The sequence below is a fragment of the Otolemur garnettii genome, unplaced genomic scaffold, assembly GCF_000181295.1.
Source record: "Otolemur garnettii isolate 467f Iridium unplaced genomic scaffold, OtoGar3 scaffold00184, whole genome shotgun sequence".
Taxonomy (NCBI): Eukaryota; Metazoa; Chordata; class Mammalia; order Primates; family Galagidae; genus Otolemur; species Otolemur garnettii.
Genome location: NW_003852579.1, coordinates 290,853 through 361,218, shown reverse-complemented (window position 1 = coordinate 361,218; position 70,366 = coordinate 290,853). Strand labels below are relative to the sequence as shown.

The 70,366-nt window shown below is 54.3% G+C and overlaps 1 protein-coding gene across 1 annotated transcript; it reads right to left on the bottom strand.

Moving 5' to 3' along the window:
• Nucleotides 1-13,223: 13,223 nt before the first annotated feature.
• ADGRB2 (adhesion G protein-coupled receptor B2) lies at nt 13,224-42,907 on the bottom strand. Its single transcript, XM_012812000.2, has 30 exons — nt 42,094-42,907; nt 30,710-30,793; nt 30,265-30,429; nt 28,866-29,030; nt 28,095-28,259; nt 27,844-28,011; nt 27,664-27,765; nt 27,402-27,508; nt 26,372-26,566; nt 26,158-26,226; nt 25,978-26,086; nt 25,272-25,611; nt 24,833-24,938; nt 24,588-24,631; nt 24,202-24,328; nt 23,707-23,810; nt 23,508-23,610; nt 22,635-22,785; nt 22,383-22,452; nt 21,913-21,979; nt 21,659-21,744; nt 21,261-21,359; nt 19,005-19,176; nt 18,556-18,651; nt 18,178-18,217; nt 16,973-17,592; nt 14,680-14,715; nt 14,282-14,377; nt 14,123-14,179; nt 13,224-13,724 (listed from the first exon to the last, which is right to left on the bottom strand). The coding sequence occupies exons 1-30, from the start codon at nt 42,896-42,898 to the stop codon at nt 13,539-13,541; spliced, it is 4,734 nt and encodes a 1,577-aa protein (XP_012667454.1). The 5' UTR covers nt 42,899-42,907; the 3' UTR covers nt 13,224-13,538.
• Between the last annotated feature and the right edge of the window lie 27,459 nt (nt 42,908-70,366).

Here is a 70,366-nt window from a genome sequence, read left to right as displayed (position 1 = left end):
GGAATGGTGAGCCAAATCTAGGTGAGGCCCAGGACACCACCCCTCCTCCCCCGCTCAGGCCCAGTATATGCCTCAGTTTACCAGGTAGTCCACATTCATCCAGATGCCCCTGTGACCATCCCCCACACCAGGCTAGCTAAGCCCTTCCAGGGAGAGGAACTCTCCAACCCTCACCATTGATCTTCCTTTGTACATCTGGAAGGGGAGGAGGAGTAGATGCCAGAGATGGTAACTTGCTGAACTGGAATTGAAGCCAGGTGTGTGTAAACTCCCAATATGCCACCCCTGTTTTTTTAGAAAATTGTTTAAATCATCAGGACAATCCTTTGTATATATCATTATTCCCATTGGACAGGTGAATGAGCTATAAACCTGGGCATTATCCTTTTTAACTGGGGAGTGTTACAGTAGGAAATAGGCCCTAAGAAGCCACACAAGTGGCCTTGCCAAGAGGCAGAGCTGGGATTTGAATCCAGGGCTACTACAGTACATTCTGCTGCGTGGAGGGCCCCTTCCTCACTTTGGAACTCAGTTTTCTCATCTGTAGAATGGGAACGTTTGCTCCAGAACCTCTAAGATCCAAGTAAGGGCTTTGCGCTGTGGCTCAGAGGCCGAATCCCCACTCTGACGTCTAGTACAGCCAACCCCCTAAGCCTGGCAGGAGGGCAGGGCAGGTGCCGACGTGACTGTCCCGCCAGGCAGGGGCGCCGCCCCCAGACACACAAAAACAACCAAATAAATCAGACCCAGAAACTCCTAATCCTTCCCGGCTGTAGCTGCTACCGCCAGCCCCGCCTGGGAGAGGGGCACCGCACCGCCAAGAACGCATAGTTGGGCCAGAAGAGTCGGAGTAATGCCTGGCGATCAGGGCGTCCTCAGCTTCTGAAGGGGACAGGAGGAAGGGGGAGCCCATAGCCCTCCTGACAGAATGACTCAGGCCTCCCTGACCTCCTCCTGGGTGGGCACGTTCCGCGCCTCGGCCTATTTTTAGAGCCGGCTCCAGGCTTGAGCACAGAAGGCCAGGGAAGCGGGGCCTCGTGGGGAAGCAAACGCCTGACCAGCTCCTCTCTCTCCGGGCTGAAGCCCCAGGCCCTCCAGCTGTCTACCTAGAAAAGGAATGGAAGCACGTAGAGGGTGGGTGTCATCATCTGCCCAGGGGTGCGGCGCAAGTCCAGAGAATGAGTCCTCCTTGCTCCCTCCCCGCAAGTCCTGGCAGTTCTAGAGAACTGGGCGTGGTATCCCAAGAAAAGTTCTCTGTTAAGTGGGACCAGGAGCCTCCCGAAAGCCGCTGTCTGCCCATTGGACTGGCGGCCAGAGTGGGCGGGGCTCCAGGCGGCAGAGCGGGCTGGCATGGGAGAGGGGAGGAGTCTGCCAGGTTGAGGGGATCCCTACCCACTCCTCAGCACACTCTGACCACGCCCCCATTTGGCCACGCCCCTCTCCGCCTGGGGCTCGACCCTAGGTCCGGCCTGCCATCTGGCCCCACGCAGTCCTAGACAACCCTAGATCCTGTAGGTCCGCAGAGGTCTAGTTACGGGGCAGCCTGCCTGTGGGGGATGGCGCAGTTGTGAGGGGAATGGGACAGCCCCCCGCCCGCCGTGTGGGTTGCAGGAGGAGAGTGTAGAAGGACAACGGTGGTGTCGTGGGCAGGAAGCCTCTGCAGGACGTATCTGGGGGAGCCCGTCAGTCTTGGAGGCTGGACTGGCCAAGGCTGCCCCGAGCACGAAACAACCCTGTATGCGTGGGCACGGAGAGGCCTTCAGAGGCACCTGGACAGAGTTCTCTAGGACGGCACGCCTTCCGCTGAGCCCTAGAGGCTGAGGCCACAATCTGGGAGAGTGAGGGTAGCTGATGGCCCAAATCACATAAGCTCTTATGGCGAGTTCTCAGGGGTTTTCGGAGGCCCAAATGGAGACCCATCCTCTTGGGGGTGAGAGGTGGAGAGTGGGAGGCAAGCCTGGTCTATCGACACCAGCCCTCCACCTAGTGGGAGGCTTCGGAATCGCGGGGTGCGGGGCCGTGGAGTCGATATTCCTCTCCCTGGACGTCCTGGGGCGCCCACCGGCCACCATCCTGCCCAGTTGGCTCCATCTCCAGGATTGGCCCGGATAGAAAAGGGAGTCATTCTAACGTCTACCCTCCCCTCTTTCCGGCATCTCAAGCCTCATCTCTTCCCTTCTTCCTGCTGATTTCCTCTGGGACCTATCTTTGTTCATCCCAGCTACTGGTCCCTGCAGCACCTGGCACCTGCCTCAAATTTTACCCTCTCTCCCATCCATTCTTAATATCCAAGTGGTGTCACTTCTTGATTAGAATCTTTCAGTGGCTTCCCCTGATCCATATAAACTCTAACCCTTGACTTAGGATTCGGGCTCTTCACCACCTGGCCCCACCTCCCTCAGCCCTAGACTCTCTCACAGGCTCTTTCTACATTCCATCCGTACAAGGCTCACTCATCCCTTTTCCGGGACCTCTCTCCCTGGTCTAATTCTTGCTGTCTTCAGGGGTTGTTCTGGTCAAACTCCCCTCCTTGGGGTCCTCTTTTTTTTTTTTTTTTTTTAGACAGAGTCTCATTATGTCACCCTCAGTAGAGTGCCGTGGTGTCAGCTCACAGCAACCTCAAACTCTTGGGCTTAAGTGATTCTCTTGCCTCAGGCTCCCAAATAGCTGAGACTACAGGGGCCAGCCACAATGCCCGGCTATTTTTTTGTTATACTTGTCATTGTTGTTTGGCAGGCCCTGGGCCAGGTTTGAACCTGTCAGCTCCAGTGTATGTGGTCGGCACCCTAGCCGCTGAGCTACAGGCACCAAGCCATGGGGGATCTCTCTTGACCCCCAAGTGTGAGTCACGTGCCCCTCATCTGAGCTCCTACAGCCCGCTGTACTGAACTGCCCTCCTCAGAGCAGTCCCTGCTTGGGTCTCTAATGGCCTGTTCACTCTAGTGGCAGGATAATTGATTGAGATATTAATTGCTGTGCTCCCCTGTCGTTTCCCCTCCCACTTCCAAGCTGGTCGCCAAGCCCTTTGATTTCCCTAGCCTCGGGGACTGTGCAGGGCTGAACACAAAAGCTGCTTGAAGTCTGATGGCTCAGCCTGATTTTTGAAAAAATTAACCTTCTGAAAGTAGCTGTGCTAGGTGTTCCCAAGGGATGGGGAGAAGAGGGCAGAGAAAGGAGAGATGGAAATTAGCTGCAGAGGTGCAGAAGCAGGGGTCCTGTGTCCAACATCCCCCTGACAGGTGATGGGAGCTGCAGGGATGGGCAGTGCCCTAGCACTGGGGTGCTAGCCTCAGTGCCCCAGGGGAACAGCTAGTCACTAACATGGACTACTAGGACAATGGGCATTTCTGTGTGACCAATGTAGACCAAAGACAGGGAGGTATCTCCTCCATGTCTAGGTACAGGTGGGACCAGCAGGGCCTTGCACGAGCCTATGGAGGAGGTGGCAGGGGGCCCCAGTAATGGTTGAGATTAAATTTTCTGCCAACTTGTAGGAAAGGGTATAGAGTAAGTCAGATTGGAGTTGGTTTAAAGAGAATACAAAAACAGGATATTTCTTGTTTATGTGCCAAGATTCCTACCTGCTACACCTGTCTCTGTATATCCCTGATATAGTATGGAGCTGGCACTGTGTGTGCCTCATTCAGAATTGTATCCTCAGGACCCAGCATGGTGCCTGGCACATAGTAAGTGCTCAAAATGTATTTGTGGAATTCACTTTTCCTCTATAGCTACAGAAATCCTTCTAAAACCATGTCTGCTTCAGTGGTTCCCCCACGCCCTCAGATTAAGTAAAATCCACACCCCTACCATAGTCCACATGGCCAACAAGGCCCACTGTGATCAGAATCCTGCCTCCCTCCTCATCTCTGCAGCCTGTACTCCTGCTGTCTCCTCTCCAGCTGAACCACACTATGTGCAGTGCCCCACACTTGCCAGGTTGTTTCATGCCTCATGGATTTGCTTACGTGGCACCCTCCGCCTGGAGTGCCCTTTCCCCTTTCTCTGATTACTGAGCTTTCAATTAGTCTTCAGAGCTTAGTGCAAGTGTATCCTGTAGTCTTCCCTGATGCCTTCCACTCTGGACCTTCCACTCGTGCCCACGCTGGTCTCTCTCTTCCCCAAGCCTGGTTTCCTAGACTGGGCTTCTCTAGTACAGTGAGTTCCCAGTGCTGGATATACCATAGGTTCTCGGTAAATTGTCACTGTTCACTTCACTATAGTCCTGATCCTCTCAAGCAACCTCTCTCTTCTGGGTCTCAGTTGTCCTCTTGGCACAACATGGGAGGAATAGAACTCAATGGTCTCTAAGGATCCCTCCTTCTCTCAATTGAACTTGGAAGTCATGGCATATAAAACATAATTTACCTGTGTGCACTATAGGCCAGCTAAGGGCAGGACATGCCCGGACAGGCAGCTGCAGCTGCACACATAGCACCCACGCATGGCCACCAGGGAGCAAGCCCCCGCCTAAACAGCTCTCACACAAAAGTATATGTAGCCTTCTGGACATGGATCCTCTGTCCTTCCAGCCTCCATTTGAAATCAACCATCAACCCTGACAGCAAAAAATTCAGCAGCAGTCAGAGATGCCAGTCCAGGAGCAAGTTAGTATTCAAGGAATGAGCTTTCTGCAATATGCATGCCCTGAGGCTGGTGCCCTGTGGGGCTCTACCCTTCCCAGGCCTGCACAGGCAAGGCCCTCCCCACCCCTCCTCTCCCCACCAGAGGCACAGACCCAGACAGAGTCTGTCTGCGGCAGGGCACTGAAGACCAGACCTTCAGCTCTAATTGCTTCCCAGACACCCCCCTCCAATGTCTCCTCATTCATTCAGCAATATCTAGTAAGTTCCTATCATGTGCCAGTATGATATGTGCATGTAAACTATATATATGTGAATGTGACCTTGTTCTGCCCTCAGGGGCTCACAGTGTCAGTTGGGGATATAGACGATACACAGGAAATAAGTGGTATAGTTTCAGATCAGGAGAAATAGTACTATGGAAGGATTTAGGTGATGTGATTTAAAAAAAAAAAAAAACAATGACTCAGAAGGGGTAGTCAAGGAAGGCCTTTCTGAGGAGGTGACATTGGGGCAGTAATCAAAGGATGAGGACCCAGCAAAGCAGAGAGCCAGGGAAGAGTCTCTCAAGCGGAGGGTATACAAGCGGAGGGTAGAGCAAAAGCCTCCATACAGCAAATGCAAAGACCCTGGGTGGGAGAAGCCATGAAAGTGGGCTGGAGCAGCAGACAGGAGGCCATTTGGCCATGCTCAGTCCTGGAGGAAGAGAGTGGTGGAGATCTGGAGCAGTGAGCCGGGACCAGAGCCTGCCAGGCGACAGTGAGGAGCCTTCACTTTGGTCAATGAGCAATGGGAGGCCGCTGGAAACAATCTGTACCGTCCTCCTGCTTAGGGACTGTCTTCTTCTTCTTTTTTTTTTTAGAGATGGAGTCTCACTTTGTCTCCCTGCCCTCAGTAGACAAAGCTCTTGGGCTTAGGCGATTCTCTTGACTCAGCCTCCTGAGTAGCTGGGACTACAGGGGCCCACCACAACGCCTGGCTATTTTTTTGTTTCATTTTGGCCAGGGCTGGGTTTGAACCTGCCATCCTCAGTATATGGGGCCGGCGCCCTACTCACTGAGCCACAGGCACCACCAGGGACTGTCTTCTTTATCTTTATGTTGGCAGTGCCCAGCACAGGATTGGCATCAGACAATGTTCACTGAATAAATATATGACCAAGTTAAGTTCTCCTGGCTCAAGGCTTGACTCAGTGGCTCAGTGTGAGTCAGCTGAGCCGCTGGAGTCACTGGGCAGCTTGGGACAATAGTCATCAGGCCAGATTAAGATGTTTACATGCCCCACCCACTGAAAAGAGTCTGACATCCCCATGCATAATTCATAACAGAAATAATACTAATCCATGAAGCATAGTACTTGCTCAGATGAAAACAACTTCCTTTTGGATTTTCAATTGCAAAATTCAGGGTAAGCCCTTTGAAGCAGAATTTCTTTCTGCTTATGTGTGTACATGTGTTGTTACTGCCTTGCTGGTGTGCCAAGCTGGGCTCAGTTTGCTCATTGGGTCACTCAGTGCTAGGTGGCAGGGCTTGCCTGAGGTCCCCTCAATGATATGGTCACGGCTTGTGGGCTCAGCATAATGAGACCTTTGTGGCCTAGGCAAGCAGTCCCACAGGCAGGAAAAAGCAGCATTTTGGCAGCTCCTCAAAACCTCATCAGGTTTGGCAGCTGCTCAGTGTGAGAATGCTAGGAGCACCCCTTTGGACTGTCAAAGCTTGCCCCTGCCCAACCCCAACATGACCAAGGCTTAAGAGACCTCTTGGAGGCAGCATCTAAGTCTGGAAGAGGTTACTTAATTTGCCCAAGGTCATTCAACGAGGTGGGGATGGAGTTGCAATTGGAGCCCAAGCCTGGCCCCCAAACCAGACTCCAGTCCCTCCCTGGGGGTGGTGGGCCTAGCTGGGGAATAATGCTGAGGGGCTCAGCCCACCTGCCCCATCTGGATCCACAGAGCTGATGAGAGTAAACAATGGAAGCAGGACCCAACTCAGCCTAGAAGTGGGCCCTGCCTTTCCCCCCGCCCTCTTTTCTTTCACTGACCAGCTGGGATCTAAGCCTCCATGCTCCCCCACAGTCCCCTCTCTGAGGCCTAGAGATGGACCCTCAGCTCTCAGTTCTCACATAGGTTCCACAGTATCACACAGACACTCAGTACTGGGCAGAAGCTGGGTGCGGGGGTCTCAGGGTTTGTTCTCACTTCTCTCTCACAGAGGCACATTCCACCAGACCCAGCTTTCCCTCACCCGTTCCACTCCAAGTGGAACTAGACTTAGTCCCTGCCTGGGAGAAAAGTTGACTCCTCTCCTCGTCTCACCACCCTACCCATGAATGGGGCTCAGGAAACTCAAGACAAAGCAAATCAGAGATTCTCAGAGGGAAGGGGAAGTTGGTGGCTCAGGGTAGCACCCCTACAGGCAGGCCAGCTTTTCCAAGCTATATCAGGCTGAGCTCTGCCTCCACGGAGTTCCAGCACCCCACCTCACCCCTCCCCCAGCAAGTGGGAAGTGACAAATGAGCCTGAGGAAGGTGGGGGGAGCTGGCGATCGATGGCATTAACATGGTGCCCAAATTAAATATTGACTTTCTTGGTTGACTCTAGGGACACTTGGATTGATGGCTGGGGCAGTGCTGGGCCACCACAGGAGATGGGGACATACCAGCCTGAAGCAGGCCCAGTGGGAAGCTGAGGCCAGAGGGGAAGGACTCACTCTGCTTCTGCCTCCTCTGGAGGAGCAGGGGCCAGGACTGTGGGGCCTTGGGGTACTGTGCCTGCATTTCCACCTTCCCTGTGGAGTTGAATTCTCTCTTCCCAGAAGGTCTTAGAGCCAGGTGTTGAGGGTCCCACCACCCCAAACACCTTCCTATCACACCTCTAGCAACTGTAGCTGGCCTGCAGCCCAATAGATGAGAAAATCAATTTCTGTGATAATACCCATTACTGGGTCTCAAGACCCTGCCTCCCAGAGTGGCAGGGCTAGTTATTTTTGATCTGGTATTATGTAGGGTCTTGGGGAGGGGATAAGGACAACCTCTCCATTCCTGGAGACCTTCCATTGTCCTCTCCAGCTAACTCACCTTCAGAGACTACAGTAGGCCCTGCACATTCCCTCCCCCTTTCCAAAGCTCCACTTCAAGAATTGTCTACACTGCCTTCATTTATTCACTTCTTTTTTTTTTTTTTTTTTGAGATAGAGCCTCAAGCTGTCCCCCTGGGTAGAGTGCCATGGCATTACAGCTCACAGCAACCTCCAACTCCTGGGCTCAAGCGAGTGTCCTGCCTCTGCCTCCCAAGTACCTGGGACCACAGGTGCCCGCCACAACACCCGGCTATTTTTTGGTTGCAGCCATCATTGTTGTTTGGCGGGTCCGGGCTGGATTCGAACCCGCCACCTTAGGTGTATGTGGCTGGCACCTTAGCCAGTTGAGCTACAGGCGCCGAGCCCATTTATTCACTTCTTACCTACTCTACAACCAGCTTCAATCTGGGTTCCTACCATGTCAGTGACCCTAGCCCAGGCCATTTCCTGAGTTCCATGTGTCCAACTGCCAACCTTCTCCTGTAAGTCTCTCTAGACCATCTCAAGGTTAAGATGCATGCTATGGTTTGAATGTATCCCCCAAGAAGCATACATTAGAAATTTAATCCCTGGGTGGTGCCTGTGGCTCAGTGAGTAAGGTGTCAGCCCCATATACTGAGGGTGGTGAGTTCAAATCCAACCCTGGCAAAACTGCAACAACAAAAAAAATAATAAAAAAATAAAGTTTAAAAAAAAAAAAAAGGAAATTTAATCCCTGATGTAACGGTGTTGGGAAGAGGGGCCTAATGGGAAATGTTTAGATCTTGAGGGCATCACCCTCATGAATGGATTAATGGTGATTATTAAAGGGCTTGAGGCTGTGGTTCAAGCTCTTGCTCTCTCTTGTGTTCTTGCCCTTTCACCTTCTGCCATAAGATGACATAGTAAAGAGGGGCCTGCCTCTGGCAAGGCCTTGGACTTCTTAACCTTGGACTTCTCAGTGTCTAGAACTATAAGAAATAAATCTGTTCTTTATAAAGTACATAGCCTCAGGTATTCTGTTATAGCAGCACAGAACAGACTAAGACATGCCCAAAGCCAAATTCATGATGGCCTCTCCCAAAGTTGGTCCTTTTCTTTCTGTGCCCCTAAGCCAATGGCATGGTCATTCATGCAGGCATGTGAGACAGAAGCCCAATTGGCATCCTTGGCTCCTCTGCTGTACCCAACCTATAGCAGGGGCAGACAATCCTACCCATTGCCTATACATGGACTCCAACCCTCTGTACCCTCTCCTAAAAGTCTCCTTCCTATGGACAATCTCCTCACTGGCCTATGCATCCACCCTCGCTCTTCAATGTCCCCCCACCAATCCATCTCATTCACCCAGAGGAGTCCAGGCAATATATAAATGTAATCATGCTGATCCCCTGATCAACATCCTTCCTTGGCTTCTCTTTAGTCTTGAAACCCTCAATGGAGTCTCCTCTGCCCTGAACACTTAGTATATGCTTTCAGGGATTGAGAGGGTGGGAGTCTTCCTGAAATAGATGGCCTTGGGGGAGTACAGAGAGAAATACAGGGGCTACTGGGGACTGAACCTGGCAAAGCCCCGACGCCATGACTGCCGGGGTGGGCATGAGGAAACCTGGAGGGAAATCAGTCCCGAGAAGCAGAAGTCAGCAGCATCTCGCACCCAGGTCTTCCCTCAGGCCACCTAATTGCCTTTTAATTGGTGCCTAATGGAAGTGAATTAAACCCAATTGAGTTTTAATATGTCTGTTCCAGCGCCAGCCTCAATGTGCTTCCCTTCCCCCTGGGGTGGGACCGCAGGTTGGAGGGAAGAAGACAGGCTGTGGGGGAAAGGAGCACACTTACCCCCAGAACTGCTGAGGTGGGCCTGATCTCAGTCCACAGGTCTCTGCAGGACATTCTCTGACTGCCCCAACACCTGCTCCTGCCCACCTGTATCCTCAGAATATCTAGATTCCAGGAACACTGACATAGAACCTTCTTCATGTTGGCACTGTGTCAGGAACTTACATCACCTCCTTGATCCCCCTCCATGACCCAGTGAGGCAGGCCATGGTGATGTACCCCCTTTCCACAGAGGTCACTTAGTGGGCTGGTCCTAGCTCACTGCTGTTGTACTGCCTAGAACTGTGCTGTCCAGCAAGGTGGGTATTGAGCACTTGGGATACGGTGAGACTGAACCGAGACGTGCTGCACGTGTAAAACACACATTAGATTTCAAACACATAGCATGAGAAAGGAATGTAAAACATCTTGGTTATCTTTTTATATTGATTATACGTTGAAATGGTCATTTTTTAGTATATTGGACTAAATGTATTATTAAAATTAATTTCGCCTTTTTAAGCTTGTAAAAAATGGCTACATATTTACTACATATGTAAATTACATATGTAGTTTAAATTGTATTTTTGTTGTACACACCCCAGAGTCTTCCTCCAGGGTCTGGTCCCATGAAGGTGGGCATGGTCTGCTCACCCATGACCCCACCACAGTCTGGAGGATAAGGAAAGACCACAGCTGAGCTTTAGTGGGTCTGGGTCTTGTCTTTTCATCTTTGGGGAGAGGACAAGTCCCTTTCAGCACCCTGGACAGCAGCCCGGCTGGCTTCCCATTTGGGGTCCTAGGACAGCTTGAGGCCCAGGAAGGAGCACCCTTGGGAGGAGATGACACTTACAAACTACCCCCCCATGAATCATCTCAAGTCATGCTCCAGATGCCCACAGAGGAAGATCAGGTAGGGGTTGTCATTAATCCATTTTGCAGAGGAGGAAACCAGGGCTCAGAGAGATTGGTGCCTTCCACCCTTGACTCAGGAAAGACTTGTTGATACCTGCTTCATGTGGGTCTCAGCTGAATGCACACACGTGGATGAGGTTGGGACAGACGACAAAGTCTTTGTCTGTGCAGTCATGACAGTGTGTTTGGGCCTAATTAGTGCTGACTGCAGGACAAGGGACTTCAGGGACAGCATTGCAGAGAGGGCTACTTGGGCTGGCTCTGGAAGGGGGAAGGACAGTTTGTGTAAGCAGGAGGGAGTTCTAGGCAGAAGGAATGGTATGTACACAGGCATGAAGGTGAGAGACATGAGCCAAGAGAGGAAGACAAGGGTCCCATCACCAAGGGCCTTGCATTCTGTGCTAATTCTATGATCTATGGAAGGTGAGGAGGGCAGTGGCCTGGAGGAGAGAAAGTAAGGAAACATAAGTCCAGGAAAGAAATGACAGGTTCTTAGATATTAGACCAAATGGAAGGGCTGTCAGGCCAACTCATTATACAGATTAAGGAAACCCAAGTCAGGCTAGGTCTTGTGACCTGTCCAAGGTCACATGGCAAGTCACTACCTGAAGGAGCAGGGACTGAAAAGTGGCAAGCCCCCATCCCAGGAAAGGCCAAGTAGTGGGTCTCAAACCCATCAGGAGCTTCTGTTGGCAGCTGTGATTGCTGTTTGACCAGAATCAACAAGGTGAATACTAAATTTCCTCCTCAAACCAAATGCAAAGCAAGAGACTATAAGAGGGGAGGGACATGAACATTCCACCTCAGGTCAGAGAACCATCAGAGATGGAGACCAGCAGAACCCAGGGCTGGGAAGCAGAGAGGCAGGAGCACAGGAAAGGTACTAAGGCCTTGGCCTAGGATGCTGGCAGAGGTCTGCTAGGGTAAGGTGAGGGACAGGGGCTTTGTGTGAACTCCCTTCTAGGAATAGGCCTCCCTTTTTTAGAGACCTGCTCCTCTCCCTTTTCCCTGTGGGTGCTGCAGAGATTGCCACTCACAGTGCCCAACCCCCCTGCCTGGAGCCAATCAGAGCCCTTCCTTCCTTGGGGGTTTTCTAATTAGAATTCAGGAGAGATCACTGCTTCCCCTCTGGGGGCAAAGTTGAGTGATGGGAGCTGCTAAGAGGAAGGCCAGTGGGCCCAGGGGGATGGGGAAGCCTGGCTTAAAGAATGAAGCCGATACACACTCCAGAGCCAGCTGGAACATCTGGTGGCATTCTGACCTTGGGTCCCATCACCCAAGGCCAGCCACATACACCCACCACTGTCCTTGCCACAGAATGCACTCCTGGGTGAACAAAGCTCCCTTGTGCCCAAGCTGGCTGGCATTGGATTCTGCCACTCCCTGTCACAAGCCCCACTATAGTCAGTTACAAGCTGTGGGAGTTTGGGAAAGTCATGTCCCTTTTCTGAGCCTTGATTTCCTCACCTGTAAAATGGGGGAGTCTCAATACATACTTTGAAGAATCAATTGAGGTGGTGCCTGAGTGAGCACTTTGTACATTCAAGTGCTGAAGCTGTAGAGAGAGGGAGGCAGAAGAGTCAGAGTCCCCAGACCTCTGAGGGCCTAGGAGCACGGTCCTGGGTGGATTTTGCCCACATACATCCTCTGACCAGGATTCACAGCAGGCAGGATTCAAATGAGATAGAGAGGAACCCTGTGCCATCAAGGCCTGCACAACTCTGAAAGGGCCTCCATCCCTCCACCACCCATCTTAGTGAGGCTGTTAGCTTTAACAGGCCCCCCCCCCGCCCTAGCCATCAGTCTCTTTTCCTGCAAACCCTACCCAGGCTGCTACAGCACCTAACTAACCCCTCCCTTAGCTCTCCAAAGGCCTGGGTTTGTGTCTCAAGAGTCCCTGAGAAGGAGCCCATGTTGCTAAATGACCAGGGACCTGAGACCCCATTAACTGTGGCCCCTCTGCAGTTGCTGCCTGACCACAGAAGAGCCATGTACACATAGCAGGACATTTCCACAATGCTGACACTGTGCCCCTCTTCCTGTGTGCCTGGGAAATGAGCAAGTATCCGCCCACTTGGGTGTATCAAGAGTGCACGCCAGCACGAGTCTCTAACCCCTATCGTCTGGCAGCCACCAGCCTGGCTCCTCCACCCCACATGCACCCTGAGCACTGGCCTGGCCTGACACCTGTGTCTGTACCACAACCTAGCTCCCTGCAGCCCCAAGAAGGTTAAACCCCAAGAAGCTGAGCTCAAGCTCCACCTTCACCAAGCCTGCCTGTCCCAGCTCTGCCTCTGACTATGGCCTTCAAAGGCATTTTCCATCTCCAGGTTCATTTTCCTATCCACAAGGTGGGCAACCTAACACCTTCCAACAAGGTGGTTGTGAGGGGCCAGGGGACGTGTTTGAAGCACCCGCATAGAGCATGGCCTGAGACCAGGTGCCAAATGGTAATAGCTAACCTTTAAAAAGCTTATCCTGTGTCAAGTACCTGCTCAGTGTTGCACATGTATGAAACTGTTTCATCCTCACGACAACCCCACAACATAGGCACTGTTACCATTCTTATTTCACACAGGGGAAGAAGCCCCTATGCTCCACTGAATGGCAGTGGCACCAATCACAGCCACAGGACAAGGCCAGTCACAGGGGGTTGGTCCTGTCCTACACTCCCAAGGTCACCCAGGGAGTCAGGGACAAAGATAGAGTCAAAATACGGGCAGCCCCTCCCAGGCAGGGCTATCCTGACCCCATCACACAATCCAATGAGACCAAGCGAGGGGAACCAAGGAGACGGAGGAACAAAGTTAGAGTCTCAGGGCTGGGCCTTCACCTGGGGGAAGCAAACAGCTCAGCAGCAAAATCCACAGAGTGAAGTTTATTCCCAACAAAGTCCCCCTCCCCCCTCCCCAGCCCAGGACAGGGACAGACAGGCTGGGGTGAAGATGGGGCTCCAGTGGCTGAGGGGCCTCTGAGAAACAAGGAAGGGCCCTGGGTCTCCAGGCCGTGCCGTGTCTGGCTCCCCCAGCCTGGCTGAGTCCACTGCGCCTCCCTGCCCAGCCCTCGGGAGAGGGGAGGGGGCGCTGGCTCCTGGGTGGTTCCAAAGTGGAGTGTGAAAATAGAGAGATATATATATTTATATGCGGTGGGCAGTCCAGCGTGGCACTCACACCTCGGTCTGGAAGTCGCCATCTGGCGGTTCTGTGGGCTCCCAGGCTGCTGCCCGGTGCAGAGCCAGCCGCTCTCGGGGCTTAGGGGGCAGTGAGCCCAGTGTCATAGATTTGAAAGTGCTCCAGCTCTGATGTCGCCGATGTTGGGTCAGGCCGGGACGCTCCCCAGGGCTGGGCTTCTCCTGTGGAGGGAACACAAAGGGCCCATGGAGATGGGCCAATACCTTCTTACCCATTGCACAGAACAAACTGAGGCCCACAGTGGGCCAGTAATGCCCAAAGCTAGAGAGCAATCAGGTGTCAAAGTAGAGTTCAGATACAAATCTACCAGGCTCTGGAGCTGGACCCCATGCTGAGAGGCCCCTGGGGCATGTCTCCTGTCTGCCGACCCTCCCTCCACACCCTGGTGGACACAGAAAGGCTCCCTCTCGACCCTCCTGAGCAGACCCAGAACTGCTGCCTATGCTGTGGGGTAGGCCCTTGGTGAGACAGGCTGCGGTTGCCCAGGCAGGGGAGGAGGGCAGGGAGGGAGTGAGTCCCTCTGAGCCCACCTCACCCCACCTGGCCGAGGGAGACTTACGCTGTTCATGCTCCGTTCGGCTGCCCCACCCGAGGACACACTCCACCGCTTCTCCCTCTGCAATGGGGGCCATGGGTCAGGGTCCAACCCCAGGGGCCACTGCACCAGGTCAGGCCCTGAGCTTCACAGGGCAGGGGCTGCCATGGAAGGAGCCCTCACCTTGGCCGTGGACTGGCTGCGGTAGCGGTCAAAAGTGTGGAACTTCTGGTTGAGCTCGTGGTAGAGTTCTGAGTGCCGTTTCCGGGTGTGCATCACCTTCTAGGAGCCACAGGGTGTCAGAGAAGTGCTCTCCGGGGGCAGTATCATGAACCCCCCCACCCCAGCCTCCCACATCCCTTCCTGCTGCCAGCCCTTCTGGGACAAGACTGGGCTCTCTCTCCACCTCAGAGCTAAGAGCACAGGCAGGGAGGGAGCAGTAGAAAGATCCCACCAGCCCACAGGCTTGGGGTCCTGGAGCCAGTCTCTGTGACAAGACTCATACTAACTTACGAGGAACCTCTCCAGGGACAGACACCACAGGCAGAGGACCCACTCCCCAGCACACACACAGCACTTACCTCAAAGTCCAGGTCTGAGTAACGTAACTTCTTTCGCTGGACGGAGCAGAAAGGGGGCAGTGAAGGAGAAGAAAGCTTTTTACAACATGCGGGAGTATTGGAGATAGCAAGCCTGGCACCTGACCCCGGCCCAGGAGCTGGGAATCCTCTTGGGGCAGCTTTGCAGGCCTCACTGCATGCACACTGATCCATGGGCATGGGTCAAATGTTGCCATACAGACCTGCCACTGTGGCAAGTCATGGGATCCCACATGGAACCACAGAGCTAACACATATTCTCTGAGTCCTGGATTCCACCCCTCTGTCCTGCCAGCCCCGTTCTCTGTCAAGCATGGCCTCCCCCTCCCTGGGTCCTCTGCTTGGCCTGCAAACACAGGGATCAAGGCTTTCAGAAACCTTTCTACAACCCTGCCTTGCCCCCTTTCCTGCCAAAGCAGCCCCTGCCTCCCAGAGCTCTGTACCCTTCATGCCTTTCCTGGCCCTCCCATGCCCAAGACCACCTTCAAGGCCTCAATAAGCCAGGTACCACCTGGTGGCACTCAGAGAGGAAACCTCAGAGTCTGAGGATGGTGGCACTGGGAATATTATGAGACCAAGGCCAACCGTCCCAGGTTACAGATGGAGAAACTGAGGCCCAGAGAGAGGAAGGGACCTGCCCTATGGCCCTCACAGGAGATACTAAGCCCACAAACTCCCAAGTCCCAGGCCTGGTGGGCACGCTCACTACCACTGGCCCATGACACCCTGATTTCCTCTTGCTCTATTCATTATCTCCCTACTGCCCTCCTGGCTTCTCAAACACTAGGCCCTCGTGCTCTGCCCTGGCACCTTTTCCTGACCATTACTATGTACACATGTGTCCTCCCTTTCCCCACCTATGCTTTCTTCCTGGAGGCAGCAGAATCCCACTCCCTGCCTGACACCCCACAGGCACTGCACACATAGTTAGAGCCCAACCAATCCACTCGTGATTCCCCACCCAAATCCATTTCTCCATCTAAACCCACTTCTCCACCCTATCACCAGTTGCCCAGACCAGAATTCTCAATGTCACTCCTGACCCCTCAAAATGCTTACTGCAACATTCCCCCATGAGGAGCCCAATGCCAGGCTCTCCTCATTGGCCTGAGAGCCAGGTGTCCACAGAACAAAACCTGGCAGGACGCTGAACACACCCTTCTCCAATGCTGGAGTTTTCTGTCTTTGTTATGCCTTCCTGTTTCTGCCATCTGCAGCAGGAGCAGGCACCAAATGTTCACAAAACATTTTGGGAGAAAAACTAAACTTACAAGCCCTCTAGCTGCTAACTTAATTTTCTTTGTGTAGAGGATATGGAGCAGGTTTCTGAGGCCAAACATGAGCAGCCAATTGTGTCCTGAGTTGAGATGCCTGCCCTTTCCTCATCCACATACCCTTCATCTCACCAACTAGAGTTCTAGAATGTTCGATGGTAGGCTACAACCACTTGCTTATTCCCAGAGATCCTTTGCAGGGAGAAGGCTTGAGGAGGCCAGAGGGAAGGGGAAGTACCCACTGAGGACCACAGGCAGGGTCACAGAGGGGCTGTGACCACTTGAGCTCAGGAGTTCAAGACCAGCCTGAGCAAGAGCTAGACCCCATCTCTAATAAAAACAGAAAAATGAGCCAGGTATCCTGGTGGGCACCTGTAGTCCCAGCTACTCAGGAGGCTGAGGCAGGAGGATTGCTTGAGCCCAGGAGTTTGAAGTTGCTGTGAGCTAGGCTGATGTCACTGCCTCTAGCTGGGGTGACAGAGTAAGACCCACCTCCCATCCAAAAAAAAAAAAAAATCTACAAAGAGACAACTACATTATCCACACTTTACCCTGAGGAAATCGAGGCTCAGGGAGATAAGTGAGATGCTCAAGATCTCACTGTCAAGCAATAGTGTACAGACTGGAACCCAGATCTGTGGGAGTCACAGGCCCAGGCTCAGCCTTTCTTATGTGGCTTCTCTAACAACGCGGTGCCTTGCCTAAGCCACACTCCTGAAAGCAGGACTCATCCTAATGAGCCACCTCAAGGCAGGCACTAGATGGAGTATGAGCGATGGAGAGCTACACCCTCAACACATGAAGCCCAAGCTCACTTTGGAGGGATTCAGAGACACCAGGATTCCTTGGAGCTGCGTGTGCACAAATAGAGAGAAAGGCGCAGCGTGCTCTGTCTGGGGAGGTCGACATTGTCCCCACCCAGCTGCAGCTTGTGATGCAGACACAGTGTCGGGCACAGGGCCGGCAGCCTTCCCCCTTGCCCACATGCTACAGCGTCTCACCTCCAAGGAGCCCAGCTTCATGGTAGAGCCAGGCACCGTGCGGGGCATGGTCCGGCTGCGCTCCCCCGGCTCAGGCACTTGGCGTGCACTGGGTGTCGGCGGTGGCGGTTGGAACGTCATCCCATAGGGGTTCTGTAGAGATCCATAGGCAGGGCCCAGCCCTAGGCCCGAGTGGTCCACGGATAGGAAGCTGGGGTAGCCTTCAGGGTGAGCCAGTGTCTTGGCAGCCCGCCGGGGGGTCCCCTCAGGCCGGGCCCTTGGGGCATCCTCACCCCCTCCGCCCCCACTGCCAGGCTGCAGGCTCAAAGTCCGCCGGGGCAGCACCATGTAGTCCCCTTCAGAGCCTGGCTCGGTGGGCCGCAGCCATGTGAGGTCCAGTTGCCGCAGGCCACCCTCCCCACACATGTACACAGGATTGGCCTCCTGAGGGGGCGGTGGCTCCCCCAGCCCTGGCGAGGCTGCCATGGGCACCAGAATATTCCCAGGCAGTGGTGAGAAGCTGAGGCCGCCCTCAGGACCCACGAGGCAGGACTTGGGCTCCTCGTCCTCATCCAGCGACAGGCGGGACAGTGTGCCCGTGATGGTGGATGGGTTGCAAGTGTTGACTTCCTTGAACAGAACTGGGGGCAGGGGGTGGTAGGGAAGGGGTGAGTCCTGAGGAGGAGGAGCCTTTCCAGGCCCTCGCCCAGGTAAACTGATGAAAATGCGTCCTGGAAAGATGGCTGGTAATTGGTACTTTCTCATACACAAGAGGGGTTAAAAAGACCACAGTGAGGCAGGGCAAGAAACAGAGGCAAGGCTCAGCTCCCAGTATCCTGATGCAGGTCCTGACCTCTGACCCCACAGCCCCAAGGCTGTCAATAGGCCCTGCTCCTTCCCCTCCCTGGGCAACAACACCCCAGGAGACAGAACTACAAAGAGATTCTAGTAAGAATCATGGGAACACCCTAACAACATAAAAGCCACTATGTGCTAAGGGTCCTGCTAAGTACTAGATTTCCACTAATTCATGTGAGCACCTAAGCTTCCCACTGGCCCAGGGAGGTCAGTGTTTTTTCCTTTCACAGTCTTGAATCCCACTTGGGGCTGTGCTACTCCAGAGCTGGATTCTGGTAACCAGACCCCCGTAGGGCCTCCCATGGTGTGGCCTGGGGCTTCCCCTCTTGCCCAACTAAGGCGATGCTCAACTCTGCCCGGTAGCTCACCTGTTTGACAAGCCAGATCCACGTCCTTTTCAAAGTCTGACTATAGGCAGAGAGGGAGAGAACAGGTGGGCAGAGGGGGGGATGGATGTATCAGGGAAGGGGGTGCTCAAGCCCCTCCTGACCCAGCTCTGCTCATTCTGTCTGCCCACGGCACACTGCCTAGCAGAGTCTGAACACGATCTGCTCCAGCACAACTGCCGGGGGGAAACTGGAAGAGGGAAGGGTGTGCCCAATGCCACCCAAGTGTTAGTGGCTGAGCCTGAATCAAAGCTGGTCTCTGGTCCCTCCCTGTCATGGATGAGGAAGGGGAATGGCCTCCTACGGTGGGAGGATTGGGGATACCCAGAATCGCCCCATGCCCTGCCCAGGCCTCCTCACCAGGATCTGCAGCTGTCCATTCTTGCATGAGTCAGGCGAGTCTTCACTCTCATCAGCTCGACATACGCCCATCTGGCACTTTACCACATCCTGAACCTGGAGACAGAGGGTACGTGCTGGGCCCAAGGCCACCACAGGGGCCTGACCACAGCTGGTTGTGGCTCCCACCCTGGACACCTCCACAGGTGTGGAAGGGAAGAAGCATATCCAGCCTAGCCAATGGTGATGATGCCCAGGCTGGATCAGAGGGGAAGGAAGGAGCCCAGGAGGCCGAGGATAAGGCTGGGGTGCAGTTGGGGACGCCCCAGGCCATCAGCTTCCCCACCAAAGGCTGCCTAGCTGGGATGTGAAGCATCTGGTTGGGGTCTCAATTCTCCCTACAGTAGAGAGAGGTCAGAGGCCTGGCAGGGTGTGGTGGGCAGGCAGAGATGGGAGAGCCCCCAGCCTACCTCTCGGCGCAGGAAGCAGTGCACAGCAGTGATGACAAAGCCCTGCGCAGAGTTGAAGACTGCAAAGAGGGCCTGGAAGAGGACGGAGCGGCGGTCTGTCATGGCCAGAACGGCAGACATCCAGGTGAGCGCCAGCAGGGGCAGCACCACGCAGGAGCTCCAGAGTGAGGCCCTGAGGAGGACAGCAACAGAGGGTCCCTCAGGGTGACACTCCAGGACAGGGTGGCCTGAGCCTGGGCCTCTACTCAGCTTGGGGGCCTTAAGCTGCCCAAGACTGGGAGGGTCCCAAATCCCAGGACCTCAGCAATGTTCCCAGGCAGAGAGGGGCTGAGGAGCCAGAGCCAGAGAGCCAGAGAACAGGGACAGAGAGCAGAGAACCGCAGAGCCAGAGCAGGGACCAGGAACAGGGGCAGGGTGGACATGGACACAGTGAGACTGAGCCAGAGACAAAGGCAGTATCAACGGAGAAGGAGGAGAGGGACAGTGGGAGCAGAGAGGAGTAGACAGATGCAGATGTGAGTTTCAGCCCCAATTTGCACTGAATCACCTGGGGGGATTTTAAGAAATGCACAGGCCTAGGCTGCATCCCCAACTGGACAGACTGGGGAGGGGAGAAAGAAGGACAGACAGAGACAATAGCCACACTGACAGCATGAGACAGAGACACCCAGACAGAAAGATTAAACAGGCAGAGCACGCGGTATATGTCATAGAGCACAAATCCTTGGGGAGAAGACAGGGCGCCAGGACCAGTGAAGCAGAGGCTCTTTCCCCCAGTTCCCCATGGAAGAGGTGCCAGGCTCCTAGTGGCTGCTCAGAGTCCTGGGCAGAAGGATCAAAGCTGGGGCCAAAAGCTGGGGTCATAGCCAAACCTACACATCCCTAGCCTCCTTGCCAGGGGAGGACAGAGTAAAAAGGCAGATGGACCCCAGCATCCTGGCTGGTCCCATCCCTCTCCCACCTGCTATCTTGCAGCAGGGACAGCAGGGCAGCCCTGCCCTTCTGGACCAGGTGCCACACCCAGCCCATTCTGCCTCACCAGCTGCCCTGCCCCTGTGGGAGAATCAGGCACATCCCTGGACAAGGCAGCATTCTGCAGAGACAGCCAGGGAGGCCAAGGCACAGATGGGCAGGAGGCCAAGATCTGTCCTAGGAAGAGTGCTTTAGGACTATTCAGTCTGGCAGAGAGGTGGGCACAACAGCCTCTGAAGCCCCCAGAGGGAGAGCCAAGACCAAGAGAGGGTCTAATCACAGTATAATCACAGTAATAAGAGCTACCATTGATTACTCCCCAATTCTCTACCAGGCCCTACACTTGACACTTTACATACATTATTTCAAATTGTGACCAAAACAACTCTAATAAACAGGCATGGGATTATTATCCCAATTTACAGATGAGGAAACTGGAATTAGCCCAGCTGGGCAGGGACAGGTGGAGTTGGGACATAAACCCAGTGTGGTGCTCCAAAGCCCAAGCTTTCAACGTTAGGTCAGACAGCTTGGGTCACAAAGGTAGATGGCAGCCCAAGCAAGAGGGGCTTTGCAGTGGCAGTGCCAGCCACCTCCAGAGGTGGTGAGCTCCCTGACCTTGGAGGTGTGCAAGATAAATCCGGACCTTGCTGGTCAGGGAAGCTCAGATGGATTTCTGGCCCTGGGTGAAAGGTTGGGCCTAAGGCCCTTATGATTTGTTCTACTCTTGCATAGCTAGGATTTTAAGATTTTCAACTGCAGAGAATGGGTTTCTGTGAAATAATTCTCTACCTCCACGATTCTCTGTCTCCAATTGATTGTGAGATTCAATGCTTCTGAAATTCTAAGTCTCAGATTCTATGACAGATGATAAGACTCTGATTCACTCATTTTAACACTTAGCTTCTGATTGTCTTATTCTAAGATCTTATCATTCTAATTCTAAGGTTCTATAGCTCAAAAACTCTAAAGGCCTAAGACTTTATGAGCCTCAGTAAACTGGGGGTGTAGGGCTGTGCCAGGATAGAACATTAGCCGGGAATGGGGGCAGGGCAGGAGCAAAGGGTGGGCGCAGGAACCCAGCACCTCTGCAAGCAAGGACATTCACTCCCTGTTGCCCTCTGCCACCTCATCACACAGCCCTTGAGAGTGTGTGGCAGTTGGGGGGCAGGGCAAGCTTTCCAGGGCACTGGGTTGACATCCCTCCTCCCCCCACCATGGGCATTGCCCCCCCAATTCTTTTGCCCCACCCAGCCCCACCGCCCCCCAGGGGGCACGACTAACATGGCGTTCCTGGCCGAGGCTGAGCTGAGCAGGGGGCTGGGGACCGCTCCACACGCTGAGCAGGGGAGGAGCAGGCTGGCCCAGGGGCACCGCTCCGACCTCGGGGGGACGGCACAGACATGGGAGAAGGGGGAAACACATGGGAAACCGGGAGATGGGGCAGAGTGAGCCCCAAGTGGGGTGGGAGGGGGAGGGCAGACGAGAGAGAAAGAGCTGGGTTAGGGTGGGTGAGGGGCTGCAGCTGGGCACTCCGGGTGCCCACTGTGCCTGCAACCTTGAAGCACCAAGGTTGGGGAGCCCCGGTTGCATTGTCGAGCCTTGCGTCTCCAAGAGCACCCATGGCCCGCCCTCCCTGCACCATTTCCAGAAAGGCTGAGTTGCAGAGACCCTTCCCTTACCCGGCCCTCTGCTTCTTGGATTTGTCAGAGATGCCATCACGTGCCATGAGCTTGTTGAAGACAATGATTCCGATGAGCATGTTCACCTGAGGGCCCAGGGGCAGAGACATGGAGGGGGGAAAGACAGGGTCACCAGGTGCCCTCCTGGTGGGGAAACCCCAGGTGGAAGCTAGAGTGCAGGGAGGAGGTAGAGAGATGGACAGGATGACTCTCTGGGGCCACTCTCCTCCCAGGATGCTGCAAGGGGCACATACCAGTACTATGACAGCAGCAGGGCCCACAAAGGCGTAGAGAAGGCCGCCCTCCAGAGAGAGCCAGCAGCTGGGGTAGGGGAGGAGAGGGGTGTCAGACACCCAGCAGGCTCCCTCTCCATCCCCCAACCCTACCCCTTAGTCCTCCTCCCCACCCCTGCTGCCATACCCACATCATCCAAAGTGAGAGAGAGCCCCTGGCTCTTGCTGGGTCTCAGTTTCCCCTCTAACATTAGGCCCAGACGCTAGGGCTACCATGGGGATGAAACAAGGCTGAGCTAGCTCCAGGATAAAAGGATATTCCAGTATATCCTTTTGCAGTCAGGGAAACTGAGGCTCAGAGCTGGGGAAAAATTTGCTTAAGAACCCCCCACAGACATGGGCCAGGGTTTCATCCCAAGAAGGCCCAATGCCTAGTCCATTTTCCCCACAGATTCACTGACCCCACCACCCATCATGGGAGGCCCACGTACTAGCTGGATGTACCGTATCCTTTGGTTCGGGTAAAGCCAACAGACACGGCCACCACCAGGGCAGGCAGACCTAGGGGAGCAGGGGTGCCAGAGTGAGATGGCTGCTGGTCTTCAGGGCCCCCTCAAGCTCCCAGACTCCCAGCCCAGCTGACCCTTGTGCCCAGAGAGCTGGGCCAGGGCCAAAGCTGAATCGCTCTCATTGCCCCTGCCCACCAAGGCCCAGCAGCAGAGTCCAGCACTGGCCCTGCTCACCCCAGCCCAGGCAGAGGAAGCGCTTGCGAACGAGGCGGGTGCGCATCCGCCCAATGACAGCCAGGTAGGACTGCCAGGCCTCGGTAAGCACCCAGCAAAAGGAGGAGAGAAAGAAGAAGTGCAGGAAGGCAGCCGTCATGGTGCATACGCCCTGCGGGGAGAGGGAATGGGAGGGAGGGGCCCTGAGCAGCCGCCAGGGCGGGAGGCGCCAGGCTTCCCACGCCCCGCTGCTGGGTGCTGCCACGCTACCCACCTGAGCTCCGCCCCCCCACTGAGCCCTGCCAGGCACCCCCGCCTTCCTGCACCCACACACAGCACGACACGGTCCTGGTGACACACACACAGCACTCGGCATCCAGGGAGGCGGGTGGGCAGGCTGCCCACGCACAGAAGGCTAGCAGGGAGGGGGACCAATAGGAGCACCTGCCACGTCACAGCCAGACAGGCCCCGTGCCTGCCACGCTTGGTGCTGGCACTGGGCAGAGAAGGCTGAGGGGGTATAGGGGACAGTCAGCACAGGTCATCCACAGGCAGGTGGCAAAGGTGGCCTTGCTCAGGCTCCCACATGCCTGCAGACGTGAGCAGGCCCAAGGCCACCTGCCTAACGCACACACACCCAGGTGCTCAGCTCACACACATTGGCTGACATAAACAGATGTTCCTCACTCAAGTATACACCCCTCCCCCCAAACACCCTCATGGATGCTCATACACACTATTTTACACACACTCTCATCTTCACGTTTGGCTTGGGTATACACACAGCCAGCACTGAAGGACATACACACGCACACATGTACTACCAGCAGATACTCCTGCCCTCTCCCCTTCAGCCCACTCTCACCCCTGGAACCCCTGGAAGCCTGCACCTGCCTTGCTTAGCACCCGGGACTGGCCCACGAGGATCAGGATGTTGGATGCCAGGATGGACAGGCAGAAGTTCAGCAAGATGATGGAACGTTCAGACTTTATGAACCTGACAGGGCACAGCAGGCAGAGATGGGGTTGGCTGCCCTCCCTGGCCTGGTGTGGTGGCCATTTCCTGCACCACCCCACCCAGTGTCAGACCTACCTCCAGAAGGCAGCATAGATGGCAAGCAGGGTGAGCAGTGCCATGCAGGACACCGCACAGCCGATCACCAGGGGGACCGAAGGGGAGCCTGCCAGCTCCAGAGTCTGGTGGAAACAGGTGGATATTCAATGGGTTACCAGGAAAGGGCAGCTTCGGGGTGCCCTATAGGGTGACACCTTCTTGCTGTTGTATTCACACACACACACAGAGCAGACCCAGTTATCCACGTGGACACATAACTTACCCTCAGTCACTCATGCTCTTCCATACACAACCAGACATGCACTTGAGTCCATATGCACACAATCAGCCTTTGGCACACACCCCAGGCACATGTCATCACTGTGAGCACCATCCAGGGGCACAGACGCCTCTGTGCAATCCCACAAGTGCACCTGCAGATGCACCTTTGGGATCATCCAGGTGCCTGCCAACACCATCACCAATGGTCAATGGCATACCCTTGCCCAACCCAGACACCTCCCTTCCACTTACCAGGTCCTTGGGTGGCTGGGCCAACACAGCGAAGGTGGACAGGCGCTGGCACTGGCAGCGGGTATGAGCTGCCTGGGTCTCCAATGTCTGGCAGCTCTCAGTGTCCCAGTCCCCTGAGCTGGCATCTCTTGGGTGGGGAGAGGTAGAGTAAGCTCCAGCTCAGTTCTGTGGCCCTACCCACAGTGCTGGCCATTGCCTCAGAACAGGTGGGATCCAGGACAAGGCTACATCCATGAGGTGACAGCAGAGAGCCCCAGGATGTGCTCTCAACCCCATAGCCCAAGGATAGCATAAAGAACTCTGTTGGCTCCCAAACAGGAGACTCCTTTCTGATGAGGGGTCATAGGACTATATCCTTCCTCACCCAGAGCAGCCACCCAACTTACGCTCTAGAGTAGTCCCAGCTGGCGCAGTGGGGATCTGTGGTGCCCTGGGGGAGCAGAAGACACAAGTGCAGTCTAGGGTGGGAAGCTCACCACCCCTGACCTCTATCTACACCATGGGGACCATGGCAGTTCCCACAGGTTAGAGGTTCAGCTCCCCCATCAAGGACTGAGTACTTCCCATCTGTCAGGCCTTTGGCCACCCATAGTGGGCTACACCTGGGGTCCCTGCCTGGGCCTCCACTCACGTTGATGATATAGGAGAGCTCCACTGTGATCAGAGGCTCAGCTGGAGGCTGGGTGGGAGGGCGCACAGTCACTGTCATCACTCTGGACGTGACGGCTAGCGGGGGCCTGCAGGACAGGTGCTGAGGTCAGCTCCTCCCAGCATGTGCCCAGACCCAGTCAAAAACCATGAAGTTGCTTTGGATGGGGGGCAGAGGCTAACAGGGGACAAAGGCCCAGAGGAAGGCCCAGCTCAGTGGGGCTCAGGACTACAGGTAGGGTTTCTAGCTTAGTCCACCACCCTAGATGCCAGCACAGCCTCTGCAATGGCACAGATGTCTTTTAAGCTCCTATGTCCAGAGCCAGGCAAGGGGACTCAAGGGATACAGGAGGCTGCAGGGAATCCCTCCACACCCAGCACAAGGACCCTAGAGGCCCTACGGACCCATCCTTGGGACTCACCGAGGGGGTGGCAGGATGAGGCCAAGGGTGCGGTAGAGCACAGCACCAATCACAAAGTAGGAGGAATCATCTGGGTCTGCTGGGAGGAGGCGCTGGTGGGAGTGGCCTGGACCAGGGGCCACTGTTCCTGGGCCTCTCCCCCTGCTGGGGCTGCCTGCAGCAGCAGCAGCAGCCACAGATGCGGCTGGCTTCCCTGGAGAGGAGAGGCTGAGCACCTCCTTGGGCAGGAAGAGGCGGTCCTCCGAGTGCCGCACCCAGTCCTTCATGCCCCTCCGGCCTCGCATGGGGAATGTGATGTCGCTGGACACTGCTGAGATAGGCTCCCGCTGAATGCTGATCACTGCAGTAGGAGGAGGGTGAGCAGACAGCACAAGAGACACACAGAGAGATGGAGACAGAGGGGGACAGACCCAGGGGAAGAGAGAGACATGGGGGAGACACACACCAGGGAAGGTAGACATAGACACCAAAGTTGGTACCAACCAGGGGGAGAGGGACATGTACACACAGAAACAGAAAACACAGAGATGAAGGAGAGGAAAAATGTGGAGAGAAAGATACAAAACTGGGGTTAAATGGGGGAAGACAGAGCCCCAAAAAGAGTGAGAGAGAAAGAGTAAGAGCTCTTCAGAAACTGTCCCTCCCCCATGATGGTCTGGGTTCCGCCATATCCACCAACCCCCCTCCCCTGCCTGCCTCCTTGTACCCAAATTGTCTGTGACAATCAGAGAGCTCTGGAAGGCCTTGAGAGCATCGCCCACCAGGTGAATGAAGTCCTCCACGACACGGAGCAGGTGCACAGAGCCAGGGGATACCTGGGGACAGAGTGTGTAAGGGCCCAAGGCAGGGCGGGGCAGGGCAAGAAGCCAGAAGCTGTGCCCCACACCTGCTGAGCATCGTCCCACTTCTCCTTGTTCTCTGCGTCCACCATGAAGCTCACCACCTGGAAGAAGCGCTGGGGAGAGAGCAACAAGTGTTAGGGGTTCTAAGCCCCAGGAACAAGCCACACTTGCCATCCCCAGCAGACTCTGCCCAGCCTCTCCCTGCAGTTTGGGGCTCCACCTTCAGCCCTCCTTCCTCCTGGCAGCACAGGGCAGTACCTGCACATCATCAGCTGAGGGCACATAGGTGGCCCTCTTAAAGGTGTCAGTGACATTCCTTAGAATGTCCACGGAGAAGAGCAGGTCTCCACTATAGTAGGTGCGCCGGGCCAGCAGCTCCTGCAGACTGCGCACAACCTGTGACATGCCCTCACCAGCCAGCATGCGCTGCCCCTTGGCCAGGTGCTCCCGGAGCTGCAGGTGACATGGGGGCTGCTGTTACTGAAGTGTCAGGAGCTGGGATCAGACCCTGGCCCGTTCCACACCAGTCCACCCACTGTCTGAATCCATGGGGAGACAGAGGGAGAAAGGGTCAGAGATGTTCAAAGGGGCTCATGGGGGAGACAGAGTCCAAGAAAGAGACCCATAAAGAAAGAGAGAGAATCCCAAAAGATACTTTAAAAGGGACTGAAATAGAAATATCTAGAGAGAAAAGGTGCTCAGATGTACACATAAAAGATGATAAGCACAGTATGGGAACAGGGTACCTCCCCATCCCAAAGGGGTCATGCACATTCTGGAGTGTAATGAGCATGTAAAATGTGGGTGCATGCGCACACACACACATTCACTCACTCTCTCAAATGCAAGCTCTATATACAAAGGCACAACATACACCCAATTACAGTCAGACAAACACGGATACACATTTGCTGACACCACCTTTACCCCTTAAAGGCCCCAGGCTGAGCATTAGGGATACGAAAATAAATTCAACTTTGTCCCTGCCTGCATGAAGGCACCAGCCTAGCAGAGCACACACTTAGATGAGCACCTCATAACTGAGAAACTCGGGGTAGGGGAGGCTGCAGGAACAGAGAGGTAGGTTCCAAGGATAAAAGAAGATGCTTGAGAGGCAGGTTTTGAAGTATGAGTAGGAGTTTGCCAGACAAGGAGAGCCACAGCCAGGGAGAAGTGGGCACAGTATATGCCAAGGCATGTGGAAATGAGCAAGAATCAAGCTCCCTCCACCCCCTACCAGAGTCTGGGACAGATCCTCTGGTACCCCAGCCCAGCAGGGCACACTCACTGACAGATAAAGGTAGCGGTACTCGTGGGAGATGCAGCGGGCAAAGCTGGGCAGTCCCCAGTATGCGACGCCCTGGGCACTGAGGAGACAGCGGCGACTGGCAGACCCTGCAGGGCAACAAGACAGAGAATGGGGAATGGACCAAGCTTGCAGCCAAGTTCCTCTGTACCTTGGAATGGAAGCTCAAAAAAGGCTGGGGGCTCAGAGGGGGGCAGCAAGAACAGCAGCAGTGGGTCTGCAGGGAGAGCCACCTGCCCCTTACCTGAGGCATTCGGGGGGCACTTGTTGTAGATGATCTCACCAGCAGCCGCCTTCTTCCATGTCATTAGCATCACATACTCGTCCCTACACATCTCATGGAAGGCTGTGGGTGCAGGGGAAGGGCTCAGCCAGGCTCACAGACCTGTCCCCCCACCCCTCAGGGTCACATGAGAAGTAGTACCTGGACATCTCTTCTCACTGCAGGGCTTCACCTCCTCTCCAGTGCCCTCACAGGGATAGCCCTGTGTACCTGTAGCCTGGCACATGCGGAAGCGGCGCTGCCAGCCTGTGTCACACGTCTTGGAGCACAGGCTCCATGCATTCCAAGGCCCCCACTTGCCATCAGCAGCTGTGGGAGGGGAGAAGCGTGAGTGGCCCCAGCTACCCCAGGACCAGAGCTACCACCTGACACCCTCTATGCCAAGCACTCACCTGGGCACTCAAGGTTGCTGCATTCTCGGGTGTCAGTGAGGGCACCCATGCACGTGGCCCAGGCTGGTCCCGCTATGCTGCACTTCCGGCTGCGCTGCTGCGTCCCATTAGCACAGGACGTGGAGCATGGGCCCCAGGGACCCCATTCTAGCCATTGGCCTTCCACTGCATGGGGAGACACAATTTGGGGTGGCTGTTGAGCACAATGTGTGAGGGTGTGGGGGCTGGAGGGGCAAGGGTCAAGCACCATAGGGAGGCTGCAGAGCCTGCTAGAGCCAGGCCAGACTCGCTGGAGTAGGGGGGTAGGGGGCTATGAGGGAGGCTGGACTGAGCAGGTGGTACCTCACCCTACCTGCCTGCCACCAGCTATGAACACAGGACTTCTCTCCACTCAGCAGCAAGGCACCAGCTCTCTCTGGCTAAGGAAAGGGCTTCAGGGGTGCCCCCTGATCTTTACTGGCGCTTCAACCCAGCTGTGCTCCTGTCACAGTCCAACCCACCATGGGCACCAAGGTTATTAACAGCAAGGGCAGCCCAGGGCTTAGAGGAAGAGTGGCTGGCCTCCTTTTGATGAGGTCACAGTGTGCCAATCCAAGTCCGGGCTGGGGGGTACCTCCCAAACTGGCAGGTATACTTCTCCTGTCTCCCCATGCTTGGTCAAAGTTGACAGGGTCCCTAGGACTGGGCACTAGATCTGACTGCTTCCCCTCAGTCTCCCAACCTCCACCCAGCTGGACAGCGCCCGCCTGGAAGCCCATGGGCTCTACTGACCCGGGCAGGCGGCCATACTGCAGAGCTTAGTCTGCAGCTCGGGACCCTCGCAGGCCTTGCCGCCGTGCTGGGGGGGCACGCAGGTCCGCATCCGGCTCCGAGACCCCCGCCCGCAGCTGCGGGAGCACAGGCTCCAGGACCCCCACTCCTCCCACACGCCGTGCACTGTAAGGAAGCACGTGGCCGGTGGCTGGGCGGCACCTTGGCCCCACCCACTGCCAGCACCTGGCCATCCACCCGCCAATCAGGAGCTCTGCAGCTCTGCAGCAGCTCCTTATTGGCTCTGCCCTGGGTTCTGTTGCCAGGGTGATATCCCAGGGCCGCAGGACGCAGCCCTTTGAAGGAATGTGGAAGACCCAGGCTTCCGGTCCCAACTCATACGGGACAGTCCCTGTGGATACCCAAACAAGGACCAATCCAGGAGGTGAACCAGGGGTCCTCCTCTCCTGGAGGCACAGAAAAACCCAGGAAAGGACCCAAGATCCACCCCACTCCACTCCTCCCCATCCCAATCCCAGACCCAGAGCCTGAATGCAACATGGCAGGTCTGGGGCAAGAGACGTGCCCCTCAGCCCCAAACGCATAGACACACAAATAAACATGAACCTCTACATGGACACTGACACATAGAGCTCACACGCTGGAACACAGCTTTGCCCCAGCCCTCTGCAAGCTCCTATCACACACCCAGGTGCCAAGAGATCTCCCCAAGCAGGCCCTATGCTAAATCTACGGCAAGAGCTGGTGTGGCCTAAGCACGACTTCACTTCCTGGGGAGCAAGGCGCAGTCCTGGCTGAAGCTGCCCTGCCCCGAACGTCACCACCTGTCCCAGGCAGGCACATGCATTTCCTCAACAACTACATGCTTAACTGAGGAAGGCTTGGGGGTCTAAAAAGACTCCCTGGGGAGGGGGTGCCCAGAGAAAGAAGGGGATCATCAAGGAAGACTTCATTTAAAAAAACAAAAAGGTGGCACTTGTCTTAGATTTTAAAGTACAGGCTGCATCTGAATTAGCCAAGGTGGAGGGCAGGGGAGGGAAAGAATAAGCAAATGCAGGGAGGTGGGAAAGTGCAAGGGCTGGTGTGGCCATAGCACAGGGAACATGGAGGACGAGGAGGGTAAGAAGACGAGCCTTGATTACCAGGACGCAGGCATCAGGGGAAGGACGTGCCCAGAACTGAGCCCAGTGGTATGGGCCCTGGTCTGATTCATCTGTGTCCCCAGTGCCTTGTACCGAGCTGGCATGGTGTGCAGAGCTGGGCATGGTGTTGGGGACAGTCAGGTTTGTTGAATGAAAGGAGGAGGCAACCCATCATTCTGGAAGATTAATCTGCCCAAGTCCCAGGCAGGATCTAACCCTGCAGGCAGACAGGGCAAGGAGGAGGAGGACGGGCATACCTGGGCAAGTGGCTGAATTGTTGCAGGGCCGGGTCTCCCGCAGGGGCCCGCTGCACAGGGTCCCATAGGGGGAGGACACGCAGGAGCGGGTCCGCACCTGCAGACCCTGCCCACACGTCAGGGAACACACGCTCCACGGGGACCACTCCTCAGCTGCCGGGTCGCCTACGAGAAAGGGACAGCGTCGGCGGCAGGGGGCACCTCCCAAGCACTCAGTTTCATAGGGGCACCAGCACGGTGGGTGTGGGAATCAGAGGGACCCTCCTACCCTGACCACAGTGACATGCTCTTCAGGAGGCAACCCAGCCCTGCCCACAGGCCTCAAGTGGCAGAGAGACATAACTGAGCTCCAGGACAGACAGACGGGCACACGCCAAGCACACATGTCACCAGACACCACACAGTCGGGCCCTGCCACAGAGGAAGAGAGGCGGGCCCGAGTTACCTGTCTGCGCCATGTATAGCCCAGGCTCATCTGCAGACCTCGGCCACTGGGTTTTCACCTTCGGTTCCTCTTCCGGCTCCTCACCTGGAACACGGAGGTGGTGGCAGGGGCTCAGCAAAGGCCAGCTTGGTCCCACCACAGTGGCACAGAGGAGGGCAGCCTTGCTTGCCCTCAACCTGAGGGACTAGAATCAGCTGTAGGTGATGCTGAGATGGCATCATGTCCTGCCCCCTGCCCACCACCACCATTTTACAGATAAGGAAACTGAGGCTCAGAAGGCTACACAGGACTCGCCGTGGCCTCATGCCCATCTTTGCCACCTCTTGCCTCAGCCAGACAGGGGCAGACGGAGGGGAATGGCCGCTCACGTTAACATACCCTGGGGAGACTTCTGCGCCGAGCACTACCCACATCCATTTCTTTTAATCCTCTCACTGGGAAGCAAGGACCATCATCTCTGTCTAGAGATGAGGAAACTGAGGGCCAGACAGGGGAAGTGTCATGTCCATGAGCAGACAGCTCAGTGAGCCTGAAGCACAGGCTCCTCTGCACATAGGACAGACTCCAAGGGGCTGACAAAACTGCCAAGCCAGGCAATCCCAGTCCCCACAAGCCTATGTCTGGGACACAATTCATGCTGGGTCCAGATTCTGTTCCCCAAGCAGCACTGGCCTAGGACCTGGAGGCATGGGTCAGAATGCTGCTCCTCTGAGAGCCAAGGGCCCTGAGGCAGGTACCTATCTTTAGCAGATCCTCTGCCCCTGCCCCTGCCACCAGGAGAGCAGCAGGTGCTCCAGAGGGCCTGGTTGCCTTGGCCCTGGCCTCCCCAGGCTCTCAGCTGCCCTGATTTATGTGTCTTGTCTGGGCCTTGGAAGGTTTCCATTCTTCAAAGTGTGCACATCCCCACCCTGCACAGACATGAACTCACCAGGGTCCCCTCCCACAATGGGGGAGTGGAAGAGGGGCTGATCTGAGTGCAGAGGGAAAGGCCCAGCCCACGCAGAGGCTGCTGGGCAGGTGGGCTTGAGCAGCATTTGGGGACAGGGCTTAAGCCCATGTTGTCCCCTAGAAAGTACTCCTCTCCCCACCCCCAGGCCATTTCCTGTTTCTGAGAGCCAGGCCAGCACTGGGTAGGCAGGCTAAATCTGAAGGGACCTGCTGCCCAGTCTCGGCTCTGCATCTGAGAGGAAGCTCTTCCTAACTAGGCGTGAAGAGTAGCCACCAGCCCAGCTTCGGGTCTCATCAACTTGGAGGCCTTTCCCTCCACTTTAGCCCCCAGCTCCAGGGCCTGATCCACACTGTCCCTGAAATTTCTCCATTTCTGAAACCTGGACCCATACGACAGCCACGGAGTCAGGTAACCCTGAATCCCAACTGGACCATAGACACTGACCCGCTGTGCAGCCTTGGGCAAGTCTCTTTGCGTCTCTGACCTCGCTTTCTGAGAATAATATTCATATACTTCATATACACCTGCCTCAAGGGCCAATGTGAGGCCCCTTTGCAGGAGGCCATGAAGTTCTCAGTACTGTGCATGGCATATGGCAAATGCCTAGAGGTTAGTAACTATCTGGATTATTTTTATCATCACCCCTCTGCTCACAACCTCACCCCCCCCCCACCCACTCACATGCCACCCTTCAGCCCCCGAGCCTCCTCCCTTTGAACAGCATCTGCCATCCTGCTGGCTTCTCTTTGGACCCTGCTTTTATCAGGACCACAGAGGAGGTGTCAATGTCACGTCTGCCAGCTCCTCAAGCCCCTCACCCAGCCTTTCTGCCACGCCCGCTCAGCCCTGGAGCCTTGTGACAAGCTGCTTCTCCACGCCCACCCCCAGGCTGCTAGAGAAATCTATGGCTGTGCCAATTGGCAGCATGACAGACTCAGGGGCGTCACATCCGCTGGGCACCAGGGCTTCTCAGCAGCCCTTCTTGGCTCTTTTCCTTCCTCATTCCCCACTGTGACCATACTGGACTTTGTCTTCTTGCCTCAAGCCCATCTCTGCCCACTCTCTCAGCAATGACCTCCTTCACAGAGAAAGTGAGAGCTATGACATGGGCCCCAACTTCCTGCCCCATCACTCCAGCTCCCAACTCCCTGCAGCCCTCCTCACAGAGCCCTCTCCCGCAGCCACACCAGGTCCTGCATTCCTACTCCCTATCCCATTCTCAGGAGAACACCTCCTATCATTCCCTCTCTCACCAGCATCTCAGAAGTCCAGGCCTCCTCCATCCTCATGGAGACCTTCCTCTAACCCTCCTCGCTCTGCACCAGTGAGTGTCCTCAGCTGGCACTCTGGTTCTCACCTGCCACTCACTTCCTGGCTCAAATGCCACCTCCCCTGTGAATCTGCTACACTCTGGCTTCTGCCCACATCTTTCCGCTGAGTCTGTTCTTGACAAAGTCGTCAACGCCCTCCTTGTTGCTGAATCTTACGGACACTCTGCAGGCCTTTGCAGGCCTCGTCTCACTTGGCCCCTCAGCGGCATTTGGTCTTGTTGGCTCTTCCAGCCTTGAAACATTCTCCTCCCTGACTCTCTTGGTTTCCTCCTACCTGTCCTTCTGTCCTTGACTGGTCTATTTTCCTGCTGCTTCCTATATCAGGTATCCACACTCTGACCTATTTCATTGCATGGCACTCCTAAGACTTAATCAGCGCCCTCGGACCAATGTTCCCAAGACATGATGCCAGCCCCTGCCTCTCCTGGGCTCTATTCTTATACATCCTTCTCCCTCCTGGACAGCTTTCCTGGCCATCAAACTCAACAAGTCCAAACAGGATCATCATCTCCTCTCAAACCTCTACTTATTTGTTCCCCACCCTCTTTGCCTAGAAAACTCCTGTTCAACCTTCAAAACCCACCTCAAATGACCCATCTTCTATGAAGACATCTCCATTGTCTACTCCCCAGGCAAAGCTGGCTGCCCCCTCTTCTATGTACCATTTCATCCCAGACAGTTCCATCTTCTGTCTGAAATACTTCCAACATCCCACCCTGAGCCCTTTGAGGGAAGGCTACATGTGAGTCATCACACTATTCCTAGTAAAAGCCAGCACAGAACCCATCCCAGAGAAAAATTAATAAAATAAATACTAACAAACACATTCCCAGCTTCCCTTTCAACAGAGTCCTGGAAACAGTCACTGTAATTTAGAGACCCCCCCACAGACAAGATATCAGCTCTGTCAGCAGCACCAGCATCAGAAATCTAATATGCCAGCCAGTGCTGAAGGCACTGCTGAGGTGGGCCCAAAGACAGGGCTCCTGGGCCTTCTATCTAGACCACCCTCAAGCATGACATCTAAGCATTCTACACTGTGGAAACACAAATCCGGCTGAGGTCCTCTCATCCACTTCCTGTGTCAGTGTCTGGCCCATCAGCGTGACTGGGGCATCCCCATCCACCAACCTGGCATCCAGTAAGCACATCAAATAAGGACATGTGCGAGACCAGCCCAACCTGCTGGTCCTGACCTCACACTGCTTCCTATGGTCTCCATGTCCTCTATTAACAACCCACTGGCCAAATGCTGACCAGCCGCATGATGTAACTAGGCCTGGGGGATCCGTCAGTGGTTTCTAGAACCCAGTCCATTTGAAAATCAGAACATAGACTGGGCACAGTGGCTACACGCCAGTAACCCTAGCACTCTGGGAGGCCAAGACGGGTGAATTGCCTGAGCTCACGATTTTGAGACCAGCCTGGGCAAAAAGTGAGACCCCATCTCTACTAAAAATGGAAAAACTAAGGCAAGAGGATTGCTTGAGCCCAAGAGTTGTAGGTTGCTGTGAGCTATGATGCCACAGCACTCAACCCAGGGCAACAACTTGAGACTCAAAAAACAAAACGAAACAAAATTTAAAAATCAGAACATGTCCCAGGTCCAGTGTTTGGGCCTCTCTCCCTGCCTCCTGATCTGGCCCAGAGAGGGAAAGGAACAAGCCCAAGGCCACACAGGTGAGCCCTACACAGACTGGCCTCCCTTTCACACCTGTCCCTCAGAGCAGAGGCCAGCAGTTTACTTCCCACATTTGGGAAAGCCAGTTCTTCCTGCAAAGGGAGGAAGACAGATAAGACCACAGGTGTCATTTACTCAAACATTTATTCAGCCCATACCACCTGCAGCCCCCAGCCAGCTCTGGGCCCAAAACATGGCAAGCCTGAGAGCAAGCTGAGCCAGGCGGAGTCCAAGAGGACAATAAGGGGGCTACTACCAAAAGAAGGGGTGACAGTGCCTCAAGAAGTCCTGAGTGTATGAGCTCAGTGAATTTGTTGGACCAGGGGCTCAGAGGCTGGCAGTCCTGCAATCTATCAGCTTTCCTATGGGACTGCTAGCCGTGGGTACACACAGATCTGCTGCCTGGGACATACTTTCCCACCCAGTCACCTGTGACCTCATAAATGTTTTGAAGAAGGTAGCATTTATTAAACCACTCCCACGTGCCAGTCACTGCACACTCTCCATCACTTCATTTAATCCTCACCAGGATCAGTTCCCCCCATTCTACTATTAAGAAATGAGGTGCCAAGGTCTCATTTCTGGAGAGAGGCTGAGGTGGGATACAAACTCAGGCCTACCTGACTCCAGAGGCCATGCTCTTTCCATGAAACTGCGCTGGCTGCAACAAAACCCAACTCCACTTGGACCTCCCTAGAGACACCTTCCCTAATTCCCAGGGAGTCTCTCACCCACCCCCCAAAGCCCCTTGTCCTTGCCTCTGTTATTCCATTTTCACACCACTGTCTAATTATTCTTTTGCACATTTGCTCCTCTGTAGTCTCCTGATTCTCCTCCATAGCCTCCAAAGTGATCCCCTGGGATCTCAGCTCCAGCCACACTCCCCTACGGAGGAAACATCACAGCTCCCCCTCTGCTATAGCCACAGTGTAAATGAGCCTGGCATGCCCTGGGCCCTGCTGACCTGCCCACTCCGGTTTTCCTCATCCCACTGGGCAGCCAAGCACACTGCAAGGCCACGTGGACTGGAGGGAAGGGTGTAGAGTCTGGGGCAAGATGGATATGAGTTGAATTCCCAGCTCTGCCACCATTTTGCTGTGTGTGCCCTTGGGCAGGTCACCTCACCTCTCTGAGTTTTATATTTTTCAGCTGAAAGTAAGACCAACTTTTTCTACCACAGAGCTTCATTGAAAGAATTAAATGAAACCAGAGATGCAGACTGCTCAGAGTTCAAAAAGCTCTCAATGAAAAGGAGATGTCACCCCTTTTCATTAACCCTTGGAAGTGAAAATGTTTTACTCCCTCCACGCATCTGCTAATGCTGTTCCCAGCCTTTAAAATTCTTCCCCTCCATCTCAGCCTTCCAAAATTTTCTATATGTCAGATGCCACCTCCTCCAGGAAGCCTTCTTGGTTTGACCACACAGGGGTTTGGGAATGCTAACCCTCTTTTCTGTGGCCTAGTCCCTAGGCCACCTCTTGCTACAGCTGTTAAGTATCTGGGCTCATCCCTCCCATGACCCCTGAGGGAGGGTCTCAGTCTCTCCACACCCCTCTTGCACAGAGGGTCTAGATTCTGGGAAGACAGGCATTTAGCAAACCTGGGCCAGATGTTACTGAGGTTTCTCCCACCCCAGCCACACAGGGGTCCCCTTGTCTCCCCCCAGGTACTTGTAGGTGGGATGAGCACAGGCTCTTTGCCACTTGCACAGGACTACAGACACCTGCTATATTGTACTGCACAGACCCTGTCCCCCACCAAATCCACACAGGCTGGCCCCCTCAGCCTATTATGTCAGGAATGTGTTAAAAATAACCACAATAATCATCACTTCCACAGGGAGAGAGCGTTGCGATTAACAAAGCAGTCCTCCTTTCCCAGGGCTCTGCCTCCTCCCTAAGGCTGGTCCCAGAGCCTTGAGCAGGCACCAACTCATCCCCCTGACACATGGCTCTGTCATGCCCCTCCATGGCTCTCCACTCACAACAGTATTTCTTGTACCCTACAATTTACCAGAACCCCAGAGGTGCAGGGAGAAAGGAAGGTGGCTTTTGAAAAGTCCAGGCTCTGGATACCCATGCTGGGTATCCCCATGTCACTAGGTACCTAGCAGCCACAATGCCAATCCCCAGTGATTCTGCCTGCCCAAGCTGCCAACCTATCCACCCGGCCTCCCACCAGAGGGAGCTGGGTGCCTGCCACCTCCTTGCAGTAGCCAGAAGCTCCTCGAGAGCAGGGACCAGCTCTGACTCAGCCTGCCTCCCACGTGACTCCCAGTGACTTGCTGCTATAAAGCCCTTGGCCAACAGGACAAGGTCCTGGTGTCTTGGGATGGCAGGCAAAGCCCTGACCCCATCTCCCTCCACTAAGGCTACCATCCAGCAGCCCCAGTCTCCTTATAGCTCCTACACTCAGCATACTTCACACCTCCACGCCCTTGCACAGGCTGTTTCCTCTACCTCGAAAGCCCTTCCTCATGCGGGCTTTCCCAAGGCATGGGGTGGGAGATGACTGGAGGCAGCTCACGAGTGAGGCGCTAAATAACACTGGATCCCAGACTGATGAAGTCAGGCTCTTTCCAGGTCTCTTAATCAGGGTGTCCATTTGCTGATTTGTCTGGGATAGTCCAGTTTATGGCTATTGTCCTAAAGTGATTAATGGCACCTACTTTCTCCCCTTTATAACTTCAAAACTGTCCCAGTTTAGATGACAAGTTATATGGTCACTTTAATCCTTCCAAATGCAGGAAAGATAAAGATTCTGTGCGGTCCTAGACCCGAACACATCCCCAACACATGCCGATTTCTCTTTCTAACAAATGGAGAGGCAGGAAAACCATCTAGCTAGAATGTAATAATGTCTTTTTGTTTTCACTGTGGTTGTGTCTTTGGTTATCTTCTATTTCAGATAAGTGACACTCTATTTACAATATGAAACCTCTTTTTAATATATTAAACTTAAAAAGAGACTCAATTTAAAGGGAAATTTCACAGGCTAGTGAATTCCTCTTCATTCCACAAAACCTAACTCAGAATCACCTTTCGACTGCTTTCCTCCCCTTTGTGGCTTACTCGTCCCTTACTCTTCTTCATCCCTTGACAGCTGGCACATGCACAATTGTACCCCTTAACTAAATTGTGATATCCCCCCAATTATTTAGTAGGGATCTACCAGGTGCCAGGCACTGAGCTCAGCACTTACCCATATTCTCCTGCTTAACGCTCCTTCTTACTCTGTGGAGTGGCTCCCACTACCCTGTTTTACAGTTGACGACGTGGGGATGAAATAACTTGTCTATAGTTGCACACCTAATCAATAGTGGGGTCAGGAATAAAACCCAGCAACTTCAGCCTGTGGCCTTGACCACTATTGTACCCTAGTGGTCACTCTTCTCCACTGGAGGGCAGAAAGCATGTCTCGTTTGCCTCTGAGCTCATCCACTCAGAGTCAGCCCAAGGCGCAGCGCTAACTCCACTCTGATAAAGATATGAAGACGTGTGAGGGATCGGCTGGGACTCTCCCTGCTGAGATGTCTGGGGAAGCCTGTGCCTTGCGCTCCATCTTGTGAGAGAGCACACGGAGCTCCAACAGCACAGACCTGGGTGGGAAGGACCTTCCAGGAAATGCCACTGAGTGCGCTGATCTCTCGTCCCACTTCCTCACTATCTGAGCCCCCAAAAGGCAGGGTGGGCCCCACTTCCTGCCACCAGAGCAGGCTGGCCAGAGAGAACAGCAGGCCCTGAGTACTGAGAGGAGAAAGGCCAATCTTAGGACTGGGCTGGGCAGGTCAGAGGCAGCTTCATAGAGGGGACAGGGCTTGAGCTGTGCTCAGAAGAATGAGTTCTAGACAACAAAGGACCAAAGGACAAAGGGCATTCCAGGCCATAATTGAAAGGGTAGGAGAGAATTCCAGGGAAGGCTAAAAGCAGGTGGTAGCTAGACCCAGGGTGGGGCTTGGAAGCCATGCTGGGAACTTGGGCACCACCAGGGAGTCGCTGAGGGCTGGATCAGGAAGTGACACATAGAGAACTGGGGTTCTACGGCCCCAAAGGGGGCAGTACCTTGTCCAAATCACACACCAGCAGTGGCAGAGTGGGAACTGGAACCTACGCATGCCTCCTAGGAGACCCCAGCCTCACCTGATGGCCACACCTCAAAAATGGAGCCAGGAGGCTGAGCCAGCAGCAAGTGACCGAGGGTGGGTGGTGTCCTTGTGGGAAGGCACGAGCTGCAGCAGTGCCTCCTCAGGACAAGAGGGTCAGAGGGCAGGACTGTAGGCTGGTGGCAGGTTCTCAGGAGCCAGGCTCTGCAGCTGGCACTACCTCTGCGACACGCCTTTCAGGCCCAGCCTCAGCCAGCCTCCATGCCAGTCCTCCACCAAGCTCCTTCCTGCCTTCCTGTTCTTCCTTTCCCCCCACTTAACAGATTGCGGCAGCAAGATGGCACAAATTTATGGCTCAACTCACCAAAAATAACAAGAGATCTATCAAAGGCAGTTTGCGTGAAATTAGCAGGCGCCTGTACCCTCTTGTCAAATGTGTTTGGCTCTGAGGCAACCCAGGCACTCCACCTGGTCTCTGCCCACCAGCGCCCAGGCCCATTGCTCTTCCAGCACCAACCCAAACTCATCCTGCTTGGCCTTTAGACACCTACTCAGTGGTGTCCTAGAGATGATGAACATAGCTCCCCTGCCCTAGACCCAGCAGATGGGTTGGCACGAGGATATCAGTCTTCCTGTTCACCACCATCCCACAAATCTCAATCTTAATCTGGAAGCTCTAGGTACCAGCCCATTCTTCTGCAGCCCACTGGGGAGGAGACAAGGGGCTAAGTGCTTGGCAAAGGTGCTGCTGCCACCAGGCACAGACAGTGCCACAGACCCTCAGACATACCCTGACACATGGAACAAACTGAGTCTCTCACGCCATCTCTCACAGAAAGGCTGGAAGGGAGAGAGAAGGTGGCAGAGCGGAAGAACCTCCTGCCTGCCAGGGGAGGGGAAGGGGCTGTGCCAATCTAGCTCTGGGCACCAGCATGCCATGTGAGCCCACTTATGACAGCTGATGCCACATCACCTCATGCCAGCTCCTTACAGGGGCCTTCCCTGCAGAGCAATCCCAGGAGACATGCCAAGTAGGACGAGGGACAAGAGCAGAGGTTAGGCTTGGGAAACAGCTGGGAGGCCCAGATCAGGGCTCCCTGCTCAGAGATGACACCTGGCCTTCTGCCCAGGAAAAATTTGGCATGCAATCTCCACCCATCTTCAGTCCCAGAGGCCCCTGTAGAGGCTCTGATGATGGTGCCTTTCCCCTCACCAGCCCGCTCCGACCCCCAAAGATACCCCAGCTACCAACCAACTCCTGCTTCCGGCTTCCACCAAGCCCAGCTGGCTGCTCCTGGCTCTGTGCTCCACATGGCAGCCTGCCCAGATGGTGCCCGCCCATGAGGGCAGAGCCTTGCTCCATCCACTGCAGACCACTGGGCCGATGGACCGCAGGGAAGGCCAGACAAAAAAAACATGCCCTTAGCACCATGGGGAAGACCCCCACAGAGTGACAGGCAGTGGCGGCCAGGCAGGAAGAGCCATAAACCTCCTGATATATGCCTGGCGTTCTCCGCTGATGTTCGACAAAGAAGCGAAATTCAATTTCTTCCTGCAGGCACTAAATCCCAGGCCAGCCTCCAGGGCCCATAACCTGCCCACAGCCTGGCTGTCACTCGAACGACTTCATTGACTGCTGTTAGAGGCCAAGCTAGCCTGGGAGAGAGGCCACCGCAAGGCCTCCAGGCACCTGCTATGAATGGGCATGATGGCGCCTGATATCTCACAGGGGAGGCCAAGAAGCCCCCCCACCCCAAGCAAGCACTGGGAGAGGCTACTATCATGATAACTACTCCCTCTAATCAATTCAGGGACATCTCCCCATTTTATGGACAAAGAAATTAATGCCTCCCCCTCTGCAAAAAAAAAAAAAAAAAAAAGGGATCCACTCACTATAACAGTCATAGGCAATGCCCAATTTCAAGGCTCTCACCTCCAAAGCAAGGATGGGCACAAAGCATGTACTCCTAGCAGCCCTCACAAAAGCCCCCTGCCTCCTAGGAAATATTCTCTCAGTGAAGTCCAGATGTCCCTTCCAACTTTCATCCCTGTGCTCCTCATAAGGGTAGGCTAACGCCTGTTATCCCAAAAGAGGACACTCCAGGCAAACTGTGACAAAAAAATAGCCGGGCGTTGTGACAGGCATCTATAGTCCCAGCTAACTCGGGAGGCTGAGGCAAGAGAATCAACTAAGCCCGAGAGCTGGAGGTTGCTATGAGCTGTGATGCCACAGCACCCTACCGAGGGTGACAAAGTGAGACTCTATATTTAAAGAAAAAAAAGGGCGGCACCTGTGGCTCAGTGAGTAGGGTACCAGCCCCATGTACTGAGTGTGGGGTCCAAAAGAGGAAACTGAGGCCCAGAGAGGGGAGAGGTCCCTGGTCCCTGTTAGGACCAGAGCAGGAGCAGGAGACTAGATTCCAGCCCTGTCTCCCTCTGACCTCCTCAGGTCTCCTGGCCAAACTCTGGCCTGGCACTGGTTAGCACGCACACAGGATCCACTGAGGCATTCAGGCCTTGAAGCTGCAGGAAGCAGGATTGGTGGAAGCTGGCCATGGTCAAGGGAGCTGGAGTGGGAGTGGGAGTGGGAGCAGGACACGAGAGCTCGCAGAGATTTTGCCCAGTCAGCAGGAAGATCCTAGCAGCTGGCAGCCTCCATCCCAGAAGACATGGGCCCAGAGTGGGGAGAAAGGGACACTAGAAGCTGAGCCAGCTGAACCCTGTGTGGCAGCCTGGAAGCTCAGGCCTCTTCACCCAGGCACACTATTCCTCACCTCCCTCTGCCCTGACCCTGGGGCCGCTGCCAAAAAGCACTGACCTATGAGGACACGAATGTATCCCTGCTACCGGCCTACTCCAGCTTCCAGGCAAACTTGTCAACTTGCACTGCCAGGGCCTGCCAGGATCACTCCCAGCTCTGGGCCTCGGCGTACACTACTCCCTTGGGCCGGAAGGCCCTCACCACTCCTTTGGCTCATCTCACTTCCACTTGTCCTTCAGGTCTCTGTTCCTGTATCACTTCCTTCAGGAGTCACTTCCTTCCTTCAGGGTCCTCCACTGACTGCCCAGTTAGGAGGTGCCTCCTAGGCTTATATATCATTCTGCCTTATCTGATCTGTGCCCCTCATTCATCCATCCAGACTCCTCAAGAGTGAGGTCTGACTTCAATCCATTTTGGTGACCTCAACATCTGGGCAAGGCTAAACAAAGGTGACATTAGTGAACAACTACATGAACCACCCAGAATCTTCCAGGATAGACACCAGTGGACACCATCAACCCCTAGGGACCCCACCCGACCCAGTCTCTGCTCAGACTCACCATATCTCATCTCGGTAGTGAATAGATCATTGCTGCTCCCCGAGTGCAAATCAGCCTCGGCAGGTGGGGCAGGGCCCCCAGGCACCAGCGCATTGGACAGGGTATGGGCAGCAGGAGGGCCTGGAGGCGTGGTGGTGGTGGCAGAGCCGGCCCCTGACTCACCGGGGCAGCTGCAGCCCGGCTGGGCAAAGCCACAGGCCCTGCCGGCAGTTCGGCCACACTCCTCGCTCCAGCGGCAAAGCACACCACAGGTGAACTGGCTGGAGTTGTTGTTGTTGATGAGCAAGACCTCAACAAAGCGGAAGGCCAGGGCAGCAGGTGCCAGCAGGCGTGGGGCCTCCGAGGGCTCAGCCGACAGGCACAGCTGCACGAAGTTCTTGTCGAAGTGCAGGAAGGTGAAGGGGCCTGAGCCTCCACACAGCTCCAATCCCGCTGCCGCCTCTGCCTCCTCCTCCTCCGGCCGCCCCACCTCTGATTCTGCCTGGGCCACCGCCTCCTCAGGGCTAGGCCGCAGGCAGGTAAAGTTGACCAGGTAGTGGTCCAGGGGCAGCAGGCGGGGGGCAAAGTGTGCGCACACCTGCTCCTGGCGATTGAAGCGCAGGTAGAGGGAGTACTTGGTGGGGTCAGGGTTCTCCAGGGTCCAGGAGCAGCCCGAGGCGATGGTAGGAAAGAGGTCCTGCAGTGAGAAGGCCCCGTAGAGAACTCCCGAGGCCAGGGCAGAGCAGGCACTGGGGGCAGGGTCAAAGGCGGCGGCCAGGCGCAGGGACAGAATCACAGACAGTAAGAGGGGACAGGCTGGGGTCATCCTATGTCCCTTGCCCTGTGGAGAGAGACAGTAGTCAGTGGGCTCCTGGTACAGGCAGCATGGGCTCTGAACCTCTTATGGCTAACTGTTGGTAGTGGGCCTCATGGTTAAGACCTCTTCTTTTTAAGTATCCAATGTACTCAGTACTAATATGAAGCCAGTAAGGGAACTAATACACACCCACACAAGAGAAAAATTCAATTCAATTAAAGTTGGGGAGAAGGGAGGTGGGAGGGGGAGGGAAAGGAGAAAGGAGAGAGGAGGGGCAAGAGGGTAGGAGAGAGAGGGACTGGTGTGCTTTCACCTAATGGGCACAATGTAAGGATATATGGCACACCTCCTGGGTGCTGGACACAACTACAACAGGGACTTTACCTAACAAATGCAAACACCGTCACCTAATTGTTTAGGTGACATATTAATCTGAAATTTAACAAAAAAAGACCTTGTTCTTATAAGTTACTCAGGTCCACATGTGTGATCTTGGACAAGGGACTTGACCTCTGAGCCTCAGTTTCCTTATCTGCAAAATGGAGCAATGATAGTACCTACCTTATAGGTTTCCTACAAGGGTGAAATGAGATGAGTGAGGGAAAGAGCTCAGGAGTGCCTGGAGCTTGTAAGCCCTTAAGAAACACTAGCTGTTAATGTTACTGTTACTCTACAGTTCCTTAGTCAGCCATCAACTGTAAGTGTCTTGGCCTAACTTTCAGACCCAGCCCCATCCCCACCACTCAACCTTCATTCTCCAGAACTGTTGTTCTCAGTCCCAGTGTGAGACATGTCACACATAAGCCAGTGGTAATTGTCAAAGTGGTGGGTGATGTTTGACTATGATTTGCTTTTTTATAAATCAGAGCAATTCAAGGTTATTCCTGGAACAATGTCATTCTCACTCACTTGCTTTATTGAGTGGGAGAGAAAGGGGTAGAGTTATAGCTGTGTGCCAGGGACTGCAAACAACCTAAGCCATACGCACCGGAGGACACTGCCACTGTGGATGTCATGTGTATCACTGCTTCAGATGTCCTGGCTGGAATAAGCAGGGAGGCACAGGCAAGGGGACACTAGGCTTGAGCTCTAGTCCATCCAGCTACCTGTGGGCTAGGTGACCCTGATAAGCCTCAGTTTCCTCATCTGCATAATGGGTGCAGTTATTCCCTTCTTACCTCCCTTTTCCCCTCCAACTCCATGGGGTTATCCTCCAAGGCCTGGCTCAGGGCCGGCTCCCCCCAGTAATGCCACTGGCCAATCCGGACCTCTACCCTGTGCTATTTCCCCAGGGCTTGCTCACTCATCTCATGATTTTTCAGGCTTCTATGAGTGGGGACCAAAGTTTGTTGATTTCTATCTCCCCTCAAAGTGCTGCACAACGTTGAGCTTCCTGTAGATGTGAATGTACCCCAGTTGTAGGAGGGCAACCATGACCCAAGCCCTAACCTGACAGCCATATAGAGTAGTCAGGTTAGAAAGGATAAAGGAGTGGGGGCTGTAAGTTCTCTCCTACCCAGCAGGCCAGGGCTCAGCCCCTGCACAGTCTCCACCCACCTGCCCAGAAAACAAAGCCTGGGTGTAGTCTGCCCAGTGCCTCCTGCCTCCATGTCACAGATGGCTCACAGCACTGTATGGGCCCCTAGATCCTAGCTGGTCCACATTAGAGGAGAGAAGATGTGGGCTCAGAGCAGGGAGGCAACCTACTTGAGATTACACAAAAGTGGCCAAACTGAGACCAGGAGCCAGGCCTGTGCCTCTGCTCCTTCCCTTTGCTTACTGCTTAGGCTTATTCACAGGTGTGGCTAGATTGTCCCACAATACAGCTGGGAGACAGATTTCCTCTCAGCTATTTAGGAGTCTCAACAACAGGAGGAGAGGGGATAAGATTTAGAATCCCAGGCTCGGCGCCTGTGGCTCAAATGGCAAAGGCGCCAGCCACATACACCTAAGGTGGCGGGTTTGAATCCAGCTCGGGCCCACCAAACAACAATGATGGCTGCAACCAAAAAATGGCCAAGCGTTGTGGCGGTCGCCTGTGGTCCCAGCTACTTGGGAGGCAGAGGCAGGAGACTCGCTTGAGCCCAGGAGTTGGAGGTTGCTGTGAGCTGTGATGCCTCAGCATTCTACCCAGGGGGACAGCTTGAGTCTCTGTCTCAAAAAAAAAAAAAAAAAAAAGATTTAGAATCCTAGCATCCCCATCCCTGTGCAGCTTCCATGGAGCACCTCATTGCCCCAGATCCCACATTCCACAGGCTGTACCTCGGAGCCAGGCCTAAGCCTAGTCACCATTAACTCTGAGCACTGCCCCTCCCCAACCACATAAAAGGTAGGAGATGGCAAGCTTGAGGCAGGCCCATTCACTGGGGAGGAACTGCCCCACCTCCTCCAAAGACCCTGGAGTTATTCAGCAGAAGCCCGAACAGACTGTGTTTCCCCCCCCCACCCACTCGCCCCCTCCTCAGAGTAGCAAAAGGAACCAGACCTCTGGCCTTCCCTGCCCTACATCATGTCTGTCCCAAACTGTTCAGCCTGCTGCAGCACTAGCAAAGCCAGCAGCTGATGATGAGTGACATCCAATCCCCTATCTGCCCCCAATTATTTTTAAGCAGGCAGCAAAATTCAGGCCATGACCACAGCTCCACAGAGGAGAGGTGGGGGCTCATAATAACTGCTTCCCCTCCCCCACTACAAGCAGGGCAGGGAACCTCCCCTCACTCATACACCTACACACGTGGACTTGAACATCCTTGTGCCCAGGACACACACACACAAAAGCATGCAAGTACAGACGTTCACAGGTGCTCTGCATGTGAACAGATAACATATGCACACAGACATGTGCACAGATAGGTGAAAACCACAGACACATGACCTCAAGTGCACTCAGGGGTGCACACACACATATATGGGTGTACAGTCAGACACTTGTACACATGTGTAAAGATGCACATGCACTCAAATGTTAGCACACACAGGTATTTCTGTCTCTAAGGCTCAGCACATAACAGCTAGAATTAGGCAGGGTCTGCCCAGCTGCCCCTTCCTTTGTATTTCTGAAGCTGGGGACTCAGACCCCCCCCACCCGCCCTGCCTCCTGGGCCTCTACTGCTCCCTACTGCACAGCCCCAGCCCATTATGAAGCTCCAGGACAACACCATTCAGAGCTACAGCCTGGCTGGTCCCAAATGGAGCCTTTTTAAACCTGACCCAAGCCCCCTCCTCCCCTCAACCACCATCAGACCTCTACACCAACGGAGCCTTTTTAAACCTGACCCAAGCCCCCTCCTCCCCTCAATCACCATCAGACCTCTACACCAACTGTGGGACTTCACCTGGATGTGTATGGCCCTCATTGTTCCTGCTTCAACATAAGACCTCTTAGGGGGCCCTTTTTATATCACTACCTCCTCCCCATCAAAATAAGGCAAATACCCAGTCCTAAGCCAGGTCAGAGTGAGCCATGGATCGATTTAAGACCCTCCTACATGTGTGTGGCCAGGGCCTGTCCTCCTGAGGTAACTGATCCACAGTCCTTTCCCTGAGCCACCCCACTGGAAGGAGACCTAGAAGGATCTTTGCCTTGGAAGCCGCCCGAGTGTTTACTAGCCATGATTATCCTCCCTGAGCCTCAGTTTCCCTGTCTGTGGAATGGCGATCATGATCCCTGCCCTTAGGACTGCATACCACCTTCTCATTCGGCCTCCTCACTACAAGTTCCTGGTGCAGAGGCTGTCCCACAGCCCCATCTCCCCTCCTTCTAGAACCCCACAAATGCCCCCCTTTTGCCTACTGAGGTCAATACCTCTGGGAAAGCTCTTTGAGCTGAACCATAAAAGTGGCTTTGCCACCTCCAAGCCCAGTAAGACCATGAGCCCCTCCAAGAACAAGAGCTAGAGAAGAGAGGTAAAGACTCAGTTCTGAGGAAGAACTTCCTGGGTCAGAGGAGGCTGAGGAGAGGATCAAAAGGCCTCTTCAGCAGCTCTCTGGGCTGAGAGGGTGAGGAGCTGGCTAGAGTAATCTGTCTCATCTACTCTCTTCTCTAGCTGAGAACCCCTTCATCACATACCCCGACCCCCAAGAAACCTGAGAATCCCAGTATCTGCCCAAGCACACTTGAGTCGCCTTCTTCTATGACCCATCAGTCTCCCCAGTTTCCCTTGTGCACCAGTAAAGGAATCTGAGCTTTCACAGCTGCTGGAAGGGCCAAGACACTACTGGGGAGATGCGGGGACTGTAGAGCGGCGGGGGAGGGGGTGCTTCAGGGCTAGGGCCGGGTCTCCAGGATCCCCGCGACTCTCAACCGCAGGGCCAGGAGTAAACAGGGACACTGGGTGGCGGGCAGCCGGGAGCCCACACCGTGGGCAGGGGAGGGGCGGTCAGTGGGGGAGGGGCGCGGCGACGCGCACATCCGTCGCGTTTATCCACCTGGCAGCTCCAATTCGCCAGCCCGTCACTCACCCTCCTCCTCCTGGGCGCTTGCTGCCAGGCCCAGCCCAGGCTGCCACACAGGCAGGGACCCCCACTCGGGGTCTCCGGCTCCACTGCCCCTGCACTGACCTAGGGGCAGAGTCCTCGGGGACCTCTCTGTCACAGCTCTGGCACCCGGAGAGCGCGCACCTTCCATCCTGTCTCCAGGCTGGAGCACGGGCCCGGGAGAGGGAGTAACGCCCCCCAGCCTGTGCAGCCCGCCCTCTCCGACTGTCACAGAAGGTCGCTCTCCGTCACTCTCCCGGCTCTCTGTGTCAGGGATGGGGGGCTCCGGGGACCTCCCGCACGCCATAGGAGGAAAAGGCTGGCAGACCCCGGAGGGGGGATAAGGGGCGTCCCTAGCCCCGGGGGCGGTGCCGCGCGGGCGGGAAGTGGGGGCGGTGACTCAGCCGCCCTCCGCCCACCTCCCCGGAACTTTGCAGCAGCTGGAGCCACCGTTGCTACAGGAACCGAAAGCTTTTGTTCCCCAATGACAGGGCTGCCCGTGCAGGCTCGTGGCTAGAAAGCTACCATTCCCGGGTGGGACCCTGGTCGAGCCACACACTGTCCAGAGTACTTCCAACTGTCACAGGGTTCAAGCCCTCTTCCTCTCCCTTACTTACCGTTCCCCAGGCCACTGGCGCCCAAGCCAGGTTTCCTCAAACTCCTCGGGCCTGGAGGTTAACAGCGCTGCAAAGTTCCTGGTGGTGCTGGCCTCCTGAGGGAAGGTACTGGCTCCTTTGTGCCTCAGAGTGACTGATTTCCTTTTGGGCAGCCCCTAACTGGCAGCCTGCCTTTGAGGACTCTGACATGGATTTCTTCTCTGTATTTATCTCACCTCCCCCACCCTCTACACTTGAACCAATACCCCAGAGACCTTGATCTGCCTTTCAGTGATGCCACTCTGGCTGGAGCTGATCCCAGAGACATAAAGTAGGATGCTGCATGGCACCCATCCTGGGATAGGGGTGGGGGCGAAGGTACTTCCGTCTTTATTATCCTGGGGATTGGAGTGAAGGTACTAGAATCTTTTTTTTTTTTTTTTTTTTTTTTTGCATTTCTTCTCTGGAATTAGAATGGAAAAGGGCCTAACCTTGGCCCTGAAGAAAAACAGCCCAGCACACCTATCCTTATTGAGTATTGCTAGGTGCCAGCACTCTATACTAACAATCTAATTTAATTCTCCCAACAACTATATGAGGCAGTGATCACTGACCCATTTTATAGAGGGTCAACTGAGGCTCAGAAAGATTAAGTAGCTTCCTATGTCACACAGCTTTTGAACTTAGGTCATCTGACCAAAAGCTGAGCTCCTAACCACTTTCTCAGCTTCATTACTTGGGAGCAGGAAGGGACCAGCTGGGACCTTTCAGAAATGTAGACCATGCACACATACCACAGACTAGACTTGCCTCTTTCTGAAGAGTGATAGGGGAAGAAACAGAAGAGGGAGGAGGAGGAGAGAAAGCAGAGAGGGCAAAGATCTCTCCTGTCAATCTAGGTCCAGGGAAGACCCTCCCTAACCTCCACCACCACCAGCAGACCTATTCTATGCAGAGTCTACACTGACCCTCATACCTGTAGTAGTTCAAGGGATACTCCCCAGGTGCCTGCTTGTCCCAGGGTCAAGTGGAGTTCCCTACACCCTATACCATGCCCAAGTCAGACAGAGGCCCTGTTTGCCCCCACCTCCCACCTAGTTGGGAGTGTCACGGGATAGACAGGTAGAGGCTCCCTAGCAACACTTGCTCAAGTCCAAACAAGATGTTCTGAAGCCAGGGGCCAGTCCTGCTGGTCTGTGCCTCATGGCTCAAGGGGCTCTGGCTCATAGGGCTCTGTACTTGTGAGGATGAGGCTTCTATCCCACTCCACCCCCGAGCGTATGACCTGACAACTAGGAGTGTTTGGGCACAGCTAGCACGAGGAAGCATCCAGCCTCTCCCACCAATCTCCTCTCCCCAGGGACTTTCCAGCTCCAGTCCCAAAGCCACGGCTGATGCCTCGGCTGTGTAAACCCGGGGTTGCCCGCGGGAGAAGGGGCGGCGGGTCCTGGACTGCGGGCAGGGGGCGCCAGAGGACGCCCAGGGGCCTGGCCGGCAGCTGGCGAGGCGGGCGGGCGGGCGGCTTCTCTCCGCCCGGGTGCCCCTCCCCCCCCCTCCGCGGGCAACAGACCAGTCACCGGTTCTGCACGGGCCCCGGCGGTGAGGATTTCCCGCGGCTGTGCCCTCGGACCGAGCCTACTGCGGGAGTGGCCGCCAACTCCACAGCCTACGACCCTTCCCACCCCAAGCATGCCAGCCCTGGGGCTGCGGGAGGGTGCGTCTGGTGCCCGGCTCTATGCCCGAGGATGGATGGGGGATGGACAGATAGACTTCAGCCAAAGATGGACACGGGAGTCAGGGATGCAGGTCTAGTTGAAATCTCAAATGGAGAGGAGGGGGTTCGGAGCTGACATGGGGGACACGGCCCCAATTCCAAGAGGCGCGGGGGAGGGGACTTGCAGCAAGACTGGAGAAGGAAGGCGGGACTCGGAGCAAATATGGGGGAGGAGGCACTCGGGGCAGAAATAGAGGGGAAGCATGGTCGGGGTACATGCGCGGGGGAGGGCAGTAACTATGGGCAGACATGGATGGGGACAGGAGGGACTTCGGGCAGAGATGAAGTGGAGAGGAGCAGAGTCCAGTATTCAGACTAGGAGGGGAGATGGACGTGGAGACGCTGTCAAGCTGCAGATTGGGGAGAGGGGCTCTAATCAAGGTGGGAGGCGCGCTGCCGGGATCCGGGCCGAGATAGGGAAAGCCTCAAGACAGCGATGGGTGGAAGGGGGAAATGGTTTGGTCAGGATTGGGAAGGGGTGGACTTTAGCACAGATGGGTGAGGGGGTAGGTCCCAGCTGGTGAAGGAAGGCGGAAAACAGACTCACTAGAGATGAAGGGGGCCTCGGCCCCAGGCTACCAAAAAGATGGGGGGTAGGGGTGAGCGCTGAACGAACTCAGCTCGGGCTGGGGCAAAATTCAGCAGAGATGGGCTAGGAGAGGACCCGAGTCCAGCCTGGCGCGGAAACTCAGGATCGTGCCGGCAAGGTTCGGTGCCGGGCCGTGTGGGGGTCTGAGGCCGAGCACTCACCTGGGCGCCGTCAGCAGCAGGAGCGGGGGCAGGCGCTGGCGGGGGCGGCGACGGGGCGCAAGTTTGCCATTCCTAAGGCGGCGACCGGGCCGGGCGCAGGACAGCTCGCTGCAGCCGGGCGAAGGGCCGAGGCTCCCGCTCCGCGAGGCGGCGGGTGCAGAAAAGGCGCCGCGGAGCAGCGCAGGGCGGGCGGGCGCCGGGCCGGGCGCGGGCTCCTGCCGCCACCGCCTCCTCGCCGCCCCCTGTTCCCCCGCCCCGAGCACCGCCCGCGCCGCTCACCGCCTTCTATTCGCAGGCGGCGGCCGCAGCCCCGGGCTCTAAAAGCCGGTGCCGCATCCTCCTCAGTCTCCCAGCGCCGCCGCCGCCGCTGCAGCTGCCGCTGCTGCCGAACCGGGTTCCTCCGGCCGCTCCGGCCGCTGCCCGCAGAGCGCGCCGGGCCGAGTGACGGCCGAGCCGGGACGCGGCGCCTGCGCGGGTCGGGCCCGGGAGGGGGCGCGCGCCGGGCCGGGCGCGAGGAGCCGCGGGAGAAGGGGCGGGGGGCGGGGGCGACGCGCGCCGCCTCCTGTTAAAGGGGGAACAGCGCCAGCCGAGCCAAGCGCGCCCTCCCCTCCCCACCCTGGGCCCCAGGCGCCGGCGCGGGAGAAGCCCCGGGTAAGCCCCCGCCCCGCCCGCCCGCAGGATGAGGCGATCCGTGACGCCCCTCCAGCGATACCCCAAGCCCGAGGCATCTCCAGCAGCCAGGATCTCCCGGGCCCTGGGGGCTGAGCCATTTGCCTCTCCCACCCCCATGCATTGCATATTGCATGTCCCTGTGCATGCAGGTACCACTGGTGTATGCTGAACTTTGTATATGCATACAGGTGCCCTACGTACGTATGCACTGCAATGTTGCCTAGCTCAGTGCATGCAAGCGCTACACTCATGCACAGTGTATTAACATGTACTCGGGTCCTGAATGTATGTTGCTAGTTCCTGTGCGTAGGGATACTATGTGTGTGCAAGCTTACAGGTGCCACATGTGTACTGAGTACTGTGGGTAAGGAGCCACATATGTATACTGCAGCGTGGCATGTTTGGTGCATACTGTAAACTGCAGTATTGTATGTCCCTAGGCACGGGGTTGCCACACGTGTGCAGTGCATTACATGTTTTTCTGAGTCCCTGTCTATGCCCACAAGTGCCTTTCCCTGTGCCAGGGGCGCCCCCATGTTGCATCTGTTTGTGTAGAAGCAGTAGAGATGTACAGACCCACCCCTTCCCCATCCTGGCACTGTGCCCAGGAACAGTTGGGTGGGGCCTGAGCCCACACGGTTCAGGCAGTACACGAGGAGATGCTCATGGCTTGGGAGGCCCCAGTCAGGTGGTTTGTGGCCTGGGAATGTTGCCTCCAGAAAGGTAGGCAGACTGGGGACACACCACTTCAACCAAGACAAGTAGGTTCATCTCACAGCTCTGGTTAGAGAAGAAGCCAGCAGGGGGCAGCTTTGCAATGAGGGTGGGATGGTTTCACCACCATACTTTTTGAAGGTTCTTTAGCCAGGAGAGGGCCAGACTGCAGGGGAGGGAAGTCCCCAGTATACCCAATTCCAGCTTCTCCACTGATGCCCCTTGAATCACACTAGAGATGGGGCATGTGAAGAGCTCGCCGCTTCCCAAGGGCAGTGCGAGGAAAAGGCAGAGAACCTTTCCCTCCCTCAGTCCCCACCCCCTCTTCCGGCAGCCTAGGTGACATTTGTTGTGAATGATTGTGAGAGATTATCGACTTTAATGGAAGGAGGTAATAAGGGGCGATGAAGGAATCTCACCTGTCACCTTAAGGGAATTTATGAGGCTGTAGGCAGGGAGGAAGCCTGGGCCAGCACCTTCCCTTTCCCTGTGGGAGCCTAAGAAGGACTGTACCTTGGGCCTCACAATGCAGGCAGGGCTCCTGGGTTTTTGGTAGGCATCCTAAAATACACCCCAGCATCTCTGGGTTTAAGGCTCAGCTGTTGACCCAGGCAGGCCTTGCCAGCTGCAAAGTGCATTGAGAGCTACTGCAGGGCAATGAGAGATTCCAGGACCCCTCTTTATTGGGCACTATAAGGGACAGTGGGATCACTGGAGTTGGGGCCTCAAGGAGGTTGGCAAAAGTGGGGAAAGTGGTGGGGACATGGCTTGCCCACGGGGATGCAAGGACAGATCCTGAGAAGCCTCCAAGACCCAGAGTTCCAGCCCCCTCCTCTCCTACAGGGAGCTGGTCTCTCTCTTTATGAATATTCATGATCTTTAGCATGCTAGAGACCCAGAGCCCAGCAAAACTCAGGCAAGTCTCTTGCAGATGTGATGCAGCTGGATCCTTGAGGCCTTCCCTCCTCCCCCAACCAGCTGGGTAAGGGGTGATGGGCGGGGCTGGCTCCAAATAGCAGTATTTTTGTCTGTTGCTCTCTTTCCTGATAGCCGTCTGGCTTCTTAATCCCATCCTTTGAGCCACAAAAATGTATGCCCTAGGAAAGACAGGTGGTCAGACAGACTGAGGGACTGACTGAGATGGTACCCCATTCCAGAGGGTTCATGGGGCAGGCCAGGGAGGTCAGCAAGATAGTAGAGACTGTGGGAGGTGTGTGGAGAGAATAGGACCTCCCAGGTTCTGCAGAAGCAGGCTAGACTGGGGTAAACCTCTGGAAGGCTCTCCCCAGAGATGCCTCCCTGCATCAGGGCTTCCCCACCTCCTCTCCCAGGAGCCCCTGCCCTTCCAGACTCACTCTGGTGATAATGCCGCCCAGGAGGACTTGGAGTAATTACAAATCGTTTCCATATTCAAATCCAGCTGGTTGAAGAGAAATTACTTCTCTGACGCCCAGGCGGGGGTGGAAGAACAAGTCTTAGCCCCAGGAGGGGCCTCCAGGGAGCAGAGATGGGGTATGGGAAGAGGCTTGAGCACAGAGGGCTTGGCAGAGTGGAGGAACAAACATCCTCTTGTACCCCCTAAACTGGCCAAAGGACAATGACCCCAGCCCTTTAGTTCCTTTGGGGCCCCTTTGGGCACTCTGATGAACTGGAAGGGACCCATCCAACAAGGGCAACTAGAGACCAGGCTCTCTACCCTTCTATCATACTGCCATGCTAGATGACCTTGAGAAAGTCCCTTCAGCTTTCTAGGCCTCTGTTTCTTTATCTGGGAAATGGTGCGAATAATCACAGCTGGGGTGCCAGTAAGGTAAAAGATGGATTAGCAAGGGCTATGTCCCTAAAGAGGGCCTTTTAAAATAATTATTTTATTACCAATTGATTAATATTTTTGTCCACGATAACAACCATCAATGGCTGGGTTGGGAGATAGCACAGCCCTCAAACCCTAAGCCAGTGGGGCAGCTCAGGAGAGGGTAGTGTGTTGATGAAGGGAGCTGCCCTGCCTCACCCGCCTGGCCTCAGCCTTGCCTCCCGCTGGGCTGGCCGCTGCTATGCTTCATTGCCCTTTAAACAGATGAGAAAATGTTCTTCTTCCCTTCCCAATGATTTATTTGGCCCATAGCCTAGGCAGGTTTCCTTCCAGCCGGTGGGACCAAGGAGTGCCCCTCACTCAGCCATACCCACCACTGCCACTCAGCCAGACATCTCCAGTCTCCTTCCAGTTCCCCTTCAACCCCAGATACCTAGCAAGAGCTCATAATGTGTCCCCAAAGACACCCAAATCCACATGACAATCATCTCAACAGGGTCTGCCCCTGCGTTCATATGACCAGCCCCTCACAGCTCTGAACATCATGGATCCTATAGGGCTATCCTAGAAAAGGTGGACTGGCTTTCTCTGCCTCTGGGAACTTCTTCATGTCTAGCTCCCATCCTTCCTGCTATAGATGCCAAATGGGTTAGGAGCCTGGGACAATCCAGGCTGGGTGTTTATAAATTTTTTGTTACTATAGACTGGGAAGAGAAGGGAAGATTAGTTGCTCCCTAGCCAGATCCTCCCAGGTCAATGCCTGGTTTGTGTACAGTTCATCTGGGCAGTGCCTGCATTTTCTGGCCCCTGGCCCTAGGGCAGAGGATGGAGTAGCCTTTTGGGGTCCCAGGTGATCTTGACATACATGCCTCATACTGGACGGTGCGCACAAGTGTTTACAAAGCCTGGCACCAAGAAGGATCCTTATTCATTCAACAAATATTTATTGAGGGTTTATTAAGTTTGAGGCACTGGGATCAAGGCCATCAGCAAGTCCTGTTGTTTCTACCTCCAAAAATGCCCCAAATCTATTCTCTCGTTATATTCCCACTGCCATGAGAGTCTAAGTCACCAACATCCAGTGCCTAGACTCTCCTTTAATTTCTGGGCTCCCACTCCTACCTCTCACACCCCAATCTATTCTCCTGGAGCCCACACAGCCATCTCTTTAAATGTAAATCAAAACACCTCTTCTTAAGCCTTCCAATGGCTTCCCACTGCACTTAGCAATATGGCCTTTTGAGGCCTGCATGGTCTGGCTCTCACCAGCCTCTCCAGACCCATCTCCACTCCCCCCATACTAGGCTCCCATCACACAGGTCTCCTTGCTATTCTTAGAAAACTCTAAACCCTTCCTCCAGCAACTCCCATGGCTGATGCCTTCTTGTTAGGAAGATCTCAGCTCCAATATCACCTCCTCCAGGAGGCCTCCCCTGACCACACTTCTTTATTATTATTTTTTGAGACAAAGTCTCACTTTGTAGCCCTCAGTAGAGTGCTATGGCATCATAGCTCATAGCAACTTCACACTCTTGGGCTCAAGCAATTCTTTTGCCTCAATTTCTCAGTGACTACAGGCGCCCACCACAATGCCCAGCTATTTTTAAAGATGAAGGCTCTCTCTGGCTCAGGTTGGGCTTGAACTCATAAGCTCAGGCAATCCACCCACCTCGGCCTCCCAGAGTGCTAGGATTACAGGCGTGAGCCACCCAGCCTGGTCTCACACTTCCAAAATAGCTCTACCCACCCCAAGTCTCCTCATTCCATCCCCTGTTTTATTTCCTTGGGAGTACTCACTACTCTGAAAATACATTATTTATATACATGTCACCTGTTTGCCCCCACCCCAGACTGTGAGTTCCAGAAAGGCAGGGACCTTGCCCACCCATTCATAGCTGGGTCCCTTGGCACCTAGTGCCAGGTACCAGGTAGGTACTTCATGACTATTTGCTGGGGAATGAACAGTGATAGGGCAAGCAGGCACCCTGACCTTCACAGAGCTTTCAGTCTGTGACCCCTGATTAATGCTTGTCCAATAAAACAGTGTTTCATGTTTCCCATGTGATGAACATGAACTAGAAAGAGTTCCAATTCTGGGGCCACATAGATCTGGACTCTTGTGTCTATCCTTCACCAATTGTGTGACCTTAGACAGGCCACTTGTGGCACCCAAGCCTTAATTTTCTCTTCTGCAAAATGGAAATAATGATCCCAACTTAGCAGAGCTGATGTGGGTCCCACAAGATGATAAAGGTGAAGTAAGTGCCTGACACAGTGCCATGCCCAGGGAGGTGTCATCTGGATGAACATGGGCCCCTTCAGACTTACTCAAGGCTGAGGGCTATTTCAGGTTCTGAGGACAAGATCACTTGGAACTAGGGCCTTGACCTTGATACCTACCCAGCGACCCTCAAGCCCCCATGGGGGGGGCATTTTCAGAGGAAGCTCTTAGCTGCTGAGATCATTGCAGAGAAGGAAGCAGCAGGAGCTGAGGTTTTGCCCGTGTCCTGACAGGGACAGTGTGTTTAGGATCCCTGCAGAGAAACTGAATCTGGATGTTCCTTGTCCCTGCAGCACCTCCTCTCTTTATGTAGAAGCTACTCTCTTCCTTTCCTACCTTCCACGTCTGTGTAAACACACATCTGCACACATCTGCATGTATAGATAAACCCATATCTGCACAGAGACACCGTCCCTGGCCCACAGACATATACACTGGGATTCACAAGTATGTAAATAACCACATGTACATAACCCCAGGACACAACCCCCCTCCATTTTTCTGGTCCAGTGGGGATCCGTCTGGCTTGTTTATCAGTCCTATCAACTTCTGCTGTAGGCTGAGGTCAGACACAATCCTCACAGGAGGCAGCCCAGGCTCTCTCCTTGGTAAATTCTTCCTAAGGTCTAATCCCATGCTCCCCTGCCGTTGGCCCTGAGGTCAAGGAGCCCTGGCAGCCACTCCAGACAGCCAAGGATGTCAGCATTACGCCCTGTATCCACACCCTGAGGCTGGTGGGCATGCAGGGGGTGGAGGTGCCTAGGAAGAGCTACTCCTAGCTTCCTGCCAAGGTGGAGGGGGAAGGGGAAGCCCTCAGGGAAGGGCTGGGACATTCACATCATGCGTAGGGCACAGGGGCAGGGAGGGACCAGTGTGTTCCCACCATCTGGGATGCCCCAGGTCCTTTCTCCTGGGCTCTGTGCCACCTGGATCCTGCTAAATTGGGCTTGTGCCAAACAGGACACATGGGCATAGAAGGCAGGGGTGAGGTGGGGGACCTAGAGGTTTGGAGGGACCAACTCATCCTGCTAAGACCCTCTGTGGCCTGTCATGGTGCCAGCTGCTTTCTACTTACTGTTAAAACTAGCTCTAAAATTGGTATGGTTACCTTCATGTCACAGGTGAGGATGCTGGTGTACAGAGAGACAGAGACAAGACCTATATGCCTCCACCTCATTCTGTTTGCTCCAGGCCCTGCCTTAGTCCTGCCTCTCGTAGTCCTCCTTGCCACCCTCCAGAGAACAGATCCAGCGCTGACTGTGGAAAACAATTTATTTCAGGATTAGAGTTGATCTTCCAGAGAAGACCAGCTCCTTTAGGGTGAGAGATGGCAGTGGTGGGGCGAGTGGGAGGCTTGACTCCTGGGGCTTGGCCCTGCAAGAAAAGCCCGAGGCTGGACACTCAGATTTGGGGGAAAATAAACAGAGTTGCTGAAGGTGTTGGGAAGAAGGGAGCACAGGACCACTGACACCTACACTCCTCTCTTGGTTGGCACGACAGCACTCCTTACTGACAGGACTGCATGCTGACATACCCCACTAGGATCACATCCTTCTCTCTTAATCACATACCACCTCTTGTGGCAGTAAAGCAATCACTGCTGCAGGTGGTGGTAGGGCTTCTGTCTCACCGCCAACCTTGGCACAACTCTGATCTCAGAGGGTCGCAGGTTTGGGTGAGGCCTATGGATGGGGGCCAACAACAGAAGGCTTCCGAGCATTGTAGTTGGAGGGGAGGGCCCCTGGAGGGCCCCAAGGAGCGAGCGTTCTGCGTGTCAGAGTGGGAGTGAGTGGGGCTGAGCTCGGGTACACGTGTGGGTGGTTGTGTGCGTCAATGTGTAGGGGGAGAGTCTGTGTGTGTATACGGTGCGCCTGTGTGCAGCTTTTCTGTGTCTGGCTAGACCTTGTACGTCAGGAGCCTGGACCCGGCTCTGGGATCTCTGTTGTATGTGCATGTGTGTCTTTGTTTGCAGGATATGTGGTGTTTTCACACAATTCCCTTTCTGTTTGTATGTGTATATGGTGTAGCATGCAGATTCGGTGTCGGGGTGAATGGTGTGATGACGGGGCAGTGTTTGTGTGTCATTGTGTGCAACCAAAGTGTGGTGTGTTCAGTATGTGTGTAGGGGAAAGGGTTTTCAGGCCTGGGTGTGTCTGTACCATGGGTGAGTCAAGGTTACAGCATTTGTAGACCTGAGTGGGACAGTGTCTGTGTCAGTGTTTGGTATGTGTCTGTGTCAGCCTGTGAGGTGTGTCTCTGTGTGAGTTTGGGGGCTGGCAAGCCCTCAGCTTGTGGTAGGGTCTGTGCATGATACCATTTGGCATGTGTGTCTGGGCAGTTGTGAGCCTGGGTGTTACATATCCGTAAGTGCCTAGATGAGGGGTTTGATCACGGTGTGTGGTATGTCTGCAGAGGTGTGTAGCATTGGGATTCTTGTCTTTGGGGACTTTCGGAACTGCTCCTTCCTTGGAAGCCCCCTCCCACTCCCAGATTGAATCCCCTACCATGCTTTCTCTCCCCTACCAGCTTGGACAGCTCTGTGCCTGCCTTCCTGGTGGAGGTCCCCCTTCTGAGGGAACCCTGAGGCTGCCACTGCTACATCAAGGTCACACAGCAGGAAGGAGCCAGGGTTCCTTCTTCCTTGGTGTCCCGTACCCCTCCCCTCACAAAGAGCCCTGCCACTGAGGCCACCCTGCAACCCTCGATGTGCATGGGATCTCCCCTGAAATGAATTTTAATTTCCGCTTGGGGCAAGCGGGCATTCTGAGTCTTGAGCAGGCAGCAACAGTAGCAGCAGCGGGGTGTAGGGCCCTGGAGCTCCAGAAGGAAACACGGATTTGAATTTTAAAGGCAGTTGGAGCCCAAGTGCATCCACATCTGTGATGTGTGGTTGTGTGTGAGGTGTTCCCGCGGATGCATGCCTGCATGCATGGCATGTCTGGGTGTTTTGTGACTCTCGCGTGGGCCATGAGCATTATCAGTGAGCTTGAGTGTTCATGGATCGCTCTCTGTGTGAACGTCCCGAGAGCTTGTCTACACTCTTGTGGGCAAGTGTTTGCATCTGTGAGTATTTTTAGCACCGAGTCTATATGAGCCTGTCTGTGTCTCTGTGCATCCGTGTTCCAGGCCCTGTGTGTATCTGTGTGTGCTGCTGCATTTGTGTGCTTGGTGTCTCTGCCACCTAATGGGTGCCCACAGGTACGTGAGGGTGTTTCAGTGTGTCTGTGTGCCCCTGTAGGCCAACATTTACATCTGTGTGTATCGGAGTATATATATTTATCAGGAGGTCATATATTTATCAGGATGAGTCTGTATGAGTCTGTCTATGCCTTTGTGTGTCCATGGTAGAGCTACTGTGTGTATCTCCAAGTATCAGTGCATTTGTGTCTGTAGGTGTCTGTGTCATGGTATGCCTCTGCAAGTGTTGGTGTGTCTGTGTGAATGTTTAGCCGTGGGAATGAGTGTGTGTGAGTGTGAGGCAGGAGCGCAGTGCATTGGGGCATGGGTGCAGGTGGGCAAAGTGAGCCATGCCCCTCAATGTTGCTATGCATCCCCCTACCCTATGCTGGGTGCTGGTGTCTGGCTTACCCTTCCTCTCCTTCCAGGGACCCCAGGACTCCTGCCAGCCCTGGGTACACCCTCTCCTTCCTCCAGCAGCCCCACCCACTGACCTCAGAAGGCAATGGTTGGAGAGGATGGGCCATGAGCAGGAGGGACGGAGCACACTCTGCGTCTCCACTGCTGAGGGTGTTGGGGCAGCTCATTGGGCTTGTGCAATAGGTCTGTGCAGCTAAGAGATCTTCATCATCTTCTGGCTGTGCTGGCAACTTGAGCTACTCAAGCTAGAGCACGAGAAAGACTGTCGGGTCTAAGGCAGTGCATCCCTCAACAGGCACATGCCCCCATGTGCCCTAACTCAGACTCACCACAGGAGTACATATACACACACGGACCCAGAGACTCAGGCACGTCTGTGTGCACACCTCACACTCACTTGAACCTCACCCCTCCCTAGGTCTTGCTCAGGACTCAGAAATCCCAAAGAACAGGGGCAACCTTGTTCCCCTGTTCAGTCAGTCAGTGTCCCGTCTACTGGCCTTAAAGACCCAGACCTGGCTCACCCAATACTCCACCTCCCAGAAGCTCTCACTGGGGGTTGGCAGGAAGGGGAAGACCAAAAATTCAGTCATTCCCATCAGGTACCACCCCACAGCCAAAGACAGGAAAGGGCCAGGGGCTGCTTTTGCAGCCAGGGCACAGAGAGGTGATGTCAGGATGCCCAAAGGACAGAGAGAAACTACAGATGGAATGATGGTTTCAGGGCCTCCTTCCCTGCCAGATTGGGAGCATTTTGAGAAGGGGTGTGGGCTGACTCCACCCAGTAAGGCTCAGCTGTGGGCCTGGCACCAAGGGCCTGCTCCAAAAACATTTATTGACGGAAGGAAGGAAAGAAAGAAATGAGTCAGAGAACGCAGGACTGCTTAAGAAGTGAGGGCGCACTACACAGAAGAGGCAGAAATAGTATACCCAGGCTGTGTGCATGGCTGTGTGTGTGTGAGTGTGTGTGTGTGCCAGAGAGAGAGAGAGAGATTGTGTTTGGGGGAGGATGTGTGAAGTGGAGGTTAGACTGGGAATACATCACTGAAGGCCTTGCAAACGGAAGCCAGACGTAGATTTTATTCTGAAAGCAAAAGAGACCCATGAAGGGTTTGAGGCAGGAATGAATCAGTCAAGTTTGTTTAAGAAACAAATGGAAGGTGGATCTGAGCAGTCAAGATTGGAAAAGGGACTGGCTAGAGGTTCATTCGTTCATTCAGGAAATATTTATTGAGAGCTTACCAGAAGTGTACAGCATGAGTAATCCAGCCAGATACAGTCTCGGACGCCAAGGAACTTCTAGAACCTGACCACATGACTGCAGTGCTTACGTGGAGTTTACCTCCTAGTGGGCATGGAGGGGCAGACACAAACACATCAATACGTGTATATGGAATGTGTGTTGATCAGTGCGCAGAAGGAATATAGTGTCAGCGAAGGGACAGGAGTGATGGGACAGAACAGGGGCTATTTTAGGTGAAGCGGTCAAGGAAGGAAGATGTCTCCAAGAAGGTAACATCTGAGCACACCCCTGAGGGAGGTGAGGGATATTTGGAGGAAAAGCTGTTCAAATAGGGGGAATTGCAAGTGCAAAGGCCCTGAGGGGGAGTGTGCCATTTACTCAGATGGGGAAAGACTTGTGGGAAGTCGATGATTTCTATTTTGGACATGCCGCATTGAGGTGCCTTCAGGACATCCAGAGAGAGGGACCAGGAAACAGGAAAGATTTGGGTAAAGATAGGGATTAAAGAGAATGGAACCCTGGGAACTGACACAGAGGACCATCAGGGAGGGGAAGAAGAAGAGACCAGACACGTGAGTCAATTTGGGGGAGACTGGCTGCTGGGGGGATGGGGAGGGGGGACCCCGTGACTAAAATGGCATTCCCAGAATGGTCCTGGTACCAGCTGCTCCTCTTCTCGATCCTACCCTGCTGTCTAAGCGAGGGCTGGGCTATTTCATTGTCTGGAGGGTCTGGAGGTATGCTGGCCCTGCTCAACAATGGGCTTGGGGGTGGGGAAGTGTAGCCCTGATTTGTAGAATTTGCCAGTTTCCATGGTATAAATCCTCCCATGATGGCCAATTTAAATTATCACTGTGTGTCTCAGCGCCTGTGGCTCAAGTAGCTAAGGCACCAGCTACACAGACCTGAGTTAGCAGGTTCAAATCCAGCCCATACCTGCCAAACAACAATGACAGCTGCAACCAAAAAATAGCTGGGCATTGTGGCAGGCGCCTGTAGTCTCAGCTACTTGGGAGGCGGAGGCAGGAGAATCACTTGAGCCCAGGAGTTGGAGGTGAGCTGTGATGTCACGGCACTCTACCCAGGGTGACAGCTTGAGGCTCTGTCTCAAAAATAAATAAATTAAATAAATAAATAAATTATCACTGTGAAGTCAACTGGCCAGCAACACTGCTGAAAATTTAACCATCAGTTCTCCCAAGCTGGTATGAGCTGGCTCTAGCTCCTTCTCCGACCCTTCCAGAGACAGGAAGAGGTAGAAAGCCTTCAGTGGTTGTGATAGGAGGGGTGGGGGGATAGCTGCCTGTAGGTGGAGGAGGGACTGAAGCCAGGCTTTCTAGCCTCTCCATCTCTCCTCTCAAAACCCAAGTCATTCCCTAGGGAGAAGCTCTGGGAGCTTCCTGTTTTCTCCCATTGTTCTTTCTGCCCTGACCATTTGACATCCTGGCTAGGCCCTCTTTCCGCTGCATTTTCTACTCAAAAGATGCGCTGGTACCCAACCACCAGGCATTGTTTCTGCCAGAGAGCCAGGGGCCATGCCATCCTGACCCCCAGCCAGACCACAGCTATGCTCAGAGTAAACAGCTGACCTGGATGTCTGGCCCAGCTCTGCCACCACTCTCAGGAGCTTCTTCCCTCTGTCTGTCATGAGTTTCCCCATCTGTAAGGTGGTCAGATGGGGAAACTCATCCTCTCCGAAGACTTTCAACTGTGACATTCTGCAATTTCTATCAGTTCCTGGCTCAGCCTTGATGGCAGCTCAGGGCCTCCTCTTGCAAACACTTTTCCCCAGCCTCCTAGACCCTCCCTGCTCCAGCGGCCCCCCACTGCCTCTGGCTCCCCAGGCTCCCCGATAAGGGGCCCAACTAATTACATTAGGATTTCATGCCAATTAGCAAACAATTACATGGGCAAATTGGTCCCTAATTTGGAGCAATAACACAGCTCCACTGGCCAAGGAAAGATAGTTGCAGGCAAGGCTGTTCCCTGGCCTGGCCCGGTAGAGCCCCTGGGGGATGGAGCTTTCCACCCTGACCTGGGCCTAAACCTGCATTTCTTTTAGTATCTTTTAGCAATGGTTTATGCTGATGATATGGTCAGCTCAGGCCTCTGCTAAGTGAAGGCCAGCATGGAGGGTAAAAGTGGGCGCAGAGGGTAGCTTTGCTGATGATATGGGGGGGAGTTAGGGAGGAGGGATGACTGCATGGGGGTGTACAGTAATTACCGTGAACAAAGGCTTAGATGCTGGAATGAGTCAGTGAGATCAAGGATAATGCAGAAACCAGCTGGAAGGTAGTTGTCTGAGTTCCTCAGAGGTATATAGTCAGGTTGAGAACATCATTCCAGGGAATTCAGACATTATCCTGGGGAGGAGACTGTGCTAACATGCTTCTTGGATCCCCAGCACTACCCATCCCACCTATAGCCTACCACGGGGTGGGGCTCATCTGGTCTCCCCTCTTAACATCTCTGGAGCCTGCTACCCTTATTCAGGACCACAGATACCATAGCAGTAGCTGCCAGTCCCATCCATGTCCTCCCTAAGTGGCCACCCTAAGGCACAAACCAAACCATATCCCTCCTTTGCTTAGACCCTCAATGACTCCCCAGTGCACTCCAAACTTGCAACTCCTAACTTATTAGCACTGCCCTTCACCTTCCAACCCCTACAACCTCCCAGCTTTCCCTCCCTTCCCACTTCCACATCCATCCTGGGTCCAGGGCACAAGACACCATTTACACATCATGCCAGGGTCCTCTACACCTTCATGCCTTTGACCATGCTGCTCTCTCTGCCCTGGTTGCTCTCCCATCACCCCTTCTTTATTAACAAATGCGTCCTCCCAGGCCCCCAAGTCTGCCTCATGGATTTCTCCAGGAAGCACCAATTCTCTCCTCTGGGCTCTCTTTGCAAACTCTTGCTCCGTGGCTCTGATCACTCGGTATTGGAGCTGTTTGTATCAGGGTCTGCCTGTCCCACCTGGCTTGGAGCTGCTCAAGGACAAGGTCCTGAGCTGATTCTCCTGCACCCAGATGAATGAATAGAGAAGACAAAGATATGAGATAAAAAACATTGTCCCCTGTCTTCAGGGGGGACAGGGGGAAGCTGAGGCAGGGACTCAGAAATATTCATGATTCTGGTGAATGCTTCTCTTAGAAAGGAAAGCTGGGTCAGCTTTAGAGGAAAGCCCTGCCCCCATCCCCTTCAGAGTCCCCCTACCAAAGCTCTTACAAAGCCTGAACCCCCTCTCACCCAGTTATTTTCACCTTTGCTTTCAATAAATGATATAAAGAAAGCCCTTACATGGCTGGGTGGGGTGGCTCACTCCTGTAATTCTAGCACTCTGAGAGGCCAAGACAAGTGGACCGCCTGAGCCTCAGGAGTTCAAGACCAGCTTGAGCAACAGCAAGATCTTGTCTCTACTTAAAAAAAAAAAAAAAAGAAAGAAAAGAAAAACTAGCTTGGTGTCGTGGTGGGGCCTGTAGTCCCAAGTTACTCAGGAGGCTGAGGCAAGAGGATAGCCTGAGCCCAAGAGTTTGAGATTGCTGTAAGCTATGATGATGCCATTGGCATGCTACCAAGGGTGACAGTGACTCTGTCTGGGGAAAAAAAAAAAAGCCCTGACAGCTCAGGAGTCCCAGAAAGTAAAGGCAGTTCTCCAAAGGGCAATGGCAGAACAGACTGAACTGCAGCCTGGATTGTGGACAGACTCAAGGAGGAACCTCCTGACCACCAGTCCCTGAAGTGATTCCCAAAGAAATGACCAATGGGGTGCCAAGGACAGGCCAGGAGGGAACACAGACCTTTCTGGAGGCAGAGGGATGACCTGGCTGATTTTCCCGGGAGCTTCCTTCTCAGGGGGCTGCTACTCCATCTCAAGACCCATCACTCACATTAATTACCAAGAAAAAGTCGATTTCTCCTCATTTCCAGACTCCAAACGACAGTATCATTAGGCTGATAATGTGCAGAGAAATTGTGCGTGTCTGTCTTGGAACATGTCCTGAGCCAAAGCAGGTAAGGGTACCCTGGCATGGGTGTATCTCCAAGATGCTCCCTGTGGCAGAGGGCCAGACTCCAGAAGAGACCCTGTGCCACCCGGGCAGAGGTGCCCTCCCTCTCTGTTCAGTGAATGCCGTAAATCAGCAGTTCTCAACCTGTGGGTCACGACCTACAGGAACTGGGGTCACGGCATTAGTAATGTTGAGAATCACTGCCTTAAATCATACCATGCAATGGCGTGGATAATAGTCCACAGCACACAAACCCTACCAGACATGAACCAAGCCACTCTTGGGCTTATACAAGGTCAAGAACCCCCTGGTTGCAGCTGAACTTGAACTCAGTCCTGTCTGCTGTCATGGCTCTTCCTAGTCTTGCCTGGACACTTTTCTCTGAGCTACCGTCCACCTCAGAACCAAGAGGCAACTAGACACCACTCTGTCTCTAGGAGGAAGGGGCTGGACATTCCTGCACCTTCCTTCTTCCCTCAGCAAAGCCAACTCCCTGCTCCTGGCCCTCAAACAACAGCTGCTGCTCCTAGCCTTTTACATGTCTCATCACAGTCCTCATCATATCTAATCCTCATTCAAACCCACTTAACACTCGAGGAAACTGAGGCCCAGAGTGGAGAGCTGATTTGCCCAAGTTCAAGTCTCAGAGCTGAGCTTGACCTCACGTCTGCCCAATGCCAAAGCCCAGGCCGAGGCCTGAGACCTCACCTCAATCCATCCAGTATTCTAGGAACACATTCTCTGCCCCAGCCCTGCCCTCAGAGCTGAAGTTGGTGAGGGAGAGGCAGGATGTAAAAATATAATTATAGCTCAGTGTGATGAATCCATGACACAAAAGAGGAGATCCAAGAGGTTTATCCTCCCCTGTAATCAAAGAGATGCAAATTAAAACAACAATATAATACCGTTTCTACGTATTGAAATTAAGACAGTTTTTGTTTTGTTTTGTTTTTTAAAAACAGCACCAAGCATTGGTGAGAACTAAAATCTGGGGCACTGTCAGACTCTGTTGATGGAAGGGTAAATTAGAACAATTTTTCTGGAAGGCCACTGGGTAGTGGTTTCAAGGGCTTTAAAAACAGATAGATCCTTTGGTCCCATTAATCTACTTTTAGGAACTCAATCCAAAAAATTACCAAAGCTGTTAAAAAAGAACCATGTACAAGGATGCTTATTACCGTTATTTATAACTATGAAAAATCACAACCAACATAAACGTCTAGCAACAGAGGGTTGGTTAAATAAATTATGATACATCCATATATAAAGATATTATGCAAACATTAAAAGTCATGTTCTCAAAGAATTTTTAATAACTTGGGGAAATGCTCACTGTATAATGATACGTGAAACAAAGGAAGAAACAAAACCGTATACCAAAGGATAATCTTAATAAAGAAAATATTTAATCTATTTAAAGGAAGTCTGGAAGGAAATAAACTAAGAGTTAATCTGAGAGGATTATGGGTGATTTTTTTTTTTGTTTCAACTTTATACTTTCCTGTTTCTTCTCCTTCTACACATTTGCAGGAGAAAAGTCATTAGAAATACATACAACGTGTGTGTGTGTGGACAGGGCAGCCCAGGATGTCATGAGAAGTCAGAGGCCAGGGGAAGTCAGGGAAGGCTTCCTGTTGGAGGTGATGGTGCTATGTCCCAGAATGAGTAAGCTTTATCTGAAGGAGGGAGGATTACTGTTCTAGGATAGGAAACATTTCTGTACAGAGGCACACAGGCAAAAGGGGTCCTGGCATCTTCTTTTTTTTTTTTTTTTTGCAGTTTTTTGGCCAGGGCTGGGTTTGAACCCACCGCCTCCGGCATATGGGGCCAGCGCCCTACCCCTTTGAGCCACAGGTGCTGCTCAATCCTGGCATCTTCTTGAAACTCTTAGCAGCTTGTGTGGCTTGGCCAAGGGGCAAGACAGAACACAGGGCAGGGAGTGGAGAGATGAGACCAGGGAGGACCTGGAAGACTAGCTGAGGAACTGGCACTTTGGCCTAAGAACAAAGTGGAGAGGAAGAGAGGAGGGGCTCGCTGAAGCAGTGATTAGGAAGAGATTTGACAGGACTTGGTGATTAATTGGAGAGCAAAGGCAGAGCGGGGGTGGGGAGCCCCTGATGCTAACTGACTATAGTACTGTTTCAGGAGTGGCTCCCTTTCCCATTTTCCCCAGTAGGCAGATTTGGGGCTTATTTGAGATTTGGCTGCAGTCACTGGAAGAAGTTGACCTTAGACCCATCACCATCCCCTTTGCACTGCCATCCCCACTGACCTCTGGCTCACCCAAGACAGACACCCCTCCACCCCATCCCCTCTGCGCTGCCAGCCTGCACCCCCAGAAGCTGGGGCAGTCAGGGGTGAGGGGAGTCCACTGGGTGGTGAGGAGCATGGCAGGGGCATGCCAGTAGGACCTTGGCCTGGTGTAACCCCCTAGGACATTAGCACATACTGTCACACACAAGGACACAGAACTGTAGAGACAGAGCACAGTCACCCAAAGGGGCTCTGAGACTCAAGTCACAGGCATTGATATACACTCAGGGACACCCAGAGGCTGTCAGACACAGGCCTGTTACACACACAGTCACAACCCCACAGTCACCCACCCTCAGAAACAGCCAGCCCCAGCCTGGGCCTCACACATGGGCCATTGTGCTCATCCAGAGTCCCCAAGGTCCTCCCTCCTGTTCCATGCCCCGCCCCCACCAGCTCCTCCCTCCCCAGGAGGACAGGACAGAGGGCTGGCTGGCAGAGGGGCCAGCACAGGGGCCGGCACAGGGACCAGCAGCCAAACGGGGCAGCCCAGCTGGGAGGGAGGCCTCTGAGAAGGGGTTGCCAAGGCAACAGGCTCCTACAGAACCAACCAGAGGCTTAGATTCTCGGCTCTTATTTTTAGAAGTTGGACCTGGGCTGGTTGGGCCAGTCAGGGGCCAGGCTCCCTGGGGCATGCCCAGGGCATAGACACTGGCCTGAACACCCTCAAGGGTTCTGGTGGGCACCACCCTTGCTACAGCTCATTCCACACACCCCCAGCCACTCCCTGAGGGTCACACCTGGGAATTTTCTATTCCCTCAGTCTTCACACAGACCCAAGGTCCTTCTGTCAGCACCCTCCTGGGCCCAGGGTTGGGGGACACAGCCTGCTTTCCCACTGCTCCACGGGCTGCTCTGGGTGTTTCTACTTTGATAGATGGTGTCAGGGGAAGGGGACCTTGGCCAGATTGTAGGGTGGTGTGTATGGGGCTTGTGTGTTGTGAGTGTGCGTTGTAGGAGCTGCTCTGAGCCTCAACTTTATATATGTGTGTCTGTACACATATGTGTGAATTTCCTCTTCTACAAGAGCAAAGGAGAGGTCTCCCTCTCTCAGCCCCATTCGACTCCCCTCCCCTAACTTCCAGCCCTGCCTGGATTTCTTAAAAGTTGGGGAAGGGAACAGAGATCTCAAGCTAGAAGGGTGGTAGGCCTGGTGTTCCCCTTATCCAGACCCTACCTGTGTTTGAGCAGACAGCTTCTGATTGGGTAAAGAGCGATGGCGAGGACAGGGAGGGACAAGGCAGACCCAGGTGGACAGAGACTGAGAAAGGGGGGATTTGGGGGAACTGGAGTGAGCTGACTTTATGGTGACTCCTCCAGCTGCTGGGGATTTCTCTGTTAATCTGGGACAGCTCTGTTTGCATCTCATTTGCCTATATTTGCATAACAAGGGTCTGGTTGGCACCAGAGATCGAAAATCCTGGCCTGGGTAATTGTGTGGAAAAGCCTCTGGAGGCTGAATCGGCATCCTGGGGCCCAGGAAACAGAGGCCAGGATCTGGCTGTGTTGACTGGAAGGACCCCACCCAATCTCAGGAGCCTCAATTTCTTCCCTGATCCCTGGTGCAGAAGGGGTGGGGATGTCAGCAGGATTAGAGTGGGAGGAGTGACAACATTAAGAATCATTTCAGCATCAGGAGGAGAGTAAATCTCTAATGTTCTCATCACACACAAGAAAAGTTAAATATTTGAAGGCAAAGATATGTTGATTAGTTTAATTGCTCCATATTGTATACAAAGTCATAACATCACTTTGTAGCCCACAAATACATACAACTATAATTGGTCCTCGGCATCCAGCATGGAGCTGGGCACAGAGTATTCCCATGGTTGGAAACAGCCTGGATTTGGCAAGGTCAGAGACTGCCTACAGCGGTGATTCTCAACCTTCCTGATGCCAAAGCCCTTTAATACAGTTCCTGTAGGTCTCGACCCACAGGTTGAGAACTGCTAGCCTGGGGAAGAATAATTCAGCAACCTCAGCCCCGCCCACCAGGGTTCTGGTGAGAGTTTAACTAGCCACTTATTGTCTTCCAGAACTCTCAGACCTGGCCAGCGGAGTCCCTGTGCTGGGACCCCACTTTAGCCCTCTTCTGGATGGGGTGAGGAATTTGAACCTGCACAGGTCCACAGGATTGTGCCCACCTGGAGCTCCAGCTAACTTCTAGACCAAACCCCAACCCAGGACCCTGCCCATGCAGCCCTAAGCCACTTACCAGGGTCTGTGGAGCCTTGCTCTTTCTCAAGCCCAAAGGGTGGCAGAAGGGTGGCTATTTCCTAGGAGTGTGGATCGAGTGGGAACTGGGGTGCTGGGTGCCCACAGATATGCAAACAAGGCCTCTCACAATGCTGGGGGAGCCCAGGGGAGGATGACAAGGGGGATGGGTAGAGGGCTAGGGGCCTTCTTGTGTTCTTGCCCAAGGCTCTCTAAGGCTTGGGGTGGCTCTGACAAGCTGTTTGACCTTGGGCAAGTTACTTAACCTCGCTGTGCTCCCAAGTGAGGTTAATAATAGTGCTTGCCTCATAGAGTTGTTTTGAGGATGAACTGAGTTAATTCATGTAAAGCACTTAGAACAGTGCCTGGCACAGAGCGCCAGCCGTAAGTGTTAGCTATTATTATCTATTATCCTGGGATTTGGCTTTTTTCCCTCCAGCTGCAGAAGCACCTTCTCTTTGATTTCCAGAGACTGAGGAAGAAGCAGGGGATGGGGGTCCTCTCCACTTCCTCCTCTTCTCTCAGAGCCCAGACCCATTTTCTCTCAGCTCCTGCTCCCCAGACCAGGGTGCCTAGAGGGCAGCCCAATCATTGGACTGAATTTAACGATTTGTTTAAAGTCCTTATTTGATGAATGAATGGATAGACAAAGGAATAAACAAAAAGCAAAGGTTGAATGACTAAAAGTCAAACAGAAGGCTGGATTGACTGATGGAAGAACAGACTGACGGGCAAATGTTTTGGCTTTGGGAACCTCAGATCTGTTTCCCTGAACATCACTGTTTTCTGTCTGTTTCCATTAGGTGGTGGGAGGCAGAGCAGGGAGTGAGGGGCTTGGCCTGGCGCTCTGCAAGGTCAGCCCTGGTTTGGTGAGTGGCTCCTCCCTGTGGAAGGGCACCAGTGCCTATGGCTATCAAAGGGACAATGTCCACCTGCATTTGGGTCCTTCTGTGCCCTAGGGGTGTTGCACTCCTACAGAGTATGAATGAGAGGCCCTGGGGCAGGCCCTACCCTGGTCTG

What these genes read in the sequence shown, in the direction of transcription:
- ADGRB2 (XM_012812000.2), bottom strand. Translation starts at nt 42,898, where the DNA reads ATGACCCCAGCCTGTCCCCTCTTACTGTCTGTGATTCTGTCCCTGCGC. An exon ending in GATTGTCACAGACAATTTGG is followed by an intron (nt 25,612 to 25,977) that starts GTACAAGGAGGC and finishes CTCCTACTGCAG; the next exon opens with TGATCAGCATTCAGCGGGAG. An exon ending in ATGGACAGCTGCAGATCCTG is followed by an intron (nt 18,218 to 18,555) that starts GTGAGGAGGCCT and finishes CTCTGCCTATAG; the next exon opens with TCAGACTTTGAAAAGGACGT.